The sequence below is a fragment of the Dioscorea cayenensis genome, chromosome 14, assembly GCF_009730915.1.
Source record: "Dioscorea cayenensis subsp. rotundata cultivar TDr96_F1 chromosome 14, TDr96_F1_v2_PseudoChromosome.rev07_lg8_w22 25.fasta, whole genome shotgun sequence".
NCBI classification, from domain to species: Eukaryota; Viridiplantae; Streptophyta; class Magnoliopsida; order Dioscoreales; family Dioscoreaceae; genus Dioscorea; species Dioscorea cayenensis.
Genome location: NC_052484.1, coordinates 19,388,886 through 19,458,704, shown reverse-complemented (window position 1 = coordinate 19,458,704; position 69,819 = coordinate 19,388,886). Strand labels below are relative to the sequence as shown.

The window sequence follows — 69,819 nt, the reverse complement described above, 5'->3', positions numbered from 1 at the left end:
TAGCTCCAGAACACAATTATGCAATGAAAAATGTTTCTGCACTAAAATAAAAGGAAGACAATACCATTCACGATAGCATTTCATGCACATAGCATGGCTGCAGTTTGGCAGCACAATCTTGCTGTTCATTTCCATGCAGATCCCACATTCTTCCTCTCTCTCAATATCTACCTCTGAAAAATACTTCCTATCATCATCATCTGTTCTCCGATATCTTTCCGTGCATATTGCCTTTTGTTTTTTATCTTCCATATCTGTGATCCCTTTCTGTAGCTGTAGCAAAGAGGGAAAGATAACAGCTGCACAGGGAAAATCCCAAAATAAGCTTGAGTTTTCAAGTTAAAACTCTTACAATCAAAGAAATATTGCACCATTATGCAGACTATGAAAAAAATGCTAAGCCTGAGTCTCTAATATGGCTGGAGTAAACTAGTTGCAGCATTTCCTTTCGTTTTATCGCTGCTATGAATAAGCAACCATACCAAAAAGACAACAAACCCACCATAGAATTCTCTAATGCTAGCTTTTCTTTCGTGGGTAGACATGGTTGTTGTTCCATCAACATAAACCTGCACTTGAATGCATCCAGTCAACAAAAGCATAGTGGAAAGTATGGTTCATGCATTAAGGAAAAAAAAGACCAACTAGATCACATTATCATAAAACTGGGCATCGCAAGATCTCAACCTTATATATCAGAATTCTGAGCAGTCCAAGGGCCCCCGCAAGACTGCAGTCTGTCCACTGCACTAGAAAAAGAAGCAAGTGTGCGGCTGGACTATATGACATTCGCATTTGGAGGCATGCACCATCGCACTCACTTGGGAAATCCGATGCCCTGCATCTCATAGCACAGGATTAGAAGGGTAAAAGGGAGAAAAAAAAAGAATAAACTTAAGCATAGTAAATCCATATTGAATATTTTATGAGTGCAAATTAAATGATTTAAGTACCAGAATAGGTCAATCTGTATCACAAAAAAGCACACAAATCAAAACATGACAATTGACAACAACAACATGGACTAGAAAGGTACGTCAAAATAAAGCATTTCCCCGTTCTAAAGCTAAAAAAAGGAGCTTCAAGTGATATATCTTTCCATTTTAATGCATTGGTTGACACTCAAAATTCAAATGCCTCTTCCCACAAAATCCCAGAACACTAGAGATCACTTACTCCTTAGCAAACTACACTTTGATACTGCAGTATAAAGAAGGTTTGATTATTCTCAACAGGATTCAAGTTTACACACCAACAATTAACTGCAACAAGGAAAGTTTACGAGGTGTGTAATCCCTTCGTGAATTGTTCATCATTACCTGATAACACTTTTCCCTTCATGCTCTGAGCCATTTCCATAAATTTCTGATCATGTTAACTTAAATAATAAGTGACATGAAATCTGAACTTCCAATCAAATAGCCTTTCCAGCTTCTAGTCCAACATTCCAGTTTCCAACACTCACTGTAAGCTCTAAAATCACAAGCATCTCGCAAAACAACTAACAATATTACATGACAATTTAAAGAAGAAACAAAATGGTTTCAAAATGCCGCATATTCAAACCATGTTGTAGAATCCAACATAAAGATTAGACCAGGTACACAGAGCAACATTTACTATGCTGCACACAGCCAAGAATATACATCAAAATTAAAAGGGATAAAGACATCAATAGAAGGCCCGCATTGAATTGAATTGTTTTGCGGCTTCCTTGATCCACACTTTTTCTTATATCTCAATGCTTCCATACACATACCTAAGGTTCTGAATTTCTACGTTTCAGTAATCAAGCACCTCAATAGCCTCTTTGAGAATTTCTATCTTCATTATACACCTTATCAGTTTAACATCACCGTCAAGTTACTTATTCTGAACTGTATTTACAGTCAGATTAAACTGTTTTTGGCCTAATAAATCAAAGGCAATCATCACACAGAGGAAAGTTACAAGTAAACCTTAGTGCTAACATTTCTTCAAAAATACCTCTTAAAGCAAGTTATCCATTAACAGGATTGCAAATTTTTAATCTTATGGTATTCTTCCGTTCACAGTATTCACATATCTAAAGAAATTGACTGTTTCTTCTAGTACACCATAAACAGAGCGTCTTATTGGAATTTCACATGCTTGCTTTTACCTAAAAAAAAGATGCAACAGACGACCTCCCCATGCTTGAAGAAGTATTCTTTTGTGGTTTACCGTCTTAAATTACATACTTTTTTTTCACCTCCTACCACATATGTTGGACAATTTAGCATGAAACTACATTTGCCAGAATGAAGATTGCATAACCACAATCACTTGTATTGCGGGTTTTAGACATCACAACCTACACTCTAAGAATGCCAAATATCTATATCCGTATCTAGCACAAACAGATATATTGTAAACTAGAGCCTCCGTGGGAAAAAAAAATATATACAAAAAACATTTGCAATCTATTCTTCAGGCACACAAGTTCCACACAGGCATCTATTCTTCTCCTCATGTAGCATGTGAACAACAACCATCCAGCGTCCCTACTCACCGACATTGCTCACAGAGGTACTTAAGTGAAAGTGCTAGCACAAGTCCACATATTTTACCAAGTCTAATTATCCGTGATTCAGATAACAACACATCACGCTGTCCAATAACAATATACCAAACCTAATATAGCTTTTACTAGTTCATTCTCTCTTTCCAACTCCATTACACCCTGATCCAGGGAAAAAGATAATAAGCAAAACTCCTTCTTTCCCAATCTGAATAAGCATATAATGGCTGCGGCCCCCGTTACCAATTACACTGCACCATGATTATTAACAAAAGAAAAAAAAAACCACTGAAAGCGTCAATCTAAACACCAACCAAAATCCATCATCTCTTCCACCTTTTTCCCAGGATATAAAATCACCCCCAACTCCAAAGAAAATTCACCTTGAATGCCTGCCCAACCATCAATTTCGCATAAATTTAAGACTCCTAAACCAAAAATCACTCCAAAAATCACCCAAAAAAACCAAAATGTTACCACCTTTCCCACTCAATAAAGCTCGATTCAGCCAAACACGATCAAAACAAAACACAAACATCAACAAAACCACAAAAGACACACAAAACCTTCACCGATGTCCCAAGTAAAAACCCCTCTCCCAAAAACACACACACAAAAACAAAAAGGGGTAAGCAAACATACAGAGTGTTGGCATGCTGTATATCGGCCTCGAGGACCTTGAGGGAGTCCTTGAATGATTTGCGCATGGAGAAGATGAACATCAGCCTCGATAAAAGGCCACAACACCATCCAACATCAAAGAGAAACCGATAGGAAACCCTAAACCCCTTCCCCTCCCAATCGAAACCCTAGAAATCTCTTGGTTCTCTCTCTCTCTCTCTCTCTATCGCTCTCGGTGGTTGCTTTGAAGGAGCGAGCTCACAGACTGAAGGGAAAGAAAAAAGACAAGGCCTTTCCATGGGACACGTGGCCATTAATCAGCGAGTGCGTCAAATATCCGCGGTTATTTAATTCGTCACAAATAAACGCACCCAAAAAGTCACCCAAAATTTAATTTTTTTTTCAAAATAATGCTTTTTTTTTTAAATTTTTTTTTATATCAATGATAGTTGTCTAAAATAATGCCGACTATGTAGACATTATTTGGGTGAGTTTGTTAAAGTGGAGTGAGGATTGTGTGGGAGTGGGGTTAAATATTTCAAATTTTTATTATCATGTTTTTTAAAAAAATTTGATATTAGTTAAAATTAGTTATTAATTTAAAATTTATAAAAATTATATTAATTTTAAATATTATCTATTTAAAATATTTTATAAAATATATAATTAAATATAATTTATTGAAAAATTATAGAAATATATTAAATATAAATAATATATTTAAAAAATAATATTCAATTTTTCATCAATTATTAAAATAAACATGTAAAAAGATCAAAGGGAGTATTATGAAGTTTAGAAATCAAGGCAGATGAAAATTATTTTGAAAAAGCTCAAAAATGATGAATATTTTGAAAACTATTGTTAATATTGTAATTGTTGAAATTGTTGTATGAGTTATATTTTGGAGTCGAAGTTATTGGTGTGAAAAAGGGAATAGTGACAGAATAGTTGAGTAGCAAGAGGGACCCAAATGAAAAATTAAATAAAAAATAAGGGTGATTTATGCAAAATGGTGAAGGAGGCGTTTCCTTATCCAAATTGGAAATGGCTTTGCCTTTGTGGAGGGCTCCACATGTCATTTTCAGGCTCTGTTGCTTCATCCATCCACTTGTACTTCATCTCTCCGCACTGCGCCGTGCCACTCACGAAATATCTATGCCTAACTTATCCTTTTTATTTTTATTATTATTATTATTATTATTGATATTATTATTATTAAATAGAAAGTAATGCATCAAATCCATGTAGAATAATAATACAGTACCAACCGGTGTTTATTGGTCGTTCAGTTTCCTCTATTCTTGTGTATATATCTCTGTTTATTATATTTCATCGTTAAAAGGAAAAATATCATTCCTCGGGGTTAAAACACTACTCCTCCGTTCTTCTTTACTTATTGTGAATAACTGAATTTCACATATTAAAAAAATTGATTATTTCACATAATTTAATAAAAAATTAGTTCTCTTTCCGAAATTACCTCTAATTTATATATTCACATTTCTCTCAAGAAGAGAATCGAATAAAGTATTAGGGTAATTTTAGAAAAAATAATAATAAATGCTTCTTAACGTTCAAAAATGACATATAAAAAAGAACATAGGTAGGTTTATGACAGATAAAAAGAAACGGAGGGAGTATTAAATAAGGAATGATTATAAATAGTGATATATAACCATGTTTAGATATATTATTATTAACTTAGTAATAAGTAGTATAGGTAATGTCATTATATATAGTGGAGGCTTTTCATTACCTCCAAAATTGAGGGTAATGAAGGAGGAATAAACACTATTGATAGGAAATTGATATTTTTGCCTATAGTTAAGATTTTAGTTAAATAATAATAATTAATTTATATAACTAATTATAATAATTATAATAAATTATAATAAACGTCATTTAAATATTATGATAATTAAAATAAATAATAATTATTTAATATACATATTACATTATAATAATTAAATTGAAATGACATTTTTGCCCTCATAAAATTTAATTAAATAAAATAGTCAATAAAAGTATTTTACTATGGTAATTAAAGTAAAATGACACTTTTACCCATTATATATTTAATTAAATAAATTACTGATAGTGAAATGATAATTTTCTTTATAGTTGAGATTTAATTAAAATAATAACTATTAATTTTAAATAACTAATTATAATAATTAAAGTAAATTATATTGAACATAAATTGAGTCATTTTAATATTATAATAATTACAAAATAATAATTAACAATATTTTTTATTGTATTATAATAATTAAAATAAAATCATATTTTTGCCCTTTTAGATTTGATTAAATAAAATCGTTACTAAAAGTATTTAATTATAATAATTATCGAGACTAGATATTTATTTATATGTAATTATTTTATATATTAACATATCATTACTTATATTAAGGACATCAAAGTAATTTACATACAATCTCTATCCCACTTTCCCATCTCCAATATTTATTATTTCCAACTAAACACATATTTCATTACCATTACTTTTCACATTACCATTACCATTACTTGATAAAAAAATCCTTTAGTATTTATATATTTAAAAAAAAATATGACAGTTTACTTTTCAGTCATTTTGTCACAAAAATAGCTAACGTCGACCAAATATCCCTAACTTTTTTTAAATGAGAACACATAATATTAAATGGGGAACTAAAATATTAAATATTAAACGTAAAGATAACATATTAAGTGAAAACTTATATATTTACACGTAAACACGTAATGTTAAATGAAAAGTATATTTAATGCGTAGGAAGTATATTTTGCAGCTGCAATGACTGAAAAAAAAAAATAAACTGAAAAATGAAGAACTACAGAGGATATTTGAAAAAAATGCAAGGATTAATAAATATTTTTCCAAAAAAAATATTGTGAGATTATTAAAATTCTTGATATTTTATAAAATAGTTCAAAATTAATATTTTTAAATTTAAACTTATAAAATTACTAAGTTATCTTTTACTGTGCTTCCATTCACCTAAATTGACCGTGGACAGTAGAGAATAGAGATAATGAACTCATTCACCTCACTCAGACATATTTATTGACACCCGATGAGAGTAAGCTTGTTCTTTTGTGTTGTTGGCGGATATGCACCATAGCACAAAGATAGTAAGTTTGGAACTCATCTCCCCTGGTTCTAATCTATTAAAATTTGACACGTGTCCCCAATCACAATAGAAAAAATATAATAACATCACATGGGACATGTGTCAGAATATGATAAGCTGAAAACAATGTATTCTCTGATTCCAGAACCAGGGGAGATGAACTTCAAGATCAAGGTATTTTTAATGATTTAAGTTTTATTATGTTGATAAAAATAAAAAAAAAATTAAAAAATGAGGGATTATAACGTAAGAAAAATTATTAAAGAATCAATCGGATAAGTTGTAACTTTATAGGGACTGATAGGTAATTTTATTTTTATTGTTGAATCCTTACTGTGATGCCTTATATATAAATAATAATATTTTGTCTTGCATATTTGGATCAAATTATCAAATAATTGAATCAATAAAATTTATTTAAATTAGATTTTTTTTAATGTTATATATATATATATATATATATATATATATATATTAGGATATTATGTCAATTGAAATTTTTAAAATTATCAGCCTAGATAATACCTAAATTTTAATTGAGTTGGGTTTGTAATATCAAATAAATTTTTTAAATAAAAGCCAGCTAATAGTTAAAAAGAGATTGTTTTTTATTTTTTATTTTTTATTTTTTTAAAGATACATTATTGAGTTACGGGTATGTTTACATTTTCATCCTTCCACGTGAACCAGAATTAAGATTTTATACTTTAAATAGAATTAACCATTAAAATATTTTAAAAAAATTCAATATTGAGCATTAAATACAGTTTATACACATGTGTTCATTGTCCATCTAATGCATATTGTATTTATTTCATATCCCTTTTTATTGTAGCATTTTTCTTAAATATGAATAGACGTTATCATTAATTGAAAAATAATTTAATTTGTGTTAATTAATTTGAATTTTAACAATTCTAAATTCAAGGAATGTAACCCCAAATCCAGTCCAATTACATTTCAAACATTTAATAAATAATTTAGCTTTAAATTGTATATTTTTATAATAATAAAATAAAATGAATAGTCCAAGGCCAGCACTATTCAAATTCAAATTCAAAAACAAAAACCAAATTTCTTGCTTTCTTGTATTTGAATTCATTTGAATAGTTTGTTGTATTTGGCCTCCAAATATCATTTCACTCCCTCTGGTTTATTTTATTTGTTCTGTTCTATTTTTTTTTTTGTCTTTTTTACTTATTAATTTGTAAATTTTGTGAAATATTAAATATTATTTTTAAAATTTGTTTTTTATATTTAATATATTTTTATAATTTTGAATGAATTATATAGTGATTTCCGAAAGTTAATATAATTTTTATAAAATTTAGATTATCAATTAATTTTAACTGACTTTTTTTAATTCACGTGATTTGGTTAAAATAATTGAGTAAAAATGATTAGAGGGAGTAATATTTTAAAACAAATACCAAAGGCCCCAATTTGGGTGATCAATGTCACTAACTTCGAGTTTTTTAAAGGATGGAGATGGTGAAAGTTCAAATCTTATATAGAGAAATTAACTAAGTATGAGTTTAAATCCCATACAATACAGATCTTAATAAACTCAATATGAGAGTATGTGAGGTATTAATTCCATGCATGTCTTTTACTAAATAAAAGCTTATCCTATTTGTCAAAAATAAAATTAAAAAAAAAATATTTTAGAACAAATACCATATTTTATAAATTAAACTCGTGAAATTACTTATGGTCTAGTGGTATTTGGGCCCATGTAAAAAATGAGGATGAGACACTCAAAAATCTTGAGTTTAAAATTTGTTGGAAGTATTGATTGGAAGATTTTAAATATATGTTGATTAGAATTAAAAAAAAAAAAATTTAACTGAAAATACTTGGATTTTATAATCTTTATCATTGTAATTTTAATATCCATGGCTAAACAAATTCTATTTATTCTTACATTTTATGTAATTATTTTATTCTTTTTTATAAATGTGGTCGCAAATCTTCACCCATTGAATAAAAAAAAAAAGTTAAATTTTGATTTCAATTTAGAAGAAAATTAAACTTCCATTCAAGAATGTAATCACTAAATATTAAATAATAAAAAATGTATTACATTTTATTATCATGACAATAAATAGATGACAAATGATTCACAATTTTATAAGGAACAATTTTTTTTAAGTGTTATTTCTAAAATCATATTTTATAAAATAAAAAAAAAAATTATTTTTTAAATATAAAAAATCTTCAAAACAAACAAGCCCTAAATTTTACCATGAGGAAACCCAAACCCTTTTAATGGGCTGATTTTTATTTATAATTTTTTTTTTTAATAATAGGTGACAAACGTTTTTTTATGAATATAAACAGTATTAAACAGTACTAGAGCCCCCGAGTGAATAGTATATGGGTAACAGGACGATTTATAAAATTTATAATCAGCACAATATTCAAATCTTATTGCTTTACTAATTGAGAACCCATCATCTAGGGACGTCCCTAGATTTCAAATCTAGGGATGTCCATAGTAGCCATCGGATGAAAATCTGACGGCTCTTATCATTATGAACAGTAGAAACCGCGTTCTACAGTGTTGTACAGTGATCATGAACAGTAAAAAAAGGTGTACAGTGTTTATATAATCAATTAACCATCGGATGATGATCCAACGGCTTAGATTTAAAAACATCCCTAGATTTGAAATCTAGAGACGTTACTAGATGATGTTTTCCCTTACTAATTTACATTTAAAAACTTTATTATTATTATTATTAACTATTCAAGCACCTTTTATTTTGGCCGGCATGCTAAGGAACAGCTTCCCTAAAAAACAAACCCAATATCCCGGGTCACCATCCCAAGTCTCTTTTCGGTGCACCAATTTGCTTAACCTTGAAGAAAAAAATGGGGTCCACGTCAGCATCACTCCCACTAGAAACCCATCCAACGTCGGCAACCGCGTTGCTCCCACCAACGGACGTTCCAGATCTTTCGGTGCCTTTAGATTCCACCTTCCCCTCTTGACTTCTTTTCCTTCCTCCACGAACCAACCAACCAAATTCATCTCACTCACCCACTTGTCAAATTCTCATTGGTTAAGACTCCCACTTGCAAAATTCACACCAATGAAAGAAAGCCACGTGTACATTTGTCCAGTTTATATACTCGTTTTCTAGGTGCGCCTCCAAAACGCGAAACATCTCCTTCTTCTCCCCCAAATTCGCCCAAATCGATCTCGAATGCGCGATTGAATCCCTAGAAATCGTCCCGATTACGAGCCCTAATTCCTCTTCTTTCTCACTTCCAATCCTTCTCATGCTTCTTCTCCTTGCTCGATCTCCACCTCCTCCTTTAGATCTCGAATTGGAAACTCGACTTCCTCTCTTTTGCATGCTTCTCCCGTCGGACGTCTTCTTATTAGCTCGTTGTTATCTCTTTCTCTATTTGCAGCACTTGGCCTCTGAAATTAGGGTTTCTTGGGATCCTTGTCCAATTTCCGATCTATAGTAGTGCTGCAATGGCCGATCGGAACCGCCCCCTTACGATTGAGGAGCTGCCTTCGCACTTGGTCTTGGAGATTTTGAGCTCCGGCCGCCTCGCCGCTGCTGACCTTGCCAGCTTGGAGGCTTCGTCTCGGATGTTTAGAGGGAGTAATGGAGTTCTCCCGAAGGCTTTCCGATCGATGGTGGAGTTTGCAGCTTTTCATTCGTGCGAAAGTCACTTGATTTTTGCGGCTTTGGCACCGAGTGCGCAGAAGGAGCTGCTTGATCGGTGTGGCGGAAACTGGAAGAAGGTTCTGAGGTTCTTGCAGTCCGTGGAGCAGTCTTCTGGCATCGTTGAGACATCAGCAGGCAATGTACTACTTCTTTGATATCACTTCTTGTGGTTCAGGGTTTGCTTGCAACCTTTCGCTTGGAACTAGCTGATGCTCTTTTTTTTTTTTTAAAAAAAAAAATAATCTTTGTGTGATTATCGAATAGCTTGTTGTCATAGTATATAAAATATAGAATGAATAGAGGCAATCAACAAACTAGTTCATTTTATGTTCAAGTTCAACTTAGCATGTTGGATGATATGATAACCTAAGCAAGCTCTGTAAAAGTTTATTTGCTGAAAACCAATAAATTTGGCATCTGTATTGATTCGGTAGAGTTAGAAAACAAGGCTGAATGTTGTATATGGTTAAATTTATGTGGAGGAAATATAGATTTTATTAGTACTTTTAATATTTCACAAATTTTAGATTTTGTGGCAGTCTTTATAATGTGCAGCAAACAGAACATATTGCGCAAATTGGATTAGACAATGAAATGCATAGGATCATTTGTCTTAATCTACTGATTGGCAAGTAAGATGTTAAGATGTTCCGATTTTCATGTAGCTGCTAGATTATCGCTATCACCATGCATGTGGTTTCACAATCTTTACAGAACACATCTGATTGAGAAAGATTTTGTTTACTTTTGATTATCAATTAGCAATTTCAGCAATATTATTGAAGACAAGCAGCCGCCACAACTTGTACATAAATCAGTGGTTTCTCCATATTTGTGGAAATTTTGATAGTTCTATTGTAATATGGATTTTAGACAATCCGCAGCCAGTATTTACCCTAGTGATTATAGGTGAAGTAATAATGGATGGTTGTATGCATCTCTTCTTTAATGTTGTTGTTCAGGATGTTGTTGCTTTGTTAGATGTGATCTCAGATAAAGACACCTGACTTACTAACATGATTAAAAAAACAACATTCTTCCATGCCAATTTTACCCAAATGTAAAGATGATTTGCAACCACATTTTTATTGAACTCAAGTACCTTGACTTTATATTTTATGTATGAAGCATGCTGAAGGTTTTTTATTTATTCAGATGCAGGTGGCCACTGGAAGTTACCATACACTTTTGATCCATGATTTTTCAGTTTATTCTTGTGGATCCAGTTTATGTGGTGTACTTGGTCATGGTCCTGATACAAAACATTGTGCGGTATTTAGTCGTATTAATTTTTTCCCCTCACAACGCGTGCTTCACATTTCTGCTTCTCACAACCATGCAGCGTTTGTTATGCAGTCTGGAGAGGTAATTGCATTTCAAGGAACTTGCAACACACCTATGCTTAATGAAAATGACTTTTATAACTTATGCAGTTCTTCCCCTTTTCTTCTAGGTCTTCACATGTGGGAATAATTCCTCATTTTGTTGTGGTCATGGGGAAGTGCGGCGTACCATATTCAGGCCCACCCGAATTGAAACTCTTAAAGGGGTTCCCTGCAAGCAGGTATAGTATAAGCTTCTCTCTCATATGCTTGTATTCTATAATTCTAGGAGATGTATTAGGCATGTGCTAGAGTTCAAGCTTAAAAATAAAAATAAAAAAAAATTAAAAAATAATAATTTCACCTTTGTTTAAGCTCAACAGTTGTCATATTTCTAAAACTTTTGCCCAGAGAAACATAATTGTTGTGCTGCTTGGTTGAGTTTCATCCCAATTTTTGTGATAATAAGTTAAATGCACTATTTCAAGCTATGATCCTAAGAATTCTCGGCCATTGTTTTTAATCTCTAAAAATTTCTTATTTCATAAGACTTGCTGTGAAGAGCATAACTTCAAAGAGCTCAGGAAACAGTACTTTATTGGGTTTCACAGGTGCCTCCTGTTTGCTTGTCATCATTAAGAAACAATGACTGAAAATGTGATTTGGTATTATTCATACATTCTTAGTGCAAGATATAATTTAGTTGAATTGACATTTTTTTAGCTTTAATTTCAAATGCATATATACTTTTATTGAAACATTTGCTTTTTCAGGTTGCCACTGGGCTTAGTTTTACTGTGATCTTAACCGCCCAAGGTGAAGTTTACTCTTGTGGAAGTAACACACATGGCCAGCTTGGTCTTGGTGACACTTTAGACAGGCCCACTCCTAAGAAGGTTGCATGGTTTGCAAGTGTCGGTCGTGTTGTTCAGATTGCTGCAGGTGCAAGTTACACATTTGCTGTCACTGATAATGGCACAGTTTATTCTTTTGGTTCATGCACCAATTTCTGCCTTGGTCATGGAGATCAACATGATGAGCTTCTTCCACGTGCCATTCAATCATTTAAAAGGAGGAACATTCATGTGGTTCATGTATCTGCTGGAGATGAACATGCAGTTGCACTCGACTCCAATGGATTTGTAAGTACATTATTTATCATCTTTGAACACTGTTGAAAGTTCTGGATGAAAGCATAGTTTTTGCCTTTTCAACTGCAAGGCAACCATTGACAGTTTGCTACTATCTGAATTGATCAAGTTACTACTGGCCTTCGCAGGTGTATACATGGGGTAGAGGCTACTGTGGTGCACTTGGCCATGGTGATGAGAATGATAAGACTAGCCCAGAATTATTGATTAGACTTAAGGGTCATTTGGCTGTGCAGGTTTGTTATCTTTCCAGTTACTTTGGGTTTGGTTGACAAAGTCCGCTTTAGTTGTAAAATATAAAGATTGTCTAAGAAGTTGCATGCCAAGAAGAACAAGATAATGTTTTCTTTCTTTTCTGGAGGAACTCATTCTTAACAATAAATGGGATAATTTTGGGGATCCTCCCTCTGACTTTTAGTTTAGAAAAATTAAAATGTGTGGTGCCTTCTGAGGACTGTGCCACCTTTTAGGGATTAGCTTTTGTTAGGAGGATACCCTTATTCTAATGAAGCCAAGTAGATATACAATTTCAGTAACACAAGGGGAATTCAGTTAATTGTGAGGAACTCCATATAGTTAAAAATTTAACTAATTCATTTATTAGTTGATGCACCATAGTTTGTCATGTAAATTATTCTACCATATGAATGGTGATGTGCACCTCAATTATTATTATTATTTTTTTCATTTGCTAATTATATTGAATATCTGCACCATTAAAATATTGGAATTATATGTATACTTTTGTAGTACTTTCATTTCAAATGAAAATGCCAACATGTGATATATTATTAGAACTATGCTTTACTAACAAGCTTCTCGAATGGCATTGATGCATGTTATTTGTGGCTGTGGAGCATTAACCTGAATGTATCATCTCTCAATGTAAACAATAGAGATCTTTTTTAGCAAGTTATCCAGTGAAGTTCTTTAACTTCCATTTTCCATGACCATATACAGGTGTGTGCTAGGAAGAGGAAAACCTTTGTCCTTACAGATGCTGGAGCTGTGTTTGCCTTTGGTTGGATGGGATTTGGAAGTTTAGGCTTCTTGGACAGGGGATGCTCTGACAAAGTAATGAAGCCACGAATTCTCGATAGCCTGAGGCCCTATCATGTCTCTCAAATAAGCACAGGCTTGTACCATACTGTTGCAGTCACAAACAGAGGTCTCGTCTTCGGATTGGGCGACAATGAAAGGGCACAACTTGGTCAGGAATGCTTAAGAGGATGCTTGAAACCTACTGAAATTGCTCTTGAGAAAGCAATTGATAACATGGCCATTGCTGCACAAAGTGGATGACTGACTATTTTGAAGTAATTGTGCTTGTTGTTTAGCTTCAGTTTTCTGTATCAGTATCATCTTATTCTCAATAGCTAATAAAAATCTCAATTGTGTTAGATAAGAAGGTTAATTTGAAAAATTAGTTTGTCAGAGAATGAAAAAGCAATCTGTAAATGAAACTGTAGTTATTTGCAGTTGTGTTTGTTTGTGCTACTGAATAAAATTGGGAAACTCTGTAATGAATAATCACATTACATCAAGTCAACTTCAATTGTCACTGAATATGCTTGATTTCATTTTATAAGTTTGAGTGAAATTTCTACCATGTGTTTTCAAATCCTTATCTTCTTTACTGAAGTTAAGGTCACTCAATATCAACCGTTTAGATTCTACTATATTTAATTAATCAAACAAAATGCTTTTTTATAATTCATTCAACATAAAATTAATCATAGTTATAACAAACTATGACAATCAATCCTTACAACTCTTGCTATATGAACTAAAATAACAGCTCATAAAGCATATCCCCACATGGTTTCTTTTGGCTCATCCAAAACAAGCAATAAATAATCAACACCACTGCATAACATAAAATAAAGATAGAAGATAAATTATTAAAACTAAAAACCAAATTCTTATCCTCAGTTGCTGAAGAACCGGATAAGTGCCAATCACAACGAGTGACCTCACTCCACGTATTACCCTTCCTTTCCGAAAGTCCAGCATATAAAAGAGCTATCAAATCTGGCATTCTTTATTTCTTTCTTTTTCTTCTACTTCTTCTTCTTCTTCTTCATTGTGATTACTAATTATATTTATATTGAATTTAGAATTGGAAATATATATAGATAGATAGATAGATAGATAGATAGATATCAAATTAATTGGAAACAAAGTGGTTGGCATGGCAGGATTTGAACAGCAAGTGAAGAACAGGGCCAAGGAATTGAAGCATCTGTTCAAGAAAGGGATCAAGGTTGTGAGCAACACTTGCAAGAAAGGATGGCACAAGGTCCGGCATCTCAGATCTTGATCACTAACTTTTCATTTCTCTTTATATATATATTTATTTATTCTATTTCCATATATATTACTAGTTATGTTATGACTTGTATAGATCTATTATGCCAGTGAGTTGTGCTTCAGTTCTTCTTCTTATTTTGTTTTTTGGATTTTCAATTGTAGTATCCGAAATAAAATAAAGTGTTTGTTCTCTTTGTACCAAATATCTTCCATTTTTTTTTTCTTCTTTTTTTAAACATATTATTATTATTATTTAAAAATCTCTATAGCGCGTGAGTTAATTTCTCGAATGAAAATTTTAACCTTCATCATTTCACATGAGATTTTTTTATTTTAATACTGTTAATCATTTGAATCTAGTAGTTTTGGCTAAATATATTAATGATCTGATGTTCTATTATTACCAAAATTTTTAATGTAAAATTTTAAATTAAATAAATTAATGATGTGTCTGTCTATTTTTTTTTGAATAATAGACGACAAGCGCCCTTCTTTATGAATGGAAACAGTACTAAACAGTACTGAAATCCGGATGTACAGTATATGTACAATATGAGAATAATATAGGAATCCCGGGTGAATAGCGTATGAACAGTACAGGGGAGAGATTTGAACCTATGACCTCCCCTTACACTTTGATGTCATACCATTGGGCTATCCAATGGTTGACATGTGTCTGTCTATTGATACCAATTTTTTTTTAATGTTAAGTATTCATTTCAGTGATGATAGGGAGAATGTAACATGTATTTATTATTTTTCATTAAAAAAAAATTAATGCTCAAAACTAACATAATACAAATGAAACAAATGGTTGATGATTATATATGTTAATGATTTTTTTTTTTTTTGGTTATATTGACACTGATATTTTTTTTAATTTAATAGATGAATAAATCATAAGTTTATTGATGAATAAATCATAAATTTATTGTCCACTGATTTTCTATCTGATAAAGATAGAGATGTATTGAGATATTATGTTGATGTTTGTATATATATATATATATATATATATATATTCAGTCCAACAATTCACTTGACATTTAACTCTGTGAATTGTTAAATTATATGTTTATTTTACTTTTCTTTATTTTTGTTTTTTTTTAAATTGAACATTATTCAAAACTTGGTTTTATCTATGTAGTTAGTTTATTTTTTTTTATAATTCAAATCTCAATTACGATTATATTTGGTCATTTAAAACCTGTATAAAAAATATTATCATATTAATAATTATGACTTTGTCCAAGGGTATGCAAGTAATTTTGAATTTATAATTTTTTATTTAATTTCTTTGTTAATGAAGGTTTTGTTGGACGAATTTTTTACAATTTAATTTTTATAAATATTTTAGTGTCTAATTAATTATGAACTCACGATAAATATTATAATAAATAAAATTAAATAAAAAAATCACAAGGTCATCCTGGCAGAAAGCTACTATCCACCAAACTAAAATCATCCTGGCCTTCCATTCAAGATCCAACGGTAATCATACTTTCATATCCACCTGATTAACATCCAACCGTCCATTACTTTAAATCAAAGTAACATGGGTCCTTCTCACCGTTCTAATGTCCCGCAGGATTTGTTTACGTTTAAGAATCTCAACGCTTTCATTTCCCGAAATGCCCTGAAAATTTTGTCGTTTATGGGAGGTGCAAACTAACGTGAGGAACACCAGACCGTATCCTATTTTGTGGCGGTTTTGCTCAATAACCCCCCAAATAACTTAAAATTTATTTTCAGTTCCCACAATATTTCAAAATTTACTTTGGTATAACCTAATTTTTACCAACCTATTTGAAGCTTCCCATCAAAAAATCCTTTTTTTCTTGCAAAATATTATTTTTTAAAAAATAAATGGATTATACAATTTTCAAATAATTATAAAAATAAATTATTGTGAATTATGGAAGGTAGAAATGATTTTTATCCTAACTCAATCTATTTAATATACGATCAATTTCCATATTCATTTAAGAGTCAAGTTAAGTAGGATTTTTAGGGGGAAAAAGCACCTATTTATTATATTCAGACTAGTCATACAAAATCTATATACCTAAGTCCCTTAAAAAAACTCTAATAAATTAGATATAATTAGTAAAAATATATTTTAACAAAAATAAATAAATAAATAATTAAGGAAAAAACATGTCACTAAATAAGCAGCACAAAATAAAAAAGCGCCTATTTATTAAAAAATATTCAGATTAGTCATACAAAATCTATATACTAAAGTCCCAAAAAACACTCTAATAAATTACATATAATTATTAAAAATATAATTTAATAAAAAATTAAAATAAATATATAAAGAAAGGAAAAAAAAACATGTCACTAAATAAGCAGCACAAAATAAAAATAAATATACTTTATATTTTATTGTACTAAGGCACAATTTTCCAGTGGAGGTTGTTTTTGAAAAATGATAATGAAAAAAATAAATAAAAAAATTAAAGGGGGAAATATGTAAAAGTTGAGATCCTTTTATTTTGAAATGATAAGATAGGAAGGTTCTATAAGGACGTGTGGGTCTTATCCAAATTTTGCCCTAATTTTTTCCCGGCATATTCCTGATTCTCAAAGCATCCCAATTTTGAAGCCCTAGTTCCCAAATTCTCAAATTTGCTTCCCTCTTTCCATCAATCGATCCAAACTCTTGTGAGAAATCAAGAGGATTTAGCGATTGAGATCATGGCGGTGCTCATGGAGTCGTATTTGATCTCCTCCGCCGATCTGTCTCTCCTTCTATCCAAGGTTGTGGCTCCAGCGGGCACGAAGTACCGGCGTCAAAGTATTCCTCGAGTTTGTGAGTGTTCTTGTCCGACGATACCTCAAAATTAAGTTTTTCTTACGGTTTCTTGAGATTCTGAACAGGGATTTGGCTTTGATTCGCGGGTTTTTATCGTCTTTGGTTGTGATTTTGGGGAGTTCTTGGATTTTCATTCTTGAAAAGTTCATTGAAGAGCCAATATAGGGATTTCCTGCATTCTGATGGCTGGCAATGTTCGAATACATCTATTCTCTTGCGTATTTTTTATAATCAGCATATAAATTAGTTGAGAACTCTGTAATTCAGTATTTTCCACACTAGTATATAGAAGAAATAGGGTTCTCTTATGAAACTATCAAATTATGGCGGGAAGAGAGTTGGCCATTAGAAAAGAAGGGAATTTGAATCTTAGAGAAGTAGCAGCAAGGGCGACTCTTCGTGATATACAGGTTAAAGGCCATGTTTATGTCGAGTTGAGGCAGGTTGGGAAGAGGTCCATCTTCTTTTGCACGCTCTGCCTCGCCCAGTGTTTCAATGACTCTGTCCTGTTTGATCACCTCGGAGGGAATCTGCATGCCCGGAGATATGCTGCTGCGAAGCTTACCTTGTTTGGACCAGTACCATGGCCTTTCAGTGATGGTGTGCTGTTCTTTGGAAATTCTCATGAGAAAGATCATAGCTTTGTGTGTTCTGATTCCGAGAGTGATATGGCTTTGGTTGTTAGAGATGCTTGCGATGGTGTGGATGTTAATGGAGAGGAGGTCACTTCAAATGCTAATGGGCATTCAAATTCTAATGATGAGCGTTGTAATCCTGGCATGAAAAATGGCAGTAGTATATGTGAGCATGATGATGCTGATGGAAACCCCGGTACTGAACTTCTTGTGAATGGCCATGGAAAGCCTTTGAGGTGTTATGCCGGTGTTGCAATGGATAAGAATTATGATAAGGATATTTGCATGTCAATCCCTGGCGTGTTGTATAAGGATGAAATTTCAAATTTGAATGCCCATTTTATCGGTTTTGGGCATATTGCTTCTAGAGTTTATGAGACCAATGTTATTGGCAACAGGATTGGTAAGATATGGTGTGCTTGGTTAGGAGAAGGCAGCTCTGATGAGAATGACTTGTTTCTGAAGTCGCCAAAGTGTGACTTTGGTATAGTTATTTTCTCTTACACATATGATTTGGGTAGAAAATGGACATTGGATGAGCCGAAGCTTCTTCTTTCCCCTGGTTCTTGCTCAGAAGTTGATGATTGTGAAAGTCCGGGGAAGAGAGGAAAAAAATCATTTTCAGACCCTGAAGACTCTTGTGCTGCCTCTAGTGAAGATTGTTCTGGTATGCATGGCTGCACTTCAAATGGGTCTCATGAGCATCAAGTTTCAAAATTTTCATCCAGCAAGGCTCTGAGGAAAGAGTTAAGGAAGCAGAAGCGCCTAGCTGCTGAAAGAATGTGTGACATATGTGGCCAGCCAATGCTTCCTGAGAAGGATGTTGGCACTTTGTTGAATTTGAAGACTGGTAAACTGGCTTGTAGCAGCCGAAATACAAATGGGGTGAGCACTTCACTTGAAGGTCACACACTTCTTCTTTAATTTAACTTGTGCTATTTATTTGACAGACTACCTGTTCTTAATTTTGGTGCAGGCTTTTCATCTCTTTCATGCCTCCTGTTTGATACACTGGATCCTTCTTTGTGAGACTGAAATATGGGCAGATCAGTCAACCAAAAAGAAAACCACCAGGAGGCGCAAAAGAAAAATTGCTGACAAAAACGGAATTTCTTCTGTTCTTTGCCCAGAATGTCAAGGCACTGGAATACATACTGTTGGAGAAGAACTAGAGAAACCGTCCATTTCTCTTTCTGAGGTTCTTGCTACTTAAGTTGTTTGATTCATAGTACTATTCATATGCATTTGATGTAAACATCCACTACTGTTATAATCTTACCTTCTTATGACATAAATCCTTGTTTCAGATGTTCCTATATAAACTGAAAACCATTGAGGCACACAAGGCATGGATGAAAAATCCCGAGGTGCTCCAGAAATGCTCTACCGGTCTCCATTTTCCTTCTGATTCAGCCGATAATGTCCAGGTTTGATGGATAGAACCTCTCAACTAGTATTCAATACACCCAAAGCAATTTCTTATTAGCTTTTACTTCAGTTACAGGAAATTGTGGTTCCTTTAAACCTGTTATATTTTTATCGGCTTGAAGAACTATGTGCTGAATACGTCGCTGGAGGAGCAGGAGAGCTCTGATTATCAGTTCAGTCAATTGCTAGATCAATGCTCATCTTATTGATCCACTCTTCAGGTAATTCCAAACACTGCCAGATACAAAACAAGACCTGCAGTTTCTCATGTGTTACATGTTTGTAGGTTGATACATGTAAAAAATGTCATCAAACTCAACAAAGTTTTTTTAGTGTAGATATTGTGCATTCCAGTTATGTGTGACAGGAATGTAGGTTCTAGTTTACTCAGACTATCATGTGCAGTTGATGTTTATCAGTTGTTCTTATGATAATGAGCCTTTTCGGAAGGCTTTATATATACATATGATGCACATAAAAGGGTGCATGACCTTTTAAATTTGTTCACTTAAATTCATTCACTTTTCAAGTTATTGATTGTTTATATATATTTATGGGGTGTAACCTTATTTTATTTCTAATTTCGATGGTTTTGCATGTATGGGTTGAGGGTGTGTTGTTTGTTCAAATTCCGTTTGTCAAAGTTTGTGCTTAGTTTTAGTTTTGCTTGTTTTCATCACTCCATTTATTATTGTTTTGTGAAATTTGTAAAAAAGGTTTGTCCATTTATTTGTAAAAAAGTTTTGCATGTATTTTGCTTGTTTTCAAAATACATATGTTGCATAAGAATTAAGGATAGTTTTAAAATTTTTAAAATTTAAAATAAAAATTAATTAAATTATTTTTTTGGAATCATATATTTTTTGGGATTATAAATATTAGGGAAAATTACTATTTACCCCTTACACTGTTTAAAATTTCCCAAACAACCCCTGCAAGTTATGAATACCACGGACAACCCTTCCTTTATCATTTTACTTCCTTTTTACCCTTTTGAGGTCACTTGGATTGGGTCCCACGTTGTGAAATTCCATCATCGCTCTTAAAAACTGGTGGGAAAAAGCGTCCAATCACATCATGCTCTAACATTTTTACATTTCTTTTTTTATTTTCCAAAACAAACTTTGGAAGACTTTTTATCCTGTCTCCGTCCCCTCGCTTCGCTTTAAAATGATCATGTTTTTTGTTTAAACATAAATGTTTCCGCTTTAAAAATTATCGAGTTTCGTTTAAATATATCCGGGTCTCGGTTTAAGCGAAATGATTTTAAGAGTATTCGGATTCTACGACAGTATCCGATCCCACCTCAAAGAGCCACTCGACGATTTAGTAGAGCCTTCCCTTACTCGTTAGATCATTTTGAAGTTTTTGTCATCGTATGCCGGACAACGTTTTGAAGGCGCTAATCATTTAAAAAACTCATTTCACTACCACGAGTCGCGGACACAATCGTAGATCTTTGCGAAAAACTATCGCTAACTAAGCGTAAATGATAACTTATATTCAGATTACGTATGTTTGCTACAAACTATCACATATTATCAGACATTTTCGCTCGTTATTTATGAAAAATCGTTTTTCATAAACAAACCCAAATTTAAAATGAAACAATGATATTTAAACATAAACATAGTTGATAAGTTAATTATTGATTAATTATCCCGGCTTTTTGCTTAAAAACTTATGTTTTTCTCAACTATTATTATCATGTCTTTGTTTCGTTTAAAAATTATACGAGTTTTTGTTTAAGCTTAAATGTTTCGTTTAAATTTATCAGTCTCGCTTAAAATGTTATCTCTGTTTAAATATATCCAGGTTCGGTTTAAAGCGAAATGATTTTAGTAGAGTATTCGGATTCTCACGAGCGTATCCATCCCACCCTCGAGGCCACCTCGACGATTTAGTAGGCGCTTCCTTACTCGTTAGATTATTTTCGAAGTTTTGTATCGTATGCCGGACAACGTTTTGAGGGCGCTTAATCATTTAAAAACTCATTTCACTGCCACGTAGCGTGACACAATCGTAGATCTTGCAAAAACTATCGCCAACTAAGCATAAATGATAACTTATATTCGTTACATATGTTTTCAGCAAACTATCGCGATATTATTATGACATTTTGCTCGTTATTTATGAAAAATCGCTTTTCATAAACAAACCCAAATTTAAAATGAAACAATGATATTTAAACATAAACATAGTTGTATAAGTTAATTATTGATTAATTATCCCGCTTTTTGTTTAAAACTTATGTTTTTTTCTCAACTATTATTGTCATGTCTTTGTTTCGCTTTAAAAATTATACGCTTTTTGTTTAAAGCTTAAATGTTTCCGTTTAAATTTATCAGTCTCTGCTTTAAAATGTTATGTCTCTGCTTTAAATATATTTTAGTTTCGCTTTAAGCAGAAATGATTTTTAGTATGTATTCGGATTCTACGAGCGTATCCGTCCCACCCTCAAAGGCCACCCCCGACGATTTAGTGAGGCCTTCCTTACTCGTTAGATTATTTTTAAAGTTTTGTCATCGCACGCTCTGACAACGCTTTTGAGGCGCTAATCATTTAAAAAACTCATTTCACTACCACTGAAACAGTGACACAATCGTAGATCTTTGCAAAAACTATCGCCAACTAAGCATAAATGATAACTTATATTCGTACATATGTTTGCCACAAACTATCGCGATATTATCAGTACATTTTTGCTCGTTATTTATGAAAAATCGTTTTTCATAAACAAACCCAAATTTAAAATGAAACAATGATATTTAAACATAAACATAGTTGTATAAGTTAATTATTGATTAATTATCCCGCTTTTTGTTTAAAACTTATGTTTTTTTCTCAACTATTATTATCATGTCCTTGTTTCCGCTTTTAAAAATTATACGATTTTTGTTTAAGCTTAAATGTTTCAGCTTTAAATTTATCAGTCTCGTTTAAAAACGTTATGTCTCGTTTAAATATATCCAGTTTCAGCTTTAAAGCGAAATGATTTTTAGTAGGTATTCGGATTCTACGAGCGTGATCAGTCCCACCTCAAGGCCACCGCGACGATTTAGTAGGCCTTCCCTTACTCGTTAGATCATTTTCGAAGTTTTGTCGTTTCGCATGGGACAACGCTTTTGAAGACGCTAATCATTTAAAAACTCATTTCACTACCACGAGTCAGCGGACACAATCGTAGATCCGCAAAGAAACTATCGCCAACTAAGCATAAATGATAACTTATATTCGATTACATATGTTTCGCCACAAACTATCACATATTATTAGACATTTTTGCTCGTTATTTATGAAAATCGCTTTTTCATAAACAAACGCCAAATTTAAAAAAAGAAAAGATGAAATTTAAATAGAAACCGTCGAAGTTAAAACGTAAAACATTGATATTTAAACATAAACTTTGAAACTTAAATAGAACAATCGATAGTTAAACGTAAATAACAATATTTACATTCAAAAATTAAACCCGGCCGTCCCTAGACAAATGTGGATCGAGCTCGGACATCACAATGAAATTGTAAAACAATCAAAAAATCTCCTTCAACACAATATTATTGCTTTTGATTATGTACACAAACGAAAATGAAAAACAATCAAAACTCTTGCCGAAAAAATCTTCCTACAACCACAAGATCGTCCAATAATCACACCATGAAACCGAAAAAATTCTCTTTCTAATAGAATACTTTAGAAATCAAACTAAAAAGAAAGCTACAGAATATCAAAACAAAAGGAAACTGCGACAACATCTTCAATCGAGATCCACCTCGTGTCAATACCTGGAGCGCAAAACTAACGAAATGTCAAAGAGTTGAGTGGGAGTTCTTCTTCGAGGCAGTGGTCCAATCCTACAGAAGATGTCCAGGTAATGACAACTTTGAAAAAGGAAAAGTTGAAGAGATGAAGAGATGAAAAGAGAAAAGAAACCAAAGACCAATAATAGGTGTTCTTTGGGGATTAACTAAGAAAAAAACGGATTCTCTTAAAGAGAAAATTATTGCAGAGAAAGGGCGCTATGGTCAAATCACGCCTCACTTGTCACAACTTCCCATGCAAGGGATAATTTCGTCCAAAAATTTAAAAACTAACTCCATTAAATGCTTGAGGGGTTTTCAAATTCATAGTATTTAGAAAGGATGGGGTTTTTAGGGATTCCCAAATTAATGGGGTGTTTTTGGAAATATTAGAAACTTAGGGGGTTATTTTGGCAATTTCCACTAAATATTATTATTTTTTATTTATATAATTTAAAAAATTAAAATAAATAAAATTAAAAAAAATTAAATAAATATTGTTATGATATTGTAAAACGATAACTAGTTTGGAATAATTTTTTGTAAAATGACTTGTATTTTAGGATCGAGGGAGCAATAGGATAGTAGTATAAAATGAAAGATATTGTTGTATTTTTTAATTAAAAAAGTTTTTTTTTTAAAGCATCATCCTTGACCATAAATAAAAGAAAAAAACCTTATCCTCTGCACATCCAACTATGATTTTTATAATTATATCTATTAAACTATTTCAAGTAATAGTAGTAGCTTAGGATGCATATTTTGACACTATATATATTTGAAGCAAAATGAAACGTTTGCTAGTAAAAGTAATGATCCTACAAAACCAGAACAAGTCAAACACACCAAAAACCAAACTTTCAATCATTCCAACAGTACTTCACAAACCCAAAACTCTCAGGCTAGTCTTTATTATTATAATAACTTCTTCATTGTGATCAAACCTCATTCTTCTTCTTCTTCTTATTTTGATTATAATAAACAGCATAAATTTTATCTTGAAATTTTGTAACTTCACTAAGTAAACATATTTTAAAAATAACATTAATACGGAAATAATAGTTACTTAGCAGGAGAGAAACTAATTTATATCAATTTATAATTAATTAGATATATCTATTAAGTAACTCAATATGGTCATAATTTAATTTAATTGTTATTAAAATGATTAATTTGTTGTTTTATGTAAAAAGGAAGATCATAATCAATCACAGTTTTTGTTTTCTATTTTTAACCACATATATTTGATGATGTTGTAAAATTTGAGTTTTAAAAACATGAACTTCTTTGATCAAATTCAAAATACAGAGTTTATAAACATGAGGGTATTGAGGGAGTTGAACTTTGATCGGAATGAGTTTTTTAGTGGCACCTAATGTTCTAAAGCTTTGTTCTTTTCATGTACCCATTCTGATATGTGGCTTGTCCATAATTAATAAAAAAAAATCCTTTAGTTGCTAAACTTGCAATTCTTCAATATTTCTTATATCACCTCATTGTTCTTAATTTTAACAACAGTAAAAAATTGTTTGTTTAGATATTAGAAATATATAATTTTCTAGAATCCCCTTCCATATATATATATATATACATACATTATTCTAGTTAGTTGTATATTATAACTTAATAATAAATAGAAATAGATGAGATATATTTATATGCATCTCTGAACATTTAATCAAGTCCATGTTTAAAAATAAAAATGTTTCTGTGATTTTCTTTTATTTATTTATAGCAAAAACGAGTGAGAGTAAACTTGTTTAATATTAAATAATGATTAAAATTTTATCATCTTAAGATGGTGATGACAATGACAGGTAATGTGTTATACTCCATCACTTGTTTAGGTATGATTTCCTAAAAAGTTTATTATTATTCATTTAAGAAACCTACAGTTGCATAAAATTTAAGCCGGAAGATACATAAACTTGCTATATAAATATAACTAACATGTTTCCTTTTATTTTTATTTTTACCACTCTTCATTTATGAGCTCTCAATTGGCTTTAAACTCATTGGTTTCAATTTTCAATTAAGAAATATATAATAAATATATGTAATAATAATACCAAAAAATAAAAATGGTGGATGAGAGTTCATCAATAATTAAAATAAAAATAGTTTATTCTATTAATAAAAATAATAAATAAAAAATTATTATTTATCTCGAAAGTTTTTAAGTCATGCTTGGAACAAATTGCAAATGGAAAAAGGTTGATATACCACATTCATAAATAAAAGGAGAACCGATACAAAAGAAGTCCATTAGATGTGGAGCCACAAAATAACACAACAAAATGGGAGGAACAACAAGTCTCCTCCTGGCCCATCAAGAGGTAAAGCACTACTCCACGGTAACATCCATAACCTCCTCCGTCGTCAAAGCAGCCTCTGCCACCTCAGACTGAGGTCTAGCAAACTCTAAACTGCGCCGGATGAAGGAGATGGAATCGTCAAGCGTCGATCTCAAACCGTCCAGAGCTGTAGAGTACTAAGAATGAGTTGGTCAGTCTTCAAAAAGACACCAAGCGGATTCACACATAAATCAGAAAAAATAACATCATTTCTCGCGAGCCAAATGGACCACACAAAAGCTTTAATCACCCAGACCCCAAACACTCGCAAAGCAGGACACAGTGCAGTTCTCCAGCCCTCCCAAAGAATTGACATCGAGTAAGGGAGAGCAGTAAGGGAGAGCTGGAAGATGACAAGCCTCACTTAACTTCGCCCACACCTCAGTAGTGAACCGACATTGAAGGAATAAATGGTCCTCCGATTCCGACGCAGCGTGACAGAGCACACACGTATCAATCGGAAGCCTATTACATCTACGCTTGGCCAGATTTACCAGTGTAAGGATTTTTTTCTTCCACGCCAGCCAACTGAAGATATTGATTTTTCTGGGGCAAGGCCCTTTCCAAAAGAATTTTGCACTCGAACAACGAAGCCCGCCATCATTGAGTCGGTCGTAGAAGGATTTGACCGTGAAGGAAGCGTTTGCAGTCAGGCTCCAGGATCTCAAATCCCTAGCAAGGACAGAGAGATGAGCCCGCCATCAACAATTTTTAGCTTTTCTTTATTTCTTTTTAGTTGTCTATTTAAAAATTTTATGCAACATTAATATTATTCTTCCAAATTTATCCTTAATATTTAATGTATTTTATAATTTCCAATAAATTATAGTGGAAATTGCCAAAAAAAACCCTTAATTTTACAATATTACTAAAAACACTCTCTTCATTTGGCAATCCCTAAAAGCACCCTCCTTTTGAAAGTCAATGGTTTTTAAACTCCCAAAAGTTGTAACCGGCTATAACATAGTTATTTTTGAACTTTATGCACGAAATTGCCCTCGTATAGGAAGTTGTGGTAGTACAATCATGTGTCTGGTTTGAGAGGGAGTGGGGGGTTATTGTTTTGGGTAATCCTTAGGGACAACCATTACTGGCGCCGGTTATACTTTTTTTCTCTCTCTTCGCCTCTTCAGCTTTTTCATTTCCAGAATTGTCTCTGCCTGGGCAACTTTGTCTCGAAGAAGAACTTCGCGTTCCGCCATTGTTCTGAGAAGAATTCCAGCTCAAGTATTCGGCATTTTATCAGCTCGCAGTCTAAGGTGTTGAGTAGAGGTGGACGCCGTTGAAGAAGTTGTGTTTATGGTTTTTTTTAAACAATTCTGTTAGAAAAGAGATTTTTCGGTGTTGTTTTGTGGTTATTTTTTATTGGATGATATTGAAGTCTGTAGAGAAATTCATCGGCTAGGGTTTTGTTTTGGTTTTCATTTTCGTCTGTGTACATGATCGAAAGAGATTTTTTGATTGTCATGCTGTGTAATGTTTACAATGTAAATTTTCCCTTTACGTTGATATGGTTGCAGTTTTAAAATAAGGTTTTCGTTTAATTAATGGAATTGTATTTAAACATTTGATGTATCTGTTTAACAATTGTTGTTTCTGTTTAAAATGTGAGTTTTCTTTTAAAATAATTATGTCTCCGTTTTAAAATTTAGTTTACCGTTTAAAAAAGTTTACTTTCCGCTTAAATTTGTCTGAATGTTGTTTAATATATGGTTATTGCCACAGGCTTGCGATTATGGCGGTCAACCTATATAATGGGCGATGCTACAGAGACGCCGGAGAGATGGTAAGTGCTTTGATAACTAGAGTTTTATAAATAGTGCTCTTTTAGTCGGGATTCTAACATCAAATTTTAAATCTCGACAGCGGAGACTATTCGACTATTGTGTCGGTATGGACCTCGGCGAATCAGAGACTCTAGCCTACCCCCTTGTTCACTACACTGACACCCTAAGGCAAAAACGAGGAAGTGTCGACTGCGCCGTCTACGTCATGCGGTTTATCGAAAGCTGCTCGACGGTGAAAAGCTACGGCTACCGCAAGTGGACGTCCCTTACTTGCGCTTAAAGTATGTTACCCGCATACTTAATGAAAAGAGCGCAGCCGACATCACTGAAAATGGGGATTCGTCGATGAGGGAGAAAAAAGATTGATATATAATATTGTACAATAGAGTTACCGTGTAAATAACATTGTATATCATTTACATATCATAGTTTTTGTTTGGTTTAATTGTTATACATGTCCTTGTAATTGTGTACTTTCTGCCCTTTAAGTCCTTACAATATTTTTAGGTACAATTAAGTCATCATATTTAATCGAATTAGGTCATTCTAATCCGCAGTGTAGATTGGCAAGTGTAAATTGTAAGGACTTAATTGTACCTAAAAATATTACCGTGGACTAGAACGACCCAACTCAACCAAATATGAGGACTTAATTGTACCTAAAAATATTAGAAGAACTAAAAAGGCAGAAAGTACACAATTATAGGGACCTCTACAACAATTAAACCTTTTTGTTTAAATATCTTTGTCTCTGTTTAAATTCTTAGTTTTATGTTTATTTTTCGAAGTTAACGTTTAAATAAAAGTGTCTCCATGTTTAAAAAATCATTGTCTTTATTTAAATATCTTTGTTATTGTTTAAATATCGTTGTCACTGTGTAAATTATTACAGTTTCTGTATAACTTTTTATTTATTTACACTACCGTTTTTTATTCTCAAAATGTTTAATTAAACATTTAAACGACAATATCTCTGTTTAAATATCAAAAGTTGACACTTAAATAAGTTATTTTCTTTTTAAATAATTGTTTATTTACAATGCCTAGTCGGCGACAGTTTCATTGCAAGATCTACGGTTGAAAACGCCTTAAAAACGTTGTCTGATATCCAACAATAACACTTCACATTGATCTAACGAGGAAGGAAGGCATGCCAGACCATCAGGGTCGCTATGAGGTGGAAAGGGAGTGCTCGCAGAATCCGAATTCCTGCCAACACTTCAGTTTAAACGAAAAATGTCAATGTTTTAAACGGAAATATAAAATGTTTAAATGGTAACTAAACATGTTTTAAACGGTAACAAAAATATTTAAACGGTAAGTAAATAATTTAAACGGTAAAGCAAATATTTAAACAGAAACAAAATAATTTAAGCGGAGAAAGCAACATGTAAATGGTAACGTAATATATTTAAAAGGTAAATGGGATAATTAAACAATAATTAACTTCTACGACTACATAAACATAAAAGAGAAGAACTTTACAATGAGAAGAAATCGTTTTCAGTAGGATACAACAATGGCACATCATCTGTCTTAACAATAAGATCGACTACAGCGCATTTGAAGATGGACTACATGTGACACATGCACTGGAAGTCAACCTCGTTTTCTACTGGGCAAACCGTTTATGTCCATCGGGTGTGATAAACTTCACCCTGACACGGAAAATATCGAGACACCATTGCTCACATATCTCACTAACACTGATTCCCAAGATGTTAGCGCCGTGAACATTAATTAGCACTTATCCCTCCCCGTTGTATCTAGCAATAGCACAAAAACTCTTCATAACAGCCCTGCATTTCTATAAGTTGTTACCTCTTCCCGTAAAATGATCAAACTGAGAGCAACGAAGAAATTCTCACATTATCGAGAAACCGGCAGAACTCAAATCGAACAAACCAAATGAGGTGAAGAAGAAAAACAAGAAGAAGAACAAGAAAAAAAAGATGTAATGAGCCTTCTAAATTTTGTTTGACACAAAGCAAGCAGGAATGCCAAAAAAAAAAATGCACAATTGTATACATAAAGGTAGGATATGATGTGATTGAGCGGTATTTTTCCCACCATTTGCAAGGGCAAAAATAAAATTTCATAACATGTACCAACTTTAACTGACCGATAGGGGGTAAAAGGGAATTTAAACTATAACATATTGGCTATTCGGGGTGTGCAAAAGTTGGAGGGGGGTTTTAGCGATTTTTGAATATCATGAGAGGTAAATAGTAATTTTCCCTAAATTATATTCAAATATATATATTTTTCAAAATATATTTTAAATAAAAATAATATTGAAAAGGTAATATAATTTTTATAAATTTTAAATTATCAACTAATTTTAATCAATTTTTTATAATCAGTATGAATTAAATAAAATTGATAATTAAAAATGAACAGAGAATATATAGTGTGTATGAATTAAATATTCCCTATTCCGGCATAACCCACACAAAAAAAGAGGTTCGAGTGCTTCGCTAGATAAATTAAATATTTCCTATTCCGATATACACATAATAAATCAAATTTATTAACATTTATTTTTGAAATTAAATTATACATGAACCAAATTAAAATGCACGCACCTCAATTGGTGTACAAACTAATATACATTTTTTATTTTTTATTTTAAAAAAAACTCCATTCCTCAATTTTTTTAGGCTCCAAGCACGAGGGTAAATTAGGAATTCCAAATAATGTTCTCCCTTGCTTTTCCAAGAAACCCACATACACTTTCTCAAACATCCAGTAGCATGGCATAAAAAGACCAAAATACCCTGACCAGAAATTGTAGGGAGATACCTCCAAAAAAAAAGAAAGCATTTTCTTGTAATTTCTTGGTTTATTCCTTGTTATTTCAATTCACGCTCTATAAATGCTTGGATCGTCTCACTCTTTCACTTCTCATGAGAAAAAGAGATAGCGATAGTGATTCTTTGCTTCGATGAAGCCCTAGCTCTGGAAATCGAGGTTGCCATTGATATCCTTCATTCGAGTTTTCCCGTCGCTGGTGATGTTTTGATGCTTATCTTTTGAATTCCTCTATCTATGATGATCATCTCTTTGTTTGATTTGGTTTTTTCACTGATTTCTCTGGTTGTTTTATTGGTTTTGTCTCTAGATTTGCATTTCTCTTTTTCTATGGTTTGGTTATGGGTTTGGACTTGCTTTTACTGTTTTTTTCTGTCTGGATTTATGCAAGGTAATTGGTGGAGCATTGGTTGTTGTGTTGTGTTTTATATTCCTGTCTTTAATTTTTCAATGTGATTGAGAATGCTGGTTTCAGTGTTGATTTTGTTGCTATGTTATTGGTTTTTGTATGTGAATTTAGTTTAAAAAATTCAGCTTGGGATTTCTTGTTGTTTGTTTAGTGTGCATAACAAATGGTCAGAGTTCTTCTATAAATTTATACAAGTTTTGATATCAAAGAAGGAAGAATTTTTTGTTTTTCTATCAATTGTGAACTTGGTTTGTGAGGTTATATGCCTTTGATGATCATAGTTCTTGTGTTGTGTGGTGTAGCTTATGTTTCTTTCTCTGGTTTTTTTCATATCTGATAATGCTTGCTTCAAACATGCAATGCTGGATTACTCTGATGTTTCTTTGGTAGTTGAATGCCAGAGTAGTATTCTACTAAATCTAGGAGGTCCTTGTTATTCAGTTTTAATTTGAATAAACTATTTAATGTTCTGAGTTTATGCGTTTGTTTGTTATTCTACTCTGCATTTTTTTTTCTCTCTACCAAAATAGCTACTTATTGTGACCCTTCTCTTTTTGTTCAGCTTCATTGGTTTTTGAAATTCATATATAGAAAATGGAAAACACTCCAAATATGGACCAATTTTCTTCATCTGGCTTTGAAAATGATGATGAGACGAGGGCCTTGATTTCATTGCTCAGTGCATTTGGTTCGGTTTGTTCACTTGACGAGATAGCTGATGCTTATTGCAAAGGGGAGCGTGATGTGAATCGAACTGGTGAAATCCTCTGCCAGCTTCAAACAAGTAAATCTAATGGTGATGTTCAGGGCAGCAACAAGGGTTTAGATCATCCTGAACCCACACAATCATTGCATGGACATACTGTTGTTGAGACCACTCTTCCAGATAAGAATTCTAAAGGAAAATCCAGTAAGGCTTGTGCTTCTTTAGGTACCGTTTCTTCTGTCATGGGGCGCACATATTGTAAGACAACTCCATCCCTGAATGAGACATCAAGAACTAGCAAACCATTGATTGTGGAAATGAAGGGATCAATTGAAGAAGATCATGAAATTGATCTCATCACATCACGTATCGCAGATTTGAAAGCATCCATTCATGATAAGGATGTTGAGGAGTTTCTTTTCTCAATGCTTGGAGATGGTTTTCAGCTAAGAAAGGATGTCATCCGGGAAGTTCTTGGTAATCAACTCCTATATGCATGTCTCTGTCTGTTCAAACTTCTTTTTCCTTAAAATATTATAATATTATGGTCTTATTCTTCTTGTGATTGCCTATATTTTCATTTCATGAATGCTAATTATCTTTCTAGTTGTTGTTTTATCCTTTTTCAATGATGGACGCCTTAAATGTTTTTTTTTGTTTTCCCATAATTCATGCAGCAGGACTTTTGCACTACCAAGGCTTAAAAAAAATTCATAACTAGGCTTTTTCATTAACTTGTTTCTTCTATTGATTACAGTTCCATGAGTTTTATTTTAAATTCAAACTCTGTAAAGTTGTTATATTAATGGGAGTCAGCAACTATTACTTTGTATTATACTCGTATTTATGAATTGTTGTATATATTTGATTTCCATTTTATAGTTTACTAATGTTGTTTAGATGATACAAATTTCCTTTTTTTGGGTTTATTAATGCTGTTTAAATAATAATAATTTAAATTTATATAATTATTGTTTTATTTTGATCAAATTGATTGAACTAAACAAACCAACTTGATTTCCCTTGGGCCCTCATTTCATTTATCAAGTTGGTTAATGCCTTGGTCATCAAGGGCTAAAATACCATGGTTCGGATTTTTCATCTTCTTTCTGTTCTATAAAATATTCCACAATATGCTGCTTTCAAAAGAAGAGTATACTTAGTATGCTTGATGTAAGCTTGTCCACATAGAAAGGAATTCAACTTGTAGCGCCCTTGAATATGAACTTTTCATTGTCTATCATTCTCTCTACTTATTCGGCCTAAGATTCTAATTGAATGTTAATTGGCTTGTAAAATTATTTGCAGGGCAGTGCGGATACAATGTAAAAGATGTAAGGCATTCTCAATTTTTATATTGGCTGACAATTTAATTATTATGCGGCATATCAAGGTTGTATAAGTTTATTTTGTTTTAAATTAGAGTTGCTTTGATATGGCGGTATGAGATAGTATCCTTAGATACATTATGACACCTTGGCAACAATTTTGGATCATACATTCTCTCATGTGATTTTTATTTTGTCTTTTTTATCTCAGTTTTCTATTTTTAGTTACCTTATCTTTTGTCTTTTAAACTCCATAAAATTTTAATCTGTTTTATCTTTATAAATTGGTTTTTATTTTTATGATCTTTTTAGCAGTAATATCATAACTTAAAGAAAAATTATTTTACTTTGATTTACATAACATATGGTTAAATTTAAGAAATTTAGATAAACTACACCAGCAAAAATTTGATAATTTTGTTTAGAATTGGCATTTGTCTGTAGGATATATAGTGAATACCATTCTATGAAATTGGGTACTATTCTTGTGTGAAACTTGGAATTTGATTGCGTTGTAAGTGGCATCTTTAGTTTAATGATTAAGCTTAATCCAGTAGACTTACGTGCAGAACTTTTATTTGTCTATCTTAATTTGTTGTCAGATCTTTTGTCCATACTGTTGGATAAATTCTTCAAATGTATAATCGCTGGTAGATATTAATCCATAACATTTCTTGATTGTTTTATATATGTAGAGCATGGAGGAGTTATTGGCATTGTCAAACAAAAGCATGGACAAGCAGAGGCATCTGAATTGTGACACTGCACAAAATGTAAGTATTAGAAGAATATAACCATAATATGTTTTTCTACAAGTGAAAGCTGCTCATTTTTAAGCTAAAATAAGGTGATGATTATTGATTAATTTTTTTTAAATAGATGGATTATTTTAAGCCTTGTATCCCCATGTGTATCTGGATTTTATGTTCTAATTCTTGGTTCATATATTGACATATTTTTTTTTTAGATTCTTGGAGGTTTTGAACATATGGTGAAGTCATTTATTTTTCCAGTCTTTCATATGGGTTATGAGTATTGATTAATTTGCATTAAAAGGAATGGACTGTTTGTTCATTTTATAATTAAAGATAATTGAAGTAAAAATGACACTGAGTTCATCATCTAATATTCGATTTTTCAGTTTGGCATGTTTGATTGCATCTTTTGAATTTATCACGATATGTGTTTGCCTCTGGGATTAAAGTCAGATGGGTATAAATTTTGGGTTATTTTCCCAACCTTCATTCCCTTGGATGTTATTATAAGTTATTCTACTGGGTTTGAAGCCATAGCAGGAAATGAGGCCCAAAATTTTACAAGTTATTTTTGAATAAGTTGATTCCAGTTTTTACTAGAGCTATGGCATAAAGTGATTTTTTTCTTACTTTTTTTTGCTATCCAATTCCTAAGTTTTCCCCTCTCTCTCTCACACAATAAAATTTTTTTTGCCCTGGTTATCTATATCACAATAGATTCTTATTTTTTATATTATTGTTTTTTTAATCAATTTTAGCCATTCATTTTTGGCCTTCTAGAACCACATTTCTATGATAAAACACGATATATGATTTCATTTCTATGATATTTTCTTTTAAAAATTCGTTTTACCCTGCATTTACATAAGATGTTCATTCTATAGGTTACAGGTGAAAACTTGGAGATAAAAGCTTGTGGTTCTAGTCAAAGTCATCTATCATCATCTAGTGGAAGGCATGCAAAAAATGATCTCACAGCTTTTGGTGTTGTTATTTTTATCATTGTACTGATAAACACAACTGCTTTATTGTAGAAATTCAACGGAACAATCTAATTTAGACGAGGAGAAATCTAGTCTTTCAAGGGAAATTCTTGAATCATTATTTCATGCCCCACCAAGATCAGATCAGGAACCAAGAAAACGTCTAGAATGGGGTCTGAACAGAACTAGAGTTGCTGGGCAGCAGATTGTTTCCAAACCTCTAGAAGCCGTGCCGCAACCACCTCTAATTAGCATTCGACATATTAGGCCTGACTTCGAAAATAGTATGGTCATTCAATACATTGCTTTTCTTTTTAATTTTTATTATCTGCGTGTTTTCTAGACCTTGCTTATTGGTTTTATTTAATATTTCTGTGATATAATGATTTTTGATCTATCTACCATGGGCTTATGATGCCTTTTTTTTAGGACTGAAATCATCAATATTTCTTTTATTGATGGTGGGCTAAATTAAAAGCATTGATATATATATATATATATTTTGTGCATGTATATTTTATGATTCCAAACCAAGGAAACTTTCCAGTATGCTATTGTTATACTTGTTTAATTGTTTACAATGTATGGTATTTACAAAGAAGCAATATTCTTTCAGAAAATTTGTCCAAGTGAAAGTAGTGTAATACCAAAAAGTGTGCTGTGTGAGCTTTAATACCATAAAACATCTTCTACGTGTGCCATTGGAATTGTTTGCAAGCATATATATTCGCATCCTAGCAGATATGATTTTGTCTGATATGAGTTTTTCTACCAAAATTTGTCCAGCATTGGATGAAAATGATCAATACAGTCTTCTGAGGAAAGCTGCAAAGCAACACTGGAGTACAATGAAAGAATATTATGTTGCTGTAAGTTTGAGGAAGCTTGACTTCATGCTTTAAAAGCATATCACTTACTTTGCTTGAATAAGCATGCTTATCAATATGACCAATTTATTTTGCAGGCCGTGGATGCTTTTAATGATGGAGATCGTGCAAAAGCCAACTACCTTCTTGAGCAAGTACCTTTTTAACTTCAGTTCAACATTTGGCAACCAAGCTTAAATAAGCATTTGTTGTTGACTACATACCCAATTATTTTCTATCATTTCTAAAATTATGACAATCGAAAAAGAGTGATTTGTGTTATAAATGTTCTTAATGCCACTTATGCAGGGGAAGTACTATAACCAATTGGCCCGGGAAGCAGATGAGAAGTCTCAACAGGAGATTCTTAATATGAAGTTGTACTTGTTCTCAAATATGGATTTTTCTCTCTATCTCCCTAATCTCTCCTCCTCCTTTACTGTGATAAATTTTGTCATTAGTCATGACCTTGGTTAACTCATTATCAGGAGCAGTGAGCAATGTGATTTTCCACTTGATTTACATGAACACAACCCCAAGGAAGCGGTGAAATTGTTGAAGGTCCATATTCGTTCTCTAGCTAGCATGCCATGTAAGAGCTTCTTCTCTTGAATTCTGTTCATCTCTCTGTTTTTAACTATAAATCTACAATAATAGTTGATCATTTGCTTTAACCTTCAGCATTTAGGTACTTGAAAGTCGTCTTAGAGACAGATGCAATGGATGCCAAAAATGGGAGAAGGAGAAGATCAGTAAGACTTCTGTTTAATAAAAGTTAAACCATATATGAAAGCTATGCACCAAATTGGATGCCTGACTTATTGCTCAAATTACAAACTCATTTCTAGTATTCTTTAAACATTTCAATCGGGATTTTATCTTCGTATGTCTGCTTATTATGTTGGATTATAAACAGGTAACCAGGTTCTTGGAGAAAGATTTGATCAATTGGACTGAAGAAGATGGGAACCCTGGCACAATTTTGATTAAGCTTGATGAGATCAACCTGGATAAACTGAGCCAGAAAAATGACTCAAACTGATGGCATTTTTTTGGACATTAAAATTTTGATGTTTTGTGGAAGCATATGTTGAATTGCTTCCTGATATAATACTTCATTCCCAGTTCAATTTTTTTGGCGAACATCAAAAGAATAGAAAGATCAAAGGAACTAGTTATGCAATTGAAAATTTTCCAGATGAGTTTATACAACAAAGAGCTGAAGTATTTTTCAGCAGATATTTGAACTCCAATCATGTTGATGAGGGATGTCTCATGAATAACCATTGCTATCATTTAATTGATAAAGATTTAATTATGTTAGTGAGCTTATGTGCTTGTGTTATTTTTATTTTATTTTGATAAAGTGGATAATTTACTTCAAAGATATGTACAGTCACAAAGTTAATTCCTTAATACATCTATGTTTTCACTCCATGTGAAGGGAGGTTCAAACCCGTTTTCTCAGTATGACATGAGCACTATATACAATTAATCCGGTGTCAATATAACAAACTCCACGTAAAGGGAGGTTCAAACCCGTTTTCTCAGTATGACACGAGCACTATATACAGTTAACCCGGTGTCAATATAGCAAGAGATTGTTGACGCTTGCGTTATTTATTTATTATTTTTCAAATTAAAATTTTACCATTTTTATTTTTATTTATTTATTTATTAAAATGTGCATGAACCACTGAATGGATTTTTCCTATTTACAATATTAATTGTAAATAAGATAAATTTAGCTTAATAGGTTCTTGGGTTGACTCGGGGCTTTGTAGGATGACTTCACAACACAAGTCAAGCCTAAATTAATTTATGTTTTATATGAAATTAATAATACAAGTAATCTATCTACATTAACTAAAAAAATATGCTGTGATAGATAATAACTCCTATTGCAAAAACCAAATCTTAGTACTTTTTAGACAATGATTGAAACCAACACACCATTGACTCATCCAATACAAGGTGCTTATTTTTCTAAGTCTTCATGGAAATTAATATTTCCATGAAAGCAAATTGCTGTAATGGGTGGGTTATCATTGTCATTCAAGCATAAGATAATGAAAGCAATGGATTCATACCAAAGAAATAAACTTAGGCATTCACATTGGCACCCCCTGCAACACGCCATAGTCATTCTCAAGTCCATGTTGTCTTGCACTAATTTTTTATTTATATATATATATATATAATCTATAAAGACAAAGAAAAGATAAATGGGTATGGAATTACATCACTTACAGCTATTTGATTTATCTCTTTATTTGTTTGTTTTTTACTTTGTCGTTTGTCGACTAATCCAATTCATTATGTAGATATTTATTTACTTAGCTTTTTATTTTTTTATTTATTCTTAAAATTATGCAGTCTAGTGTTCCCGTTAATTCTCTGTTTAAGTTATTAAATTAAAGTTTTCAATTACAGAATCTAAAGGGATCTTGACTGGCAGAATATTCTTTTCAGAGAGATTCCTTCACACTATTCCTGACGGTGGTGCGCCCCATTGATTATAAAAGCATAGTGCTTTAAAGCTAGCTTATATTTTGCAGGCTTGTCAGACCCGGTCCGGGCAATGACCCGGCTAAGTCCAGGGGTCAGGGGTCAATGGGTTCGATCGGGTCGAACCGGGGTTAAACCGGGGTCAATAATTAAATATAAAAAATATAATAATAATTAATAATAAGCAAATATAATATTAAACCCATAATTATGTTATAAAAACATACTCAAATTTAATATTTAAATTGATAAATGACTTTATATACAGTAGAGTTTTCTAATTATGTCATTTATTTTTACATTTTTTAAATATTTACAAATTTAATATATTAATATATAATTATCGAACTTCTCTCAATGTTATTTATTTATTTATTTATTTGTTTATTGGTTGATTTTGTTAAAATAAATAAAAAATTTAATTCACTAATTCTTATATCTCAATTGAGTTTTTATTTTGTTTTAAATTTTCTTATATTTTTTATTTAATTAGAATACTTTAATTTTATATTTTTATAATAAAATTACACTCATTTATTGTTTTATTTTCTTAATAAATTAAATTTTTAGAAAGTATTTACATAACACATTAATATATTTTATTTTTAAATGTTAATTTTTGTTGGTATGTTTATAATATATATATATATATTGTAATTCTATTTATTGATTATAAATTATAAATTAATATTAATAAATATACACGATTTTGTGATTTTTAATGAGAAAATAATAATAAATTATTAAATAATGTAAAAAAAAAAATAAACATTGTGACCCGATTGACCCGGCCGGGTCAACCGGTTCCCGGTTGAACCGCCCGGGTCACCGGGTTAATACCGAGTTTTTTAATACCCGGGTCAATGTGATATACCCGGGCCGGCCACATGGCCGGTTCCCGGTTTTTCCGGTTGAACCGGCCGGGCCGGTCCAGGTCTAACAACCTTGATATTTTGTCTAAAATCTTGGATTTTTATTTTTATTTTTATTTTTTATAAATATGAATAATTGATGCGGTACACAGAGTGTGATAGTAAGTTCAATGATAGTTATATTCTCTTTTATGTTAATTAAAATTTGAATCTACTTTATAGTAAGACATAAACACTTTATATAGAGAACAAATGCTAATAGATCAAATAGTTATTAATATCTTAAAATTATGACCATGATTGATTCAATCCAACGGTTCAAAATACACTGGTATGTGAAATAGTAACAGTATTAGCGGCTGCTACAGTGTGAATGTTATTACAGTAACATCTAAAAAATTGTTACAGTAACATTGGTTTATGTAATGTTATTGCTATAATAGGCATCCATTTATAATATTCATAACAAATGTCCAATTTTCCTATGTTATGAAATTATTAGTTCACACTTTGCCGTAATAAAATATCAAAGAAAATTAAAAAAAAAAAACACTCCAAATTTATTTATTTATTTATTTTTTATGGACTATAAAGAATAGTACAAATGAACGGACAAGATTAGCTGGTATTTTCCAGATCCAACGGCTGTCACACGTTCCATCCGACAACGCAACGGCAACGGCAACCTCGTTTTCTATAAATTCATCCCCAAAAGATACTCCACAGCACATCACTCACACTCAAATGGGAACCGAATCCAACGCTATCTCCGTCGCCGATCCCGCCGGCGATCAGCCGGAGACGATGACGGATCTGGCGATGAAGAAGAAGGACCTGAAGGCAATCGACGATGAGTTGTCGGTGGAGAGGGCGTTCGATAGCCAGCGATTGCCGTCGTGGAAGGAGCAGTTGACTGTGCGAGCGATGGTGGTGAGCTTCTTCCTCTCCGTGATGTTCAGTGTGATCGTGATGAAGCTCAATCTCACCACCGGAATTATCCCCTCCCTCAACGTCTCCGCCGGCCTCCTCGGCTTCTTCTTCCTCAAGACCTGGACAAAGATTCTTCACAAATCGGGGATGCTGAAGCAGCCCTTCACTCGCCAGGAGAACACCGTCGTCCAGACCTGCGTCGTCGCCGCCTCCGGCATCGCCTTCAGCGGTACTCTCTCCTCTTCCCTTCCGATTGCCATGGATTTCCCCTTTTATTTATTTATTTATTTTTATTTTTAGTGATGCTAAATTGCTAATTTTTCAATTAGTCATATATATATATATATATATATATATATATATATATATATATATATGTATGTATATTGTGGTGATGTTTCACTTATTAAATTTTTAGGTTAATTGATAAATCATTTCAGCTTTTATCGAAATATCGGTTCTTAGCCAATTTTGGGTTTTTGTTTAAAGTCATTTTCATTAAAAACATCATACTGAGATTTAATCATACAGCAATCGACGCGATTGCGATTTGAACGTTGTCATTCAGCCGTGGAGAACTGATGCATGCGTATCGAGCCCGTAAGTGCTTTCGTGTCATGCATAGACTCAATGATTTGTAGTGACATTTACGAGCTTCTAAACGAAAACCAAAAATCTGCGTAACGGACTGAGCCGATGATGTTTCAACAAAGTTGAGTGATTTATCAAAAAAATTAAATCCATATTTATAAGTGAAATGACACTTCTTCCACTTTCTAACTGAAGTGGATTTTGAACTAAATCCATATTTTTTTTATTGAATGGGGGAAGTGAGCCAATCTATAAAAACTCACTTCCTTTCCCTTCAAAAATTCTTTTTGAACTCATAAAACTTTACCGAACACCTAAATTTTTCTATTTTATTTTCACTTCCTAACAAATAAATACCAGAACTTCTGGAAGTGATATCACTTCCCTCCACTTCAGAAAAGTGGTACTTCCCCCACTTTTTCATTTTCGCTCAGTCCCCGAAATGAACACCCATTTCAAAATTTTCAAATCTCAACTTTTCATAGTATTGTTCACTAAAGTGAGACCAAAAATCTTTTTTTTTTTAAATTAAATTGCTGATGGATAACTGTTTCCTATAAGACAACCATTATTAGAATGGTCCTTGTCCTCCAAAGTTCAGAGCATTCCGATCTGTTAGTTTTATTTGACAATTCAATTCTTTGACCTTTCAAATTTGACAACCTTTTTTTTTCTGCCTTATGGAGCTGGGCTTTGTTGTTTTAAATTTGACCATACATTATCTATCATGATGCCTGCTAGCTCATCCATTCATTGACCCATTGACTTGTTATGTATCAACCAGAATGGAATTGGGGCTATTCCTTCCTTCTAGACTACTGACGGCCATAAATGGACAACTTGTGTGGAATATTGACTGTGCCATAGTTTAACTTCCAACTTGTATTGCTTGGCACTGGAATTATTTTTACCTTCAGAGAGAATGACACTTTCTCGAAGACTAGATCATTTTTTATAATTGTAATCATGGTATTAAAGCACTGTATCATCTCTTCTAATATATATTCTATCTGGAACTGTTATAGGTGGCTTTGGCAGCTACATATTCGGCATGAGTGAGAGAGTTGCCAATCAAACAACAGAACTGAACGATCCACAAAATGTGAAGAACCCACAGTTAGGATGGATGATTGGGTTTCTCTTTCTTGTCAGTTTCATTGGGCTCTTCTCCGTTGTCCCTCTCAGAAAGGTACCTCAGAATTGAACATGTTCATCAAAAAGTTCTTTTTATTGATAAAAAAAAAAGTTTTGGAATTTATAGTTCTCTCTGTTCCCCATTACTAACCAATTATTGAGACAAAACCTGTGTATGGTATACTTGGTTACACTAGCCGCAGACATTTTTTTTTCACAAACTAATTGGAAACACATTCCAGATCATGATCATAGACTACAAGTTGGTGTATCCTAGTGGCACAGCTACTGCACTTCTAATCAACAGTTTTCACACACCTGAAGGAGCCAAACTGGCAAAGTAAGCTAACAAACAATTCAGAGTATCCAAACCCTTTATCTAACTCTCTTCACTCTTTTCCATTTGCCACTGATTAAGCAACTGCTGAATTATGTCCACCTGCCTTCTCAAAATTTTCAGGAAACAAGTAAGAGCATTGGGTAAATGTTTTGTTGGTAGTTTCGTGTGGGGATTTTTCCAATGGTTCTACACTGCTGGCGATAACTGTGGATTTATATTTTTCCCTTCCTTGGGCCTTCAGGCTTTCAAAAACAGGTGAAGTTCATTAGCTTCACGAAGAATGTACTTGTCTCTTCGGCAATGGTTCAATAGTTTGTAACCCATACTATGATATCTTCATGTTTTTCGAAAGATTAAATAGACATTGTCTCTCTCTTTTTCTTTGGCAGGTTTTACTTTGATTTTTCTGCTACTTATGTTGGAGTTGGAATGATTTGCCCATACATTGTCAATGTATCTGTCCTTCTTGGAGCAATATTATCATGGGGAATAATGTGGCCCCTGATAGGTAACAAGAAGGGAAGCTGGTACGCTGCTGATCTCTCTGATACCAATCTCCATGGCTTACAAGGTTACAGGGTAACTTCTCATCCATCTGCATACAAGTTTTGCACTGAATTCTGTTTTGAACGCTCGAATATATACACATCTTACATTAAATACAATGATACAGGTTTTCATTGCTATTGCCTTGATTCTCGGTGATGGTCTCTACAACTTCTTCAAAGTCCTGGGCCGAACTGTCTGTGCGATCGTTTCTCAACTTCAAACAGGCTCCACAGCTGCACTTCCACTCTCGAGCAACAACAGCCCAATGTCCTTTGACAACCAACGCAGGACTGAAATGTTTCTCAAGGGCCAAATCCCAAAGAAAGTTGCTGTTGGAGGATACATTGTTATTGCTGCAATCTCCACTGCCACCCTTCCGCACATCTTTAATCCACTCAAATGGTACTATATTTTGGTTATCTACATTGTTGCACCAGTGCTAGCATTTTGCAATGCCTATGGAACAGGCCTCACAGACTGGTCTCTAGCTTCTGCATATGGAAAGCTAGCCATATTCACCATTGGAGCTTGGGCTGGTGCTTCTCATGGTGGTGTTCTTGCAGGCCTTGCAGCTTGTGGTGTTATGATGAACATTGTATCCACTGCTTCAGACATCATGCAGGATTTTAAGACAGGCTACCTCACCTTATCATCTCCAAGATCAATGTTTGTGAGTCAAATTATTGGCACAGCTATGGGATGTGTCATCTCTCCATGTGTCTTTTGGCTTTTCTACAAAGCTTTTGATGACCTCGGCATACCAGGGACTCAAATACCCTTCACCATATGGAATTGTTTTCCGTAACATGGCAATACTTGGTGTTGATGGATTCAGTTCACTGCCGAAGAATTGCCTCACTCTTTGCTACATCTTCTTTGCTGCTGCTATTCTGATCAACTTTGTTCGAGATATCCTCCCAAAGAAGGTGGCTGGTTTTGTACCACTGCCAATGGCAATGGCGATACCTTTCTTCCTCGGTGCATACTTTGCAATTGATATGTGCGTGGGGAGTTTGATCTTGTTTATTTGGAGTTTGATCGACCGGGCCAAGGCCAAAGCTTTTGGCCCTGCTGTCGCCTCTGGTTTAATATGCGGCGACGGAATGTGGGTTCTACCTCAATCAATACTTGCTTTAGCTGGAGTGAATCCACCAATCTGCATGAAATTTCTGTCAAGGAAAATGAATGATCAGGTGGATCAATTCATCAATAAGCTATCTTAATTCCTTCTCAGAATTCAAAGACTGAGCTTTCCAGATGTGTATATGTTTTTCCTTGTATTGTATATGCTTTGTATTGAAAAAATATATGCATTGCTTTGCAGTATATTCTATCTGAAAACAGTTTGTAGTTTTTTCAGTCTTGACAGCAATGATATCATATAGATTACCCCAAGTAATTCTTTCATAATTGGTAAACTTCAATACAAATAAGTAGATAGTATTGTTATGAACATTAACCGATGAATATTGTTCTGTCATTAGTCTCAGTATATGCATTACATTGAATTCTTCAAATCAAGTAGTCTTGACCACCTTCCATCAAAGCTCACATGTCCATCATTATCTACAATCACAAATTCAGAAACATGAAGCTCGATGACTAATTATGTAAAATGAAGAATTTTAAGGGATGTAGAGATGTTCATACCTTGCCATATCGTTGTCGAATTCTCACATGACTCTGAACAAGTGTCCTGCACCATGAATCATTCATTCTCATTTCCACATTTGTTGATCATCACATACTTTAAAAATTCTAAGTGCATTACCTTTGCCGAGGCTGTTAATCTTATCGTATCTTTAATCAGTGAATCCAGATCGGCTTCCATGCCTGTTTTAACATAGATTACCTGATACATATATCATTATAAGAAGAACATCATCGACATCGAAATTCATCTAACTTGGAATTATATTTCTCATCCATTACTCACTGAAGGATCACTTGAGCCAATTTCAGGTAGCTCGAGATCATTATTCTTGCCGGAAGGAAGAACCCAAACATCAAATGTAGTGTTGATCTAGCAACAAAAAGAAACATTTAATTCATTATTTAGTATTTTATATAATTGAACAAGAGAATTTTCAATACACGAAGGAGCATCATCGTTTTGAGATTAATTACCTGCTTGCAATACGACGCGAAACAACAGCTGCATTTCGCGTTGAAGGATGTAATGATTCTTCCGTCTATAGAGAAACCAAAGCCTGCATGCTGAAAGGGTGATCACATTGAACTTAATCATTATTTCAAGCTATTAAAAATTTAAAAATGAATAAATAATAGCTCGCATAATATATATTATGAGTGACAAAAATACGGTAAGTTAATATTACAAAGAAAGACATTGAATAAATGTATATTACAATAGAAGATACCAATCTATATTAGGATATGATGATATTAAATAATACTGTGAAAAGAAGTGAGTGCAATGAAATTAACCCAAACTAATATTCTCATATAAACGATCAACTTATGATATTTTGAGCAATTCGAGTTGCTTCATAAATTTATCCTGCCTCATATATAATATATATCATGATATTTTATCCTCCATTCATGACTAGAGTTAGCGGTTGCTATTGAAACTGATAATATTGAAGGAAAAAAAAATATTAGAGAATTCTAAGAGAGATTCCGAAAATCCAAGAACACAAAAACAACATTATGTCTAAGTAGAAACTATAGTAAAATTATGTATGAAAACAAGCATATAAATAAAAAAAAACTATGCATGAAAACTAGCATATAAATAAAAAATTACAAATCAACCTTATGTCCTGTATTATAAATCTTTAACATTGACTAAGGATAAAACTTCTTGTTTTTTCAGAAATATGAAACAAATTTTTGACACCAATGCCAACAAAGACTTAATGAACAAGACTATTCTTGCACATTCAATGAAATGAGTAGAAGACAGTGAAACAAAGTCACAACCATGAATGGAAATTAATTAAGCAAGTTACCTTTTGAACAGAGAGATTAACAAGAACCTTTGCATCCTTATCCCCATCTTCAACCAAGTCTCCAAGTTGAAGCTCTCTCAAAGATAGCAAATAATCACAACTCCACTCACCTTGCCATTTCCCATCTGATGTAGAGATTGTGATCAAACGACGCGGTGCTTTCTGTATCTTCCTCCTCTTCTTCTTCTTCTTGAAATGCTAAATAAAAAGAAAAACAATAAGAAAACACACTCACTAGATCACAAAACCAAACAACTAAATAAAAAGGAAGAAATACTTGACCTGAGATTGAGTGATTTCATCTTTATCCCATGAAGAACAAGACTCTGAAGTTGAAGAAGCTCTGGTTTTAGAGATTGAATGGATAGTGAATCCAATGCTTGGTATGTTGTAATAGTTCTTGTGATTTGTATGAGAACAGGGAAATGGGAGAGATGAGTCTGGGGATGGAATGCTGGCATAGCTTTGCCATTTTAGTATATCTAGCTTAAAATTAGAACAAGAGATTGAGTTTCATCCAAGTAGCTTTAGTGCCATTATAAGACCTTATCTTTGATAGCATCATGTGGTCCTTGTGCTCTCCCAAGAGTGGTTAAAGTGGTTATCTCTAATCTCAGCTGTTTTAGGAAGTAGATATTTTAACTTGTAAACTAAATGTCCAATATAAACAAGATATATTGAAATTTACTTGTGTTCATACTACAAACATACGTAAATAATTCTCCTAACAAATAAATGATAGAGTGCAAAGAGTAATATACAACTAAAAAGAAATCAATTAAATCATACACAAAGACGACAACCGATTTCACTGTGACAACCACCAATGATGATTATATTCATTGTACCAGGAAATTACATGAAGCAATAGAAAGTGCACAAGATTTTCAATACTCATTCCAAGATTAAGACAAACACATTATTATCCTTTCTGCTCAAAATTCTGATTTTTTTACCACCGAAATGAAGAACATTGACAATCTTGATGGTTCTACATCAAACAGAAAACTATTCTACTATTCTACGATGGCAGAAACAAAATCATTTCAGCATTGTGCATAAGCTGCCAACATTTCTCGACGTTGAATCTTCATGATCCTCAAAAATCAGAGACAAGGAAATTACTTGATAGAGAGACCTGCAAAGAGTGATGCATCACACTAATTAGTTATATAATTCTGATGGATCATTGAGAAGATGCATCTTTGATAAGTACAGCATAAGATGGTTTGAGATGATTACCTTCTCCCCGAGTTTGAATGGAGCAAGACCTTTGTATGGGCATGTAGCACAACGGAAGGCATCACCAAGCCCGCACTGTAATGTTCATCACATCACCAAAAACATGGCAGAAAAAAGAGTTATATTTTCAAAAAAATGCCACCCTGCCACCTTAAAATTAAATAAATCCACATCAATTACATTTCCGCATGCTGACTGAGGGTTATTCAGCTGCTCCGCAGTCAGCCCCAGCTTCTGCACCTTTTCCTCTGCTTCAGCTCGACCACAAGTGCAGTTCTTGCAAGCCTTTCTTGTGGCTCCAACCTCACAATCTCCAACTGCATTAAGATATCTCCAATATTTATATTGGTATAACAAAAAACTTGCTTATATAGAAGATCATAAACATTGAAGTTTCAGATCAGACCAGCTGGTAACTGTGGTTTCTTCAAGTCTTCCTCGGTCAAAAGGCTATCTTCATCAATCAGATCCATATCATCACTATCATGTATCTTAGGAATAGACTTGGTCACTTTTTTTATTGAAAATGACGACCCTACAAGCCAGGAAGTTTTCTTACACTCAAGCTGCATGGAAAAAAAAAAAAAGAGTTGTGTAAGGTAATGTGCAAAGGAAAGGGCATACAGACAGAGGATATTATCTCTTACTGTAAATGATTGGTAGCCCTCAAGCGGGAGAAATGCTTTTGTCTCAAAAGTTTGTACATCAACAAACCCAGCTACAAGTAATTTACCCTCTAATGGCAAGCTTGGCTGCAAGGACACCATTTTAATACATCTCCATCAGAATATAATTCCCACATGCACAAGAATAGGCAAACAACTATCAAGGGTATAAACTTTCACCTTGTTCATGTTATTGCTAGAAGAATAGCTAGTTTGCATTAGAAGCTTCCCACCAGGTTTTAATACTCTGTGGATCTCTCCAAGCAAATTCTCCCCAATAATCTCCGGTGTCTTCCAAATACAAATCACAACATCCGCTGAAGCAGAATCAAGTGGCATGTTTCCTCCTATGACACGACAGCCATATCAATAAATCTCATATGGTTATCAATTTGTTCTTCAAAGTGAACCCTAACAATAGGGCTCTTCAATACATAATAAAGAAAGGGGAAAAAATTCACAATAGTCTTAAGAGCAAGTCACCTATTTCCCGATGTCATCTCCAACATAAAGCAACAACAACAACTACAAAATGCAATCTTCATAGTCTAAAAATGGAATCTGAGTAATTTTTATTAACTCTCAGCAACCATAGTATGATGCATTCCTTATGTTGTTCACAAAGCAAACAACTTTAAATATAATGTACGCAATGGATTTAGTCATGCAATAGATTTAATTAATCTAACGATGTTCCTCTTTGTTTGTTTGGAAATTTTTCCCCCTTCTGTACTTCAAGATGGATACTTTATCACCTCAGCATGCATGATACGATTCATTTCTAGATAAAATTAAAGAAGAAGACGAAGAACACAAATTTAAAGCGTGATTTTAAAAAAATTTACCCAAAGAAGTGGCCTGTGTCACAACAAGTAGATCATCATCATCCCTCACCACTCCCTCCCCAAAACCATTAACGCCGGCTAAAACAGCGCCAATTGGAACAACCACGAGATCTGCCAACACAAGCGCACGCCTCTTCGCACCGAGACTCTCCTACCATAATAAAGATCCAAATTTTCAGCCAAAAATTCTCAGAAAAAAAAAAAATCGAATAAAGAAAACCAGCATCTTTGATCTCAAAAACAAAATTTGGAAAGGGAACTCACCATTACAAGCGAGATGAAGAAGAGATTTAGGGTTTCAAGGAAGAGAGACGTATAGATCTCGCGAAGAGAAAGAGGAAGCGAGAGGCAACCAACCGACGTGAGCCGGCAGAGCTCGTGGTTTTCAATATATAATAAAACCCAAACCTACCGCCTTTTCTTTGATGACGTGGAAACGATCCAACGGTCAAGATCGCAGTGATGGCCTCCCTTTGAACAGTGTGGAAAAACGCTTTTATCCAAGATCTGGAAGCTTCCTTGCTTTATTTACAGGTATAATACCCGAATTAATTCTCCTACTTTTTTTTCTCTTTTCTCTTTTGAACTCTCTACTCAGAAATATATCTCATTAATCTCTCTACTTTTGAAAATGATCCAATTTAGTCTTTCTATTTTTAATTTTTTTTTCCATCTAGTCCCTCTATTTTTAAAAAAACAACCAATAATTGACCTATTTCAGAGTAGAAGGGACTAAGTAGATTCATTTTTAAGAGTAAAGGGACTACTTGACAGTATTTTTTAGTAGAGGGACCAAAAAAAAAAGAGAAAAATAGAAGGACCAATTCAGATATTATACCTTATTTATAACTTTTTTTTTACCGGTTCAGTCCTTTGTTTTTCACAAAACTATTTACTTAATCCACTCAAATCTTACTATTTGGATTAAGTAACTACTTTGGTGTATTTTACCATTTAATTAAAAAAATTGTTTTTTTTATTATTTATGTTTTTAATAGTTGAAGTAGTGATGAGAGGGAACATAAATTGAAACATTCTTAAAGCTATAAAGAAAATTGTTAAATCATTAATAGCACCTAATAACATTATTCCTATAATAATATTCCTCATAGAGTAGAGTTGTTAGTATATATAACGGAAAACTCTGTTATAGCCATTTTTGGACATTTATTGTACTCCACCGCAAAAGCTAATCATAGGTTTTAATTTTTGAAAAGCAAAACAATAGGGTCTTAATGCTCAGTATTAGTGATAGCAATAATCCCCAAATCTGACCCAAGTTTAATGGAATAAAAAATGGTTTAACCGGATTTTAGGTCGGGTTCAGGTAAAACCCGATTAATGTAAAACGAATACGAGTACGGGTATGAAAATCCTGATAACCGACCCAAATCCAAACCCGAAATTCAATTAACAAATATACCCAATTATATATATTCAACTTTTTTTGTTAGGGTTTTTTAAATTCCAACTCTATGGTGTTGAATTTGTCAATTTCTACTCTACCGTGTTCGTTCTAAAAAAAACTATGATTTTGGATTGATATTTTAATTTTATTTTAAATATTTTTAAATAGGGTCACAAAGGGAAGGATATCCCACGAATACCCGATTATCCATCAGGTGCGGATGTGGAGGTTCGGGTTTTAAAAACCAGTCGGGTTTGGATTTAAACATGGGGCAAAATAATTAGTGCAGATATAGCAAAACCCGCACCCGACCCGTTGTCATCTCTACTCATTACTAAAGTAGCTGAAGATATGGAAAAAAAAAAAACCAAAATCTTTTTCTTTGATTGGATGTTAAATCAATCATTAGAAGAAATTAAAAATTAAAGTACACAGAATGAAACTTCCATAGGAAACAAAATATTTTTTATACATATATATAATATAATATAATATAATATATACATATATAATATTTTTTATACAGGGTGACAATCTCCTCTTCACAAAAAAAATGTCAAAAAGGACATACAGATACTGTAACATAAAATATTCAACCTTGCACCACACAGCAAACAAATTTCAAAATCCCAAAAAGATACGAAACAAAAGCCACACACACAACACACCAAAATAAAAAAGTTACGAAACAAAAAAATTCAGCAAAAAGACAGATGAAAATAATGCTTTTGTCACTTCACATCACATGCAATTTGAATCTGAAACTCACACAACTAAATAAATACATGAGGGAAAAAAAATCAAAGTAAATTTCCTAATAATGACAAAGTACTGTCACTGGTATATTAAGAATAAACTTCTCTACCCTAAATTATACTCTCTGGCACTGGATTGGGTTGTCGGAGAACATCAAAGTCTCCAGAGAAGTGGAGGCCATGTGGTGAGTTAGAGCTGTACCATCAAAATGATTGTCTGAAAATCCATAACTAGTGAATGTAATTTACAACAACAAGATTAATCAGCTCAAAGCTCTTGTTTCAATATCACGTCAATGATCCCGATGTTGGACTTTGGCCGGTAATGTTCATCGGTGTCAACTTCTTCGATTTCCTGAAGTGTATCAAAGACTAGTGGTTTAGTGATTTAAAGAAATGAGCATGGCACAGGCCAAGAAAATATTCCAGGAATTTATAACAAAATTCATGGTTTCGCCCAAGCTGTTTAAAATGTGAGCATATCAGCTTAAATTCTGTGTATTAAATGAGATGAAACCTTGCAGGTATTGATAGCCATAAACACTACATATACTAATAACAAACACAAAGTGAATTTTGCATCACGAGAATATATATATAAATATAAAGAAATTGGGAAAAGCAGTTTGCACTAGGTTTAAAAGCTACCTGGACCACATCCTCTCCTTTGACAACACTCCCAAACACAATGAGTTTGTCATTTAAATCAGGAATTGGAGCTGTTGTGATAAAGAGCTCAAATCCTTTACTGTCAGATACCGATTTTGTAGTTCCAAGCATGAAAGCCTCATGCTTTGGGCTGAAGATAAGAGTTAACATATACCAGATTTCAGAAACAGAGGAAAAACAAATAGATAGCAAATCAAGATGGTTAAAAAAAACCAGTAAAATCATAAAATATAATCCCCATCTTATTCCCGGCAAGAAAATAAAATGCAAATACCAAACTGAGCACCCTTCTAATGAATAGAGAAAAATAAGTAAACCTTATAGCATGTTCTTTGTTTGGCTTTACTTTCAATGTCCAATCCTCTGCAGCTCCAAGCCTTTGGAAATCACCCCCTTGAATTACATAGTTCTTTATTACACGGTGAAAAGGCATGCCTCTGAAAAAGCCTTTTTGACTGCACCATACAATATACCAATAAAATCATGAACAAAAGAAAAAAAGGAAGATAAAACAGCTATAATGTAAACAAAGGAGAGAAGTTGTCCATTAATTATCATAAATCACCATGCTGTTTGAAATGTGAAGATGATTTTACATGGAAATTGTATTTCCATTTTATTAATCACAAGGTTCACAACTATCTAAAAGGAGAACAAAAAAGAAGTAAGAAGGAAGTGCAGTGACAGCAGGGGATGTTCATATAAAGAGATCATTGCATTCAAAAGCCGCACCAGATAATCGATTACTTCGAACCAAAATTAATAGCCTTCATAAACTATCAACTCCCTTAATAAAACAATTAATAAATGAATATCCATAATATCAAAATTAGGAATCTAAAAAATTATTATAACTTACATTCTCATGAAAAGATACTGACAACACTAGATCAAGACGCCTTTAGCTAAAAGTATCATAAGGCTGCTGTCTAAAAAAATGCACCTAGATTAAACCTTGCATCTGACTTGAAATAATAACCAAGCAGATCAAACTGATTGCATGCAACTATGTATGCATGAATGAACGAAAATCATAACCACAGAAGAATAAAAGTTCATTAGATAGTAACATTTACTCACCAAAGGTCAATGAACCTATCCACAACTTCTGGAAAGGAATCTTTATAGAGCTCCATTGTAATCTGTCCTTTTGAGGTGTTTAAAACCTAGAGCAAAAATTAAAGCAAATATAATGTGAGGTGAAGAAAAAACATTTCAATAGCAAATACTAAATAAATGCAGAAAATATGAACAAAAATTATCAATTAGTGGAATGTAAGTAATACATAGAGATTGTTAACCATGTCTTCAACTTGAACAACAGGTGGTCTATAATCTTGTAGCCTTGATGAATATACAGGCAAGGAAAAGGACTCTAGTTTTTGTGTTTATGAGAAGACCACGCACATTGCATATAGAAGATGCAGTATAAGAACAGTTTCCTACTTACCCTAAGTTGTTTTACTCAAAAACAACCTTACTATTTCACTCATTAATTTTGATTATACATCACATGTATGCTCAATTAAGAAATAAATGTAGTATAGATTGCTAAGAATATGGCTGAGATTTTATATATATATATATATATATTGCAAAGTATGTCAATATGTTTAAATATGTCCATGATGACTTTCCCAAGTTGCCACTTGACAACAGAAAGACAGAATATACAAGTTGAGAAGTTAAATCAAATCACAAATTGTCCAATCTCGGTATAAACAAAGCACCTCAAAGGGGACATTGCTATCAGCAATTATAGACATGTTTACGCTGAGGTTTAGATATTACAAGCCCAATCTAAATATATACAAAGAACCTCAAACAGGAAGAAACAAAAGCGAAAAATAAAGTTGAAGATACACAAAAAAAAAAAAAAGAGAAAGACCACAAAATACAATAAACATGTAATAAATAATTCATAAATTGTTCATAAAACACTTTTCATTTGGAGGTTGTCTTCAATATGTTATTCTATCTTGAATTATCACCAATCCTTATGCAAATACTCCCCCCGTTCCTTTTTATCTGTCGTGGTTAACCGAATCTCACATACTAAAAAACTTAGTTATTTCACAAAATTTTATACAAAATTAGTTATCTTTCCAAAATTATCACTAATTTATATCTTCACATTTCTCTCTCATATTTAATTTTAAGAAAAAAATTAAATAGAGTGTTAAGGGTAATTTTGGAAAAAAATAATAAATGCTTCTCGATGTTAGAAAATGACATATAAAAAGAAACATGGATTTGTAACAGATAAAAAGAAACGGAGGGAGTATTATGCAATGAAACAAGTCATGATGATCATACACTGACACAAACACCCAGTTAAAGATAAAGAAATAAGATCTTCATAAAGTATCAGTGCATAACTTTAACAAGATGCAAAAGCAATCATTGACAAAGAAACCAGATGGGACAACCTAAAAGTGAACAAACTTACAGCATATTTTGGAAGATCGTATTTCTTTGGCTCCCCAGAGTTCTTCACATGCTTTTGGAAAGAAATTGAAAAAAAATGTCAAAATAATTTATTTGGTGATTACATCATCTAAACTAAAAACTTAGGAAAACCATAGACATATAATAGGTGAATTCCCAAGCAATTATACTTGGCAATGACATAATCAACAAAATATTTAATTAAGAATATAATGCTCTCTAAATTTCAAACATAAAAAGTTTGAGCAGATGCAGGAAAAGTTGTGTACCTCAAACTCGTCCAAGCCAATTTCTGGTTGACTGCTTAACCTATAAGCAAAGTTGACCGAGATCTTAGCAATTGATTTAAGACAACTCAGAGGGCAATCAGAAAGTTTGGCAAGAAGATTGCAAATGATAATATTTTATCTTCATGTATGCAACAAGTATTCTGTAAATAATGAAAAGTTACAAAAGTACAGGAAACTAGCATATCTAGAGAAATGACCAATGATCATATATATTAAGAATAGAAATAGCTTGTCCATATGGCATGTGATAAAAGCTAACCTCCGATGCCAATGTTTGTAGGTGCCATAGAGGGATAATACAACCAAGATGACCACAAGGTTGCAAATAATGATAGTCAAAAGACTAATCCGTGTAGGGCTCTTCTTCTTTTTGCTCTGAATAAGCAAAGCCTGAGGCTTGATTCTTGCCATTAGGTGCCCCGGTAGAAAGGATCACTGAAAGTTTCTTTTGAGAAACCAAGAATACAAACAGTCAATAATCCTGGAAAGTATTATGTGAAAGTAATCATCTATTATGATCCAATAGCATAAACATTATACCTCTTGCCATATTGAGACATCAACAAACAAGCAACTTGACTAATATAAAAAGAAAAGAAAACTAAGTTGTTACCCTCTCAGGATTGCAAAAGAAATAATCATCAACACCTCAAGTAAATTTTTTTTTTTTCTTTTCCTAACTTTGACAACAAAGCATGATGGCACATGAAACTACAAGTTCACACAATATCTATAAACAAATCTACATCTTGATCAATTCAAAACATCAAATATTACAAAACAAAGATCAACATAAGAACTAATAGCAAGTCAAATCGAAAAATTCACAATTAATTAAATGTCAACCGATTCAGCAAGCTAACATTGATGACCTCCAGAAATAAGGTCAAATCATCACACAAAGCAAAAGTGAACTCAAAACGAATTACCCTTTATTGATTGTTTATACTCCGATGATCGGAAACCAAAACTAAAGATCGATGAATCGATGCTCTAATAAAAAATTTATAATTTCAGGAAACCCGAAAAAAAGAAAATTCAGCCGTTTCGGATCCTGTCTAAGGATTCAATACGAGATCGAGGGAAACACAAGGACAATCACAACTAGGGTTCAGATCTGGGTAAAACCTAATTGCTTGAGAATTCAGGGACGACTAAATAAATACCTCAGCCAGGAGAGCTGATCCACCGAAACTAAGAAGGCAGAGTTTTCCCGGCGACGACTGGGGATCGGATTCCGGCGGCGACGAATGGAAGCGCGGTGGCTGATCACCGGAACGATGCCACCGATGAACGAGAGAGAAATCTATGAATAAGATGAGGAATTGGACCTGCCGCCCAATGCGACCCAATCGTGTAACCTAAATGACAAATTTGCCCTCAAATTTCTTTAGAATTTTTAATTTTCCCCCTTGTGAAATCATCTATTTAATTATTAAATTCTGATAATCAGCCAATAGTGGGTTTAATTTTTTGAATAATCACTAAAGTTTGATAAAGTTACAGTTTGATCACTCAAGTTTCATTTGTTTCTAAATAATCACTGAAGTTACTAATTATTTCAAATACCAGTCACCGAGCGATTACAGGCTTCATTAGCTGACGTGGACACAGTTTTCTAAATGTTGATTAGACTTTTCACGGTGTCCACGTCAGCTAATGAAGCTGGTAATTATTCGGGTGATTGGCATTTGAAATAATTACTAACTTCAGTGATTATTTAGAAACAAATCAAACTTGAGTGAGCAAACTGTAATTTTACCAAACTTTAGTGATTATTCAAAAAATTAAACCGCCAATAGTGCTACGAAGTTTGGTTATTCAAAAAAAAAAAAAAATTATCCTTCTTCTGTTATAACTATATTTTATACGAAAAATATTTGTTGTAAAATATAATAAACTGGCTGAGTAAACTATATTACTATCTAGTAAATTTAAATATCCAAAAATATGTCTAGAATATTTTAAAACTTTCAGATTTATAATTTATTTTTTTATTAAATTTATTATCTTTACATTTTGACATTAGAATTTATTTCTGTTTTTGGAGATATTTTAAGAATTAATATTGGCATTTATATGCATTATACATTTCCAATATCATTGTCCAATAAACCCTTTAACAATATCATAAACTTTCAAGCAGATCCACCACGTAAAAATATTTATATAAGAGTAGTATGTTTTATCAAATTAATTTTTAAACTAAAATTTCATAGCTTTTGTAGTTTACACCTTTGTATAGAAAACAAAGCAGGATGCAAATTTGAGATTCAACTCTAGATAAAAAAATTAGATCAAGTCTAAATGGGACCAATTAAGCAATTAGCATTAATAATAAATGCTAATCAAGGTATCACTGCTCTTTCGGCTTTGGATGAGCGGTGGAGAACATCAAATAAGCAATAATTAAGTACAATGAACATTAATTTAATGATTTCAAAAAGACCTTAATCATCAATCATATTATGCTTTGCAAAGAATATTAATCATAAGGACGCATGTATTTGTCCCCAAATTAATTTCTAGGGGCTGGTGAAAGAAAGACAACCTAAAAAAACAATGTTGGGTTTACTGAGTATATTATACATATATATACTTTTTCTTGAAAGAAATCATTTAAAAAACTTGGGGTTATCACAAGATGCTAGAAAGAAATCATTAAAACACTTAGTCTTCTGGTAAAGATTCATTAAATCCAGTATTTCAGTGCTGTTTAAACATTATTAGTATTCTGCTGTCGCAACATGTGACTTATTCATATTTTATTAAAAAAACAAAAATACTTTAAAAATAACTCCGAAATAAGCTCGGAATATATATACATATATAAGTTAAAAAAGGAATTGCTTAAAAAGTCTAAGCAACTTTACCATTGGGTCAATTTTTCCAAATTCCTTAGAAGTCTCTCTTTTTTTTTAAATTACTTTTAAGTTCAATGGGTAGATAACCTCGGATTTACTAGTCTTACATCATGTTCAAAATTTTTAGTTTGCTCTTTAATGTTGGTATTTCGTATTTATTATTCTTACATCACCTTAAGTTTTTAATTTTGTTTTTTAGTTTTTTTGTGTATTCACCTACTATTTGATGAATCTATTCAAATTTGTGTGTTATCGAACAGAATTTGAACTTCCAAAAGTGACAGGAGGATCAAAATGAAACTGATTGTAAAAAGAAGAGATGGCATCGAATAATGTTTTGTCAAAAAGATTCATTTGGAAAGAATTAAAAGTTCCAGGGATTGCAGAGTAATTTTCTCTAAGTTAAAACACTAACCAGGTTTCTCCCTAATTACTTTATATGTTTGTTTTCCTATACTCTCACAAATTAAGTTTACTTTATGATAGATGCAGACTATTTTTGTTGTTCTCAATTTTATCATTTGAGAAGATGTGATTACTTCCAATATTTTTGCTGCCTCTATTATAAATAGTATTAGGATAATTTTTATTATTCTCAATTTTATCATTTGAGAAGATGTGATTATTTCCAATATTTTCCCTGCCTCTATTATAAATACTTTTAGGATAATTTGTGTTCTAAGGTGTTTTTTTTTTTTTTTGGAAAAAGCAGATGAATCACAGTTTATTGTATAACAATAATTTATTGTATTAATTCTGAGATATATTTTTCTTTAAAAAAATAAAAAATAAAAATTTACCTGACAATTAGGGGTGGTAATGGGGCGGGGAATCTCCGATCTCCGAGGGGACCCAACCCGACGGGGATGGGGATTCCCTGAATCCCTCCCCCATGGGGGCGGGGACGAGGGCCAATCCGTCCCCGTTTCCTAAATGGGGATGGGGACGGGGAATGCCCTCCCTGCCCCGTGGGGATCCCCGACCCGATTAAAATATATATATATATTGTGTGTATATGTATGTATAATTTTTTCAACATTAAAAAATTCAATGGCATAGGTGATAATATAAAAAAACTCTAATTTTAATTTAATTGCGCTAATCACATAAACTATTTATTTTAAACTAATAACAATTAAAATTTGATATAAGAGCCCTATTTTAAGTATTTTTTATCTTATCATAATTTTATGTATATATTTATGTTGAGTTGTTTTTATGTTCCAATATGTAATAATATTTTTACAACTAGAGAATCCCCGTGGGGATCCCCGCGGGGATGGGGATGGGGAAGAGAATTCCTCCCGTCGGGGAATCGGGGATGGGGAATCCCCGTCCCCGCCATTGACGGGGACGGGGACGGGGACGGGGCGGGGCATCCCCGCCCTGTTACCACCCCTACCGACAATGCAAAAACAGCAAAACCAAGTTGAAGTAAAAAAAACAAACACCAACGACCAAGTGGTCTATTAATAACTGGATCCCCATTAGAACCCTTCACAAATGGTAAGAGCTTGAATCATAAGTGACACATTTCTGGGAGTGTGAGTCGTGTTTATGTGCGGGTGACCCCTGTGCTCATGTGTGCACAGGCCCTGCGGCCTTGCCCTCACTTACTCCACCGAGGCTTGTGTACATTCTTGCTTTTTTTAGCAGCCTAATCACTCATCTTAGCTAAATAATAATAAAAGGATCAAGTGAAGCTGAAGGAAGAGCCAAAGAAGAGCATTAAAAACAAATCCAAGCAACAATGCAAGCAAAGCAACAAGCATCTGCATGAACACAGTCAAGCTGAAACAGAACTTACAACTGATAGTAAGACTACAACATGCAACTTAAACTTATAGCATTAAAAAGTCAACCCAAATCATGATCTTATTAGCAACTCGAAGTCAACTTTCACTTCAGTAAGTTTCTGCAAATGCCTTCTCAGCAATGGCAGCCTCTGCTTCCAACACCTCCTTCTCAGTCTTCTTTCCCTTCTTGCATTTGTAGTACACATCCATGAAAGTGCCTACTGCACCATACTTCACCCTGCATTTCTCATACAATTCGGCATCGAACATCCTCCAAAAGTTCTTCTCTGACAGCTCCGATACTGAGTACTGAGGCTGGAATCCATGGTTCCTGATCAACCACTCCTCCAGACGATGAACAGCTTCAGCACCATCAAACACTTCACCTCTTAAAACCGGACCCGGTGCGTAGTAAACGCCGATGTCAGTGAACATTTGCGCAAAGTTTGTATCACCTTGCCGGAGATTATTCTCAAATCCAGGCTCCGGATAGACCATGGTCTTCATCGGCAGCTTAAAAAGGCGATGTGGGCAAAGCCAGATTGGATATACCTGTTAACGAAAACATAAGAACTCGATAACATCATAAAAAATCTAACAATCAAGAAATGCGAGATTACCTCCATCTCTTCATGGAGAAACTCGAGAGCATCAGCGACTCGATGCAGAGGAAGCAACATGTCCTGAATTACATGCATGTCATGGTAATAGTTCCTGATAGCTTCTCCTTGAGTGATCTTTAGCAATGAGATTTTTGGGGGCAAACTCCATCCCATTAACCATCTAAACCACCATTGATCTCCAAATGGTAGAATTAGCTTCATCTCCCAGAACAAGCACCTTGTGTGCCTATGATAGTATTCCCTTGTTGGTATATACTCGACGAATTCTCCTCTTTTTAGTGCTGTTTCGGCGTGTTGATAGAACCACGGCTTGAACCACCAACCTATGTTATTGATAACATTCCCCTTCCTCGCCGCCTCTTGTTTGGAAGCGTACATTCCAGTCATAAACACACCTTCAGTAGGAGTGTAGATCAATGACTCAACAAAGTCCGGAACTTTTGCAGGGTCTCCATCTCTCGGTGCAAATGAATCAGCATAAGCTTGTGCAAGTTCGCTTAAATTCCCTCGCGCCGGCTTGTAAGTCAGCTTCATGTACTCTTTGATTCGGATCAATTTAATCTCTGCTGAAACTAATAGTCCTAGTGTCCCTTGAGACCATGGAATGGCGTAGAAGAGGTCCGAATACTCGTTATCTTTCGTGGCCTTGACGACACTACCGTCTGCAAGGACTACTTCCAGTGATACAAGGGTGTCAGCAAAGAGACCATATATGTGAGAGCTTCCTTCAATTCCATATCCATTGACAAGACCGCCAATTGTTAGATCATCGAGCTCGGAAACAACAGCTAGTGCGAGGTTCATTGGCACAGTGACTCTACTCAACTGGCCCATGGTCACAAGAGGTTCCACTCTTGCAATCATCTTCTCTTCGTCAATCTCAAGAATGTTGCTGTCATTATCAATGTAGTTCTCACCAAGTAGTAGACAAATACGAAAGATGAATTCAAGCTATATGTTCGAAGAACTAATACCCGAATGCTGAGAGATCGACCTCGAAATGCCTAGCACGTTTGTAATCGACATTACGCATGCCAACAACAATGTAAGGTTTTCTGGCAGTGCACACAAGGCCATCTTTTTTAGGATTTCGCTGCTTGAGCCGCTTCACAACCTTGCGCACATTCTCTTCGTGTTCTTTGCGACGTTCCTTGTGTGGTTTCGACTCAGCACGCTGCTCATTTATATATGTGATGAAGTAGAGGAAGGCAGATATGGGAAGAACTACAAAGACAATGATGATCCAGCGGAACTCGACTAAGTAGTCGACCCAAATCTTCTGCCTTTTAGGGCGCGGCTTCACCTTCAGATCTCCCATTGTTGATTATTAACTGCTGAAATCAATAAAGAAGATGAATGCAAGTTCATGGTTTGTCTGATTTTTGCATTTGAGATCAAAAATTCAGAAATTATGGAAATCATGGAATACCTCAGCAACAATAATGAAAACTTCGTCAATTAAGAATCCCAGTTCTAATTTTATGATTGCACTTTGATGCTTAACTACAACCTTAGATACAGAAAGGTTTTACTAGTTCTAGTTCAATGTCATGCCAACAAACACAGAGACACAATAACATATGGCTAAGTGTGATTGGCCTGGTGCAATGGAGAACATGAGGAACTTTCATCTCTTGCAATTTAATGCTCAAGTTACAACCAAATGAGAAGGACACCAGGACCAATAAACATAAATGATAAACAGTATTTAATGTAGTGTATAGTGTATGGATAGTACTAATAAATAATACTCTAATGGCATTCATTTCGGAGAAACTGGGCAGAAGTCTTGGGGGGGCAGTAATCTGATTTTCCCCACTTTTGATGTTCATTTGTGCTAAACTGGGAAAGTGACAAGTAACCCACTTCCCACTTCAGTATTTTTTTTATTGAAGTGGTAAGAAGTGAGTCAATCTATAAAAACTCAGTTCTTTTCACTTCCAAAGTCATTTATGAACTCATAGTACTTCACCTAACATCTAAATTCTCCGATTATATTCTCATTTTCTGATAAATAAACACCAGGACTACTGGAGGTGATATCACTTCTCTCATTTCAGGGAAGTGGCACTTCCCCCACTTCTCCACTTCCACCTAGTTCCCCTGAAATGAACTCCCTGGAGAGTAAGATTTTAAACCCTCAATGCTTAATCCATAAGATATAAACATTATAAAAGGGCATAAAACACAATAAGAATACTAAAAAGTACTAGGCAATGTTAAATCTATAAGATAAAGAACAGTAAAAAAGAACTAAACAAAGCTCAATCTATAAGCTATAAAAATTCCAAAAATGTCATAGAACACAATGAGAACAGTAAATGACAACCTTAAATACTAAAAAGAGTAGATGATACTCAGATCTAAGAAATAAAAATTACAAAAGCGCATAAAACATAACAAGAACAGCAAAAGATAATCTTCAACAGCACTGATGCATTTGGGAAGGCAACAAACACACAGGAAAAAATGAGGGACTTTCATTGTTGTAATCTGACACTTAATACAACAAAAACAAACCTTTATATATCAAAAAACATACAGATCTTTATACAACAAAAGAACTAAAGAATGCTCACTCTAAAAAAGGAAACATTTCAGAAGGACAAAACATAAAGCACAATGAGAAAAAGTATAATATTTAGTAAGTTTGACTATGCTAATCCATTATAAAAACCCCCCAAAAGAATTAACCTCTAACTAGATCTGTCTTAAGAGTGTTTTGGGTTGGATTCCATTCCAGTGTGTGTTGGATTGGCTCATATTTAATAGTGTGTTATGTGGTTTTTGGCCTCTACCACATTTAGTGGTTGGTTGTAGTTTTTTTTAGATATCAAAGAGATTTATCCACTTTTTTTTTTAAAAAAAAAAAAGAAAAGAAAAGAAAACTGAAGCAAGTAAATACTACATACTGAAAAGTTTCACTTACAAAAGCTCATGGTCAAGCCATCAGACATCTAAGAACAAGAATTACCTTCCTTGTTGCACCTTCACATGCATATCTCCACAAGAAGAGTGCCATTATACAACCAAAAAAACTCAAGAAAAAAATATACCATAAATCCAAAAAAAAAATAATAATAAATCACATTCAAGACCAGATATCTGTCAAAATGGGCTTCAAACAAACTGCATAACTTGCACAATCAATTACCAACCAACAAACATCAAAGTTTCAGGAACAAAACAAATCAAAACATAACTAAAAACAGAGAAGAAGAAGAAGGACATCAATTGGAAAGCACCTAAAAGGAGGAAAATGCAGAAGCACTTGACAAGTGGTAAAAACTAAAAAGATCAACCTGGAGATGAGCCTGGCTGAAGGTAAAACGAGAGCAACAACACCAGCAATTGAGCACAGTACTTTGATTTGCTATGAGCTACATTTATAGAGATTAATGCTGCCAGATTCCCTCACGTGATTGTTTCTGTTTTTTTTTTATTATTGAATTTATATTTCACGAGACTCGAGATTTCAGTCAATTATTTTGATTATTTATTAATTAATTTGTTTGTTTGTTTAATAATTTGATGTTTGTGGACAGAAGGCATCAAATCTGGGATTTTGTATTTTAAAATTATCTAATGCGACGTAGATTAGATTATATCTCCCGTAATCTTAAGAGTGTGGGCTCTTGAATTCGGTGGTAGGTGAGGTTGGAACCTGAGAAAAAATTTGGATCTGAATCTGATTTATTAGCATCTATTATTTTTAAAAATATTTTGCCTTAAATGGAATAATTTGAAAGTAGATTCTGTATTTACGGTAGCAATAATTTGCCACTGATATCAATTTTTTTTTTTTTTTTAATTTCATGTTTTAAAAATAAAACTAATAAAAATATATTTGGCACATTATTTATTATTATTATTTTTAACCGTTCTCATATTTTCAAAATAGCAGAAAACAATATTTTTATATTTTATTGGAAACGTTTTCAAAACTCTTCTTCCCATCCATCATGAGACATCTCATCTTTTACTTCTCTCTCTTCTTTTTATTTTTAATTTTTAAAAAAATCATTTTTTTATAAGTTACTTACAAATATAATTTTTAAGAAAAAAATTATAAAAAATTATTATTTTGCTCTTGATATTTTACAAATTAGTATAAAAATATGAATTTCAAAAAATGATATAAGTGTCATAATAATGTTGTGCTTACACAATATTCAACCATGCTTTTGTTTTAAAAAATTGATAATAAAATAAAAACAAAACAAAGTGAAATTAAAAAAAAAAAAAAACAATGCCAAAAGATCCTAAGGTATTTAATTTCTATACCAAAAGTCGAGGGTTGGATAAAAAAAATTACAAATTCTAGTGATTATTATGAATTTAAATGTTTGTTTGAAAGTAATTACATAATTATATTTAAGTTAATAAAAACTAATATATAATTTAATATTAATTAAAAATATTTTTAATTTTAGTTTTGGATCCAGGTTATACTCACGATGGTAACATAGGCGAAAAAGAAAACATGTAACACTATATTAAAATAGAAATTACATATTTATCATGATTTTTTTTTTTTATTTTTTGTTTTTGTGAAAAATATAATAAAAATAATAATAATAATAAAATAATTTCATATGGAAGGAGAAAAATGTTCAGAAGAATTGTGTACATTAATTGAGATAATTCATAATTGCACTGTAATTAGTAATTATTCTATATTCACAGGTCCCATGATAATTAAAAAGTGTATTTTTAGCAAGTTTTGATGATTTTGAAATAATTAAGTTAAAAAAAAATAGATAAACCCCGAATAAAATTATTAAGTTACACAAAACACATGAAAACTAAATTAATTATCACTAATTTCAGTCCAATTCAATTTCTGTATCATTTACCAAAACCATTTTAAGTATTCTTAGTTAATTTTTTACGGCTGTACTTTTTTTTTTAGTGGATTGATTGCCTTTTATTTATTGCTCAAACAATTTACATCCAAATCGTGTGGTAAATAACACTGTAAATATTTGATTAATATTTTTTTTGTTTCTGAATATATTTTTATCAGTTTTAGTCCATTGTTGTGTGCTTCAAATTAAATAATTAGATATTTAGCTGTATCAAATTAAAATACAACAGTCATGAATATGTGTGTATATATATATTTTATATTGTCATATTAAATATTTAAAAAAAATATAGTTTTATCGAGAAGAAATAAGTTTTTGTTAATCAATGACTTTTCGATCTATTAATATTAATTCTTTGTGTATGGTATTTATATTCTTGTTGAGGAAGACAAGTTTAAACATTAGTTCATATAGAGTGAGTTCACAAATTATTTAGATAATAATTTTATATTTACATACACTTATAATGTGGTTTGGGCATATATATTTAATAAAAAATTGTATTTGTACTAAAGAAATCTAATTTATCCTAAAAAACTTGAATCAATAAATAATGAATATTAGAGTGGCTAATTCATTTATGTGATTCCATTTAAACTTTCTATGGTTTTAAATTCTAAAACATTTTAAGAATTGGTAAATAATTTAATTATTGTATTTTAAATGTTTTAAATTAGTAGTTTTCCTCTCATTAACGTTTATTGAGTGTAATAGTTTTGGATCCGACCCGTTAATAAAGCACGTGGCAATTGGTTGCATTTTACTCCCTTCGTTTTTTTTACTTGTCACATTTATCTAATTCACATCAATTAAAAAAAAATTGGTTAAAATTAGTTGGTCACTTATATTTTATAAAAAAAATTATTATTTTTCAAAACTATCTCTATTTAAAACTCCACTAGTTAAGTATATAATTTAATATTTAGTTGATTGTGATTTATTAAAAATTATACAAATACATTAAATTAAAGATAAATTCGAAAAAAAAATATTTAATATAGTACAAAATTTCTAATGTGATAAATAAAAAAATATATAAAATAGCTCTAAAACATGACAGGTAAAAAAATATATGTGAGACCAGTGCAAATTCAAAACATCGGAAGTGACAGTGATGAGATTGGAAATGGGTTTATATAATTTTTTTTATTTAAATAAACAAAATTATTAAAATAAGTTTAGTTAAAAATAAAAAAACCAGAAGAAATGACACCTTCTCTCTTTCAAAACAAATAAATATATGAGATGGGAGAAGTTAGTTCACTTCAAGGACCACTTGATTATTTCCGTCCCAATCAGCCACTTATTTTAGAATACTTCCATTTAAATTAAGCCGCCAATTATTGTTCATGATGTAGTTATGTAAAATGTGTTTTATATGTAAATATGTATATTTATACACTTAAATAAAAATATAAAAAGAATCGTGGGCTGGCTCACTGATAACTACCTATACTTGTAATTAAGAGTTTTTGAGTTTGAGTCTCTCATATTACAATTCACTTTCTAGATCCCTTATGTGAGTTATTTATAAAAAATAACTCTCGTTCTCCCCTCAAGGATTGCATGGAGAGGGGGTTAATCCCTAAAAAGTCAGTAAAGTTATTGTAATTGATGCATCTCAGTATTCGTTTGACCTTTGCTTTGTTGTTTATCAACTTTGTAAATATATATATATATATATATATAGAAATTTATCTATTTACATGCATGTTAAAAAAATTTCAAATTTATGACCCAAATTCTATTGAATCAAACCTTAAAAAAAAAAAAAAGTTTGATATTTGTGAAATTTTGAATTGTGAAATTTTTTTTGAATTTGTTGTGCTAGCAGAAGTATTAGCCTTGTTTGGATTGACATTTAATGTAAGTGTTTTTCTTAAATTATGTAGAAGCACTATTAAAAAAAGTACTTTTGAGAATAAATTAAATATTTTCTGTTTTTTTGTTTGGATAGATTAATGCAGAAGTGCTTTTATATATGTGAAGTTATTTGGATGTGGATTTATAAAAGCATTTTTGGAGATGACAAATTACTAAAATGAGCATTTATTGATTTTTTATCCGTTATTATTATATATTGATATTAATAATGATAATGACTATGTTATTATAATAATAATAATAACTTAATGTATTATAATTACAATTATAATTATAAGTATAATATTGATATTAATTATCTAATAATTATTATTATTATATTAATTACTTAATAATTATTATTATCATTGTCATTAAGTTATTAATGTATTACAAATATAATTACAATTACAATTATTATTATTATAATAATTATTATTACAGTTGTCATTAATTCGAATATGGAAATAAGGGATTGTAGAGAAAAATGGAGGAAAATTGATTGTTTGTGAGGGGTACTTTAGTAATTTGACAACCCCAAAATAGGTTCTCAGAAGTGCTTTTCTGAAAAGCACCTCTGGGACAGTTACTCAAAAAACTGAATTTCAGTATTTTTTCATAGTTTCTGCTTCTGGCCAAAAGCCCAAACAAACATTATTTTTAAAAATCAGAAATGCTTAACTTAAAAAAAAAAAAATCACTTATGGGCTTAAAAAAAGCCAATCCAAACAACCGTAGACCTATTAGCCAAATTTGATAGTTCACTAATTTTATTGTTTATTTAAATATATTTTAAAAAATATTATAATAAAATAACTTTGATAGTTTGAACAGTGAAATTTTAATTCGACTTTATAACACAGTGGAATTAACATCTCTGCCAACAATATCATCTAATTAATATAAAGGAGGTCAAGGCCCTGGAGCATTTGAATAAAAATTAATTATTGAATTTCTATAAATAAATGAAGCAAATAATAAACAATTCAACATAATCAGATGGGTCCTTGGGAAGTAAAATGTTCATATTATAGTGAGACAAATAGTACAAGACATGGGCCCGGGGGGGAAATTATTGTGTGGACCTGGACCTGGACCTGGTGCAATGCACATGGCAATAAAGTTTATAAACGTGGGAATTTTTTTTTTATTTATAGTCAAAATTAATTAAGCTCAACCATCGATTTTTTACTAGCACTGAGTCATTTACACATGTTGTTTGTGTTCATATCAAAATATGACATATTTAAACTTTAGCTAATATAAAATAATAATACAAGTGTATTGAGGTGACAATTTCATATTTATACATGTTTTTTTTGCTATATTTTGCATTTCTTCTATTCTGAAATAATCCCATGGGCCTTTTTTATTTATACATTTTAAAGTTTTTTTTGTTATTTTTACTTATCCATTTAAAAAAATTTGTAAAGTATTAAATATATATATATATATATTTTTAATTTACCTTTTATATTTAATGTATTTTTATAACTTTGAATAATTTATATTCAATGAATGAACTGCATATTTTTTAAAATATATTTTTAATAAGGGTAAACTTTAAACATTAATATAATTTTTGATAAAATTTAGATTGATAACTAAACTTCAATCGATTTTCTCAATCTATGTAAATTATGTAAAATGGACAAGTAAAAAAGATAAAAGATAGTAATTGTATTTTTACAATACCAAATAATATTTATTTATTTATTTCTAATTTTACCTATCCTTAATTTTTAAAATCATATAAATAAAAAATTCATATTGATATTTTCAAGAAAAAAAAGTATAGTTTAAAAAAGTTAGTAGTTAATTTGATTTATTTTAATTTTAATTCTTTTAAAAAAATAATGATATTTTTAATTCTGGTACAATACTCATGTATTTTAGAATGGAGGAAGTTAAAAAAAAAAAAAACATCAAACTTTCCTTGTTACGTAATTTTTTTAAATAAGAAAAATTAAAATTATTGGCATGGTGCGTTCCACGTATCTAACCTCTGTGTTAAGCATGAATATAGTTTATACATTATTTCATATTATATTAATTATTTTTCTTACATCAATAATTCACTCATCCAGCCGCCCTCCTTTTGGAAGCACCAACACGAACACATCTTCAGTGGCCAGGCTTATTTTAATTAAGTGAAATCGCTAAAAAACCTTTCAAGCTAGAAATTACCAAAACACCCTGCTTAGTTTTGCAGATCCTCAAAAACCCCTCTTTAAAAGTCTATGTTTTTAAACCCCAAACGCCCTCAGAACGGATGTGAATGAGAGTGAGTTTCAAATTTTTGAATGAAAAATGTCCTTGCATGGGGAGTCGTGGGCAGCCCATCTCGGGCGATTGAGAGGAAGTGGGCGGTTTTCCGTAGGGTAACCCCGAGAGGCAATTTATCGGAGCAGTTTAATTGCTTTTTCTCAACTCACGCCTTCGCCTTTTCCATTTCAAGTCGTCTCCGAGGTCGTTCTCTACGGCGAAGCCTCTCTGAATTGCATTTCATCGCTTTTCCTTTCACGGTATCTCGAAGGAGAAGTCCCCACTGCAACTAGTTGCATTTCATCGCTTGCACCTAAGGTATCGAGTATGTGTTTTATGTTAACTGCTCACATTACAAAGAAAGATTTTTCGGTTTTTGTTTTGTGCCTCACTTTTGTTTTGTTGGAAGATATTAAGTCTGCGTGAGGGATTTCTCATCGGGTTTTGTTAGTCTCGGAGGAGATTTCTCGGCTAGGGTTTTTGTTTTGTTTTTGCATTTTCGTATGTATACACCTATCGAAATAGTTTTTCGATTATATGATTTGTGTAATATTTATATGACGTTTCACGCTTCGTTTGATATGTTGCAGCTTTCTAATGAGGTTGACGCTTTAAGAAATGAGATAGTTCACGCTTTAACATTTGTTGTCTCTGCTTTAATTATTCTCGCCTCTGCTTAACAAAATGGGTCTCGCTTAACATTTTTATATCTCGCTTTAATAAGCCGAGAGTTTACCGTTTAAAACCTTATATTTCCGCTAAACTTTTGTCAATACTGCGTCTATGTCAATGTGTAGTTATCATGCGCAGTGCTTGTGATTACGGCCGTCGACCTAGTTAATCGGGGCGCTGCTTATTTGACACCCGGGTCATGGAGACCTTTAGTCAATGAAAGTTAACATGACCCTCGACATCGGGAGATTATTCGAAGGACACCGTTTGGCTGCAGTCATTTCGAGCTGGAAGCCCCATATACCAAGAGAGGCCCTTCTTGATTCTCTTTTGCAAAGCGTACGATGGTCGCATCGATAAATTCGGGTGATCGGGAAAGCTCACCGAGTTTCAGACCTCAAGATGTGGCCCTCGTTCTTGGTGCTAGCGTTGCGATGGCGACGCAGATGGGTCTTCGGAAAGAAAGAAAACCCGGTCGGCGTCGAGAGGGCGGTATCATCGAAAGACCCACGAGAGACACGGAGACTCCATCAAGAGCACTGCAGTGCAACTTGTTCGATTCCCCAAATCATAGGGGACGATGCTCTTCCCAAATACATCAGCTTTGCCCGGTTCAACTGGATCGTTGATTACGTCGATGATCTACCGACCCATCGGGGCGATCACGCACGGGCGCAGCGGCGACAAGTGGCTTGCATGGAGGATATTCCACAAGCTGTGCCCGAGCTGCAAGATAGATGCGCTAGGGAAGAAGACCAACACGTGGTACGATTAAGGGGTTGCTCGATCGCGCTTAGCGCCCATGTTTTACTGAGTGACCGGAGCGGGGAAGAAAAGTCCGTTCGTGAGATCCCAAGAGATCGTACATTTCGGTGAAAGTACTTCAGGAGCAGCTGACGGTAGAAACGGAGCTCAGTCATCGCTCGATGGAAAAGAGGTAATAAATCATGGACGATGTTTAACACAAGTCTTTTAATGTTTAAACATTTTATTTAGCGTTTAACTTTAGTATTCTACCGCTTTAACTATTATTCATACCGGTTTAAATATTTTGTTCTCCGCTTAATTATATTCTATAACGTTTAAATATATAAACACTCGGGTTTAAAATATAGTTTTTATAGTTTAAAATGAATGATCTCACTGAAATTGTTTCGTTTACATATGTTAGTTTCTGAGCTGGTTCCGCTGAACGTCGAAG

At 32.7% G+C, this 69,819-nt stretch overlaps 9 protein-coding genes across 18 annotated transcripts in view; 4 read left to right on the top strand and 5 right to left on the bottom strand.

Moving 5' to 3' along the window:
- The window catches only part of LOC120275657 (E3 ubiquitin-protein ligase AIRP2-like), a 5,158-nt gene extending 1,769 nt beyond the window's left edge, over nucleotides 1-3,389 (bottom strand). The window contains exons 1-4 of one of the 2 annotated variants that reach the window (XM_039282302.1): nucleotides 3,182-3,389; nucleotides 688-838; nucleotides 503-569; nucleotides 65-299 (exon numbers count right to left, since the gene is read on the bottom strand). In XM_039282302.1, coding sequence (XP_039138236.1) covers nucleotides 65-299; nucleotides 503-569; nucleotides 688-838; nucleotides 3,182-3,261 — 533 coding nt within the window. In that variant the 5' untranslated portion in view covers nucleotides 3,262-3,389. Of the gene's footprint in view, nucleotides 1-64; nucleotides 300-502; nucleotides 570-687; nucleotides 839-1,319; nucleotides 3,154-3,181 lie in introns of those variants that run through there. The other variant, XM_039282303.1, reaches the window with a different exon arrangement.
- Nucleotides 3,390-9,463: 6,074 nt separating this feature from the next.
- LOC120275679 (ultraviolet-B receptor UVR8) lies at nucleotides 9,464-13,828 on the top strand. Its single transcript, XM_039282343.1, has 6 exons — nucleotides 9,464-10,123; nucleotides 11,139-11,348; nucleotides 11,437-11,547; nucleotides 12,079-12,447; nucleotides 12,585-12,692; nucleotides 13,417-13,828. The coding sequence occupies exons 1-6, from the start codon at nucleotides 9,785-9,787 to the stop codon at nucleotides 13,756-13,758; spliced, it is 1,479 nt and encodes a 492-aa protein (XP_039138277.1). The 5' UTR covers nucleotides 9,464-9,784; the 3' UTR covers nucleotides 13,759-13,828.
- A 3,476-nt stretch (nucleotides 13,829-17,304) lies between these two features.
- On the top strand, nucleotides 17,305-20,180 carry LOC120275698. 2 transcript variants are annotated; one of them, XM_039282369.1, is made up of 4 exons: nucleotides 17,305-19,104; nucleotides 19,196-19,417; nucleotides 19,527-19,646; nucleotides 19,724-20,180. In XM_039282369.1, exons 1-4 carry the CDS (start codon nucleotides 17,908-17,910, stop codon nucleotides 19,811-19,813), a joined length of 1,629 nt encoding a protein of 542 aa, XP_039138303.1. In that variant the 5' UTR covers nucleotides 17,305-17,907; the 3' UTR covers nucleotides 19,814-20,180. The 2 variants fall into 2 exon arrangements, with proteins under 2 accessions (XP_039138303.1, XP_039138302.1); XM_039282368.1 differs by having other exon boundaries at nucleotides 19,718-20,180.
- A 10,279-nt stretch (nucleotides 20,181-30,459) lies between these two features.
- On the top strand, nucleotides 30,460-36,831 carry LOC120276447 (putative nuclear RNA export factor SDE5). 3 transcript variants are annotated; one of them, XM_039283194.1, is made up of 12 exons: nucleotides 30,460-30,598; nucleotides 31,371-31,991; nucleotides 32,823-32,848; nucleotides 33,538-33,615; nucleotides 34,482-34,552; nucleotides 34,632-34,864; nucleotides 35,367-35,449; nucleotides 35,545-35,601; nucleotides 35,756-35,823; nucleotides 35,941-36,038; nucleotides 36,128-36,198; nucleotides 36,363-36,831. In XM_039283194.1, exons 2-12 carry the CDS (start codon nucleotides 31,403-31,405, stop codon nucleotides 36,486-36,488), a joined length of 1,500 nt encoding a protein of 499 aa, XP_039139128.1. In that variant the 5' UTR covers nucleotides 30,460-30,598; nucleotides 31,371-31,402; the 3' UTR covers nucleotides 36,489-36,831. The 3 variants fall into 3 exon arrangements, with proteins under 3 accessions (XP_039139128.1, XP_039139126.1, XP_039139127.1); XM_039283192.1 differs by having other exon boundaries at nucleotides 35,935-36,038; XM_039283193.1 differs by having other exon boundaries at nucleotides 30,494-30,558; nucleotides 35,935-36,038.
- Nucleotides 36,832-39,536: 2,705 nt separating this feature from the next.
- Nucleotides 39,537-43,765, top strand: LOC120275514 (probable metal-nicotianamine transporter YSL12). Its single transcript, XM_039282124.1, is given in 7 exon segments — nucleotides 39,537-39,985; nucleotides 41,373-41,536; nucleotides 41,724-41,821; nucleotides 41,942-42,076; nucleotides 42,211-42,400; nucleotides 42,495-43,142; nucleotides 43,144-43,765. Coding segments are annotated over 7 exon segments (2,100 nt in total). The 5' UTR covers nucleotides 39,537-39,570; the 3' UTR covers nucleotides 43,594-43,765.
- On the bottom strand, nucleotides 43,755-45,852 carry LOC120276231 (large ribosomal RNA subunit accumulation protein YCED homolog 2, chloroplastic; the record flags this gene model as incomplete). The annotated part of the gene is made up of 7 exons (XM_039282953.1): nucleotides 43,755-43,936; nucleotides 44,021-44,066; nucleotides 44,142-44,222; nucleotides 44,307-44,393; nucleotides 44,498-44,587; nucleotides 45,346-45,543; nucleotides 45,628-45,852. Coding segments are annotated over 7 exons (795 nt in total), but the record flags the coding sequence as incomplete, so codon positions are not given.
- A 299-nt stretch (nucleotides 45,853-46,151) lies between these two features.
- On the bottom strand, nucleotides 46,152-48,493 carry LOC120275197 (anamorsin homolog). Its single transcript, XM_039281721.1, has 8 exons — nucleotides 48,362-48,493; nucleotides 48,098-48,248; nucleotides 47,433-47,599; nucleotides 47,235-47,339; nucleotides 46,994-47,153; nucleotides 46,768-46,904; nucleotides 46,588-46,662; nucleotides 46,152-46,483 (listed from the first exon to the last, which is right to left on the bottom strand). Exons 1-8 carry the CDS (start codon nucleotides 48,362-48,364, stop codon nucleotides 46,445-46,447), a joined length of 837 nt encoding a protein of 278 aa, XP_039137655.1. The 5' UTR covers nucleotides 48,365-48,493; the 3' UTR covers nucleotides 46,152-46,444.
- Nucleotides 48,494-50,214: 1,721 nt separating this feature from the next.
- On the bottom strand, nucleotides 50,215-55,004 carry LOC120275126 (peptidyl-prolyl cis-trans isomerase CYP21-4). The gene is made up of 8 exons (XM_039281627.1): nucleotides 54,834-55,004; nucleotides 53,927-54,112; nucleotides 53,647-53,686; nucleotides 53,379-53,429; nucleotides 52,010-52,095; nucleotides 51,247-51,384; nucleotides 50,909-51,059; nucleotides 50,215-50,615 (listed from the first exon to the last, which is right to left on the bottom strand). The coding sequence occupies exons 2-8, from the start codon at nucleotides 54,076-54,078 to the stop codon at nucleotides 50,529-50,531; spliced, it is 705 nt and encodes a 234-aa protein (XP_039137561.1). The 5' UTR covers nucleotides 54,079-54,112; nucleotides 54,834-55,004; the 3' UTR covers nucleotides 50,215-50,528.
- Nucleotides 55,005-58,229: 3,225 nt separating this feature from the next.
- LOC120275720 (delta(24)-sterol reductase-like) lies at nucleotides 58,230-62,388 on the bottom strand. 6 transcript variants are annotated; one of them, XM_039282403.1, is made up of 4 exons: nucleotides 62,253-62,388; nucleotides 59,925-60,284; nucleotides 58,948-59,842; nucleotides 58,230-58,879 (listed from the first exon to the last, which is right to left on the bottom strand). In XM_039282403.1, the coding sequence occupies exons 2-4, from the start codon at nucleotides 60,266-60,268 to the stop codon at nucleotides 58,436-58,438; spliced, it is 1,683 nt and encodes a 560-aa protein (XP_039138337.1). In that variant the 5' UTR covers nucleotides 60,269-60,284; nucleotides 62,253-62,388; the 3' UTR covers nucleotides 58,230-58,435. The 6 variants fall into 6 exon arrangements, with proteins under 6 accessions (XP_039138337.1, XP_039138336.1, XP_039138338.1 ...); XM_039282402.1 differs by having other exon boundaries at nucleotides 59,925-60,281; nucleotides 62,253-62,353; XM_039282404.1 differs by lacking the exon at nucleotides 62,253-62,388 and adding an exon at nucleotides 61,645-61,699 and having other exon boundaries at nucleotides 59,925-60,281.
- Nucleotides 62,389-69,819: the final 7,431 nt, after the last annotated feature.

What these genes read in the sequence shown, in the direction of transcription:
- LOC120275126 (XM_039281627.1), bottom strand. Translation starts at nt 54,078, where the DNA reads ATGGCAAGAATCAAGCCTCAGGCTTTGCTTATTCAGAGCAAAAAGAAG. An exon ending in AACAAAGAACATGCTATAAG is followed by an intron (nt 51,060 to 51,246) that starts GTTTACTTATTT and finishes TCTTATCTTCAG; the next exon opens with CCCAAAGCATGAGGCTTTCA. An exon ending in AAGGAGAGGATGTGGTCCAG is followed by an intron (nt 50,616 to 50,908) that starts GTAGCTTTTAAA and finishes GATACACTTCAG; the next exon opens with GAAATCGAAGAAGTTGACAC.
- LOC120275679 (XM_039282343.1), top strand. Translation starts at nt 9,785, where the DNA reads ATGGCCGATCGGAACCGCCCCCTTACGATTGAGGAGCTGCCTTCGCAC. An exon ending in AAGGGGTTCCCTGCAAGCAG is followed by an intron (nt 11,548 to 12,078) that starts GTATAGTATAAG and finishes TTGCTTTTTCAG; the next exon opens with GTTGCCACTGGGCTTAGTTT. An exon ending in CACTCGACTCCAATGGATTT is followed by an intron (nt 12,448 to 12,584) that starts GTAAGTACATTA and finishes TGGCCTTCGCAG; the next exon opens with GTGTATACATGGGGTAGAGG.
- LOC120275698 (XM_039282368.1), top strand. Translation starts at nt 17,908, where the DNA reads ATGGCGGGAAGAGAGTTGGCCATTAGAAAAGAAGGGAATTTGAATCTT. An exon ending in GCAGCCGAAATACAAATGGG is followed by an intron (nt 19,105 to 19,195) that starts GTGAGCACTTCA and finishes ATTTTGGTGCAG; the next exon opens with GCTTTTCATCTCTTTCATGC. An exon ending in CGTCCATTTCTCTTTCTGAG is followed by an intron (nt 19,418 to 19,526) that starts GTTCTTGCTACT and finishes TCCTTGTTTCAG; the next exon opens with ATGTTCCTATATAAACTGAA.
- LOC120275720 (XM_039282403.1), bottom strand. Translation starts at nt 60,268, where the DNA reads ATGGGAGATCTGAAGGTGAAGCCGCGCCCTAAAAGGCAGAAGATTTGG. An exon ending in GTCGATCTCTCAGCATTCGG is followed by an intron (nt 59,843 to 59,924) that starts GTATTAGTTCTT and finishes TGATAATGACAG; the next exon opens with CAACATTCTTGAGATTGACG. An exon ending in TTCTCCATGAAGAGATGGAG is followed by an intron (nt 58,880 to 58,947) that starts GTAATCTCGCAT and finishes TTTCGTTAACAG; the next exon opens with GTATATCCAATCTGGCTTTG.
- LOC120275197 (XM_039281721.1), bottom strand. An exon ending in GACACAGGCCACTTCTTTGG is followed by an intron (nt 47,600 to 48,097) that starts GTAAATTTTTTT and finishes GTCGTGTCATAG; the next exon opens with GAGGAAACATGCCACTTGAT. An exon ending in CATTCAAACTCGGGGAGAAG is followed by an intron (nt 46,484 to 46,587) that starts GTAATCATCTCA and finishes CACTCTTTGCAG; the next exon opens with GTCTCTCTATCAAGTAATTT.
- LOC120276447 (XM_039283192.1), top strand. Translation starts at nt 31,403, where the DNA reads ATGGAAAACACTCCAAATATGGACCAATTTTCTTCATCTGGCTTTGAA. An exon ending in GCGGATACAATGTAAAAGAT is followed by an intron (nt 32,849 to 33,537) that starts GTAAGGCATTCT and finishes TTATATATGTAG; the next exon opens with AGCATGGAGGAGTTATTGGC. An exon ending in TGAAAGAATATTATGTTGCT is followed by an intron (nt 35,450 to 35,544) that starts GTAAGTTTGAGG and finishes TTTATTTTGCAG; the next exon opens with GCCGTGGATGCTTTTAATGA.